The sequence below is a fragment of the Silene latifolia genome, chromosome Y (assembly GCF_048544455.1).
Source record: "Silene latifolia isolate original U9 population chromosome Y, ASM4854445v1, whole genome shotgun sequence".
NCBI lineage: Eukaryota > Viridiplantae > Streptophyta > Magnoliopsida > Caryophyllales > Caryophyllaceae > Silene > Silene latifolia.
In genome coordinates, this window is record NC_133538.1 from 246,597,872 (window position 1) to 246,669,960 (window position 72,089).

At 37.1% G+C, this 72,089-nt stretch overlaps 3 protein-coding genes across 3 annotated transcripts; 1 reads left to right on the forward strand and 2 right to left on the reverse strand.

Moving 5' to 3' along the window:
- Nucleotides 1-37,589: 37,589 nt before the first annotated feature.
- LOC141630397 (uncharacterized) lies at nt 37,590-38,378 on the forward strand. The gene has a single exon (XM_074443225.1). It carries the CDS (start codon nt 37,590-37,592, stop codon nt 38,376-38,378), a length of 789 nt encoding a protein of 262 aa, XP_074299326.1.
- Nucleotides 38,379-39,147: 769 nt separating this feature from the next.
- LOC141630398 (uncharacterized) lies at nt 39,148-39,701 on the reverse strand. The gene is made up of 2 exons (XM_074443226.1): nt 39,411-39,701; nt 39,148-39,318 (listed from the first exon to the last, which is right to left on the reverse strand). The coding sequence occupies exons 1-2, from the start codon at nt 39,699-39,701 to the stop codon at nt 39,148-39,150; spliced, it is 462 nt and encodes a 153-aa protein (XP_074299327.1).
- Nucleotides 39,702-64,474: 24,773 nt separating this feature from the next.
- LOC141630399 (uncharacterized) lies at nt 64,475-65,458 on the reverse strand. The gene has a single exon (XM_074443227.1). The coding sequence runs from the start codon at nt 65,456-65,458 to the stop codon at nt 64,475-64,477; it is 984 nt and encodes a 327-aa protein (XP_074299328.1).
- Between the last annotated feature and the right edge of the window lie 6,631 nt (nt 65,459-72,089).

Here is a 72,089-nt window from a genome sequence, read left to right on the forward strand (position 1 = left end):
TTCTTAGATTATTAAAATATGTAATAGAAACGCTAAACTGGCCTGTCGTTTCATAAAAAGGGTTGGTAAATACATTAAATCTCCAGTCATTTCAGTCTCCATTAATGACTTACAACATCACAAACACACTAGAAGGATTCTTAAAGGCTTGAATGAACTATCAAAGTTGCAACAACATAAAACAAATTCACATAGGATACTAAGAGCTTAAATGAATAAATAAGATATGGAGTATTATATTTCCAATTTTACCGAGGCAATTAAATACGTTGCCCAACGTATCCATCTTTTGGATACAACTTTTTTTAAATTAGGGTGAACAAGTGAACAAACATTAAAAACTAATGACATGGAAACAATTGTATATAGAATGTCAAAAACTCTCATATTTGAGGAAAAGAATATCATTAAAGACTAAAGCTAATATGCAGTACCTCGATTTACGAATATGATCCTTTTTAATTATAATCTTCACTATTTGCACAATTAGCCAAAAAGTATTACACATGAACTAAACTTCTATAAATCGACAAGATTGGGGAAACGAGAATAATGAAGAGAGAAGTAATTTAAGAGAGAGAAAGTCTTTTTTGGTGAAATGAATACGTCAAGCAGGGAAGCATTCTAGTTTGATTTTAAAATAAGGGACTAATCTTGATACTTAAATTAGATTTAATCTAATGGCTCTCAAGGGGTTCTCATGGTTTTCATTATATTACAGGTTCTCACAGGATCCTATATATATATATATATATATATATATATATATATATATATATATATATATATATATATATATATAGAGAGAGAGAGAGTCAAGATCCGGTGAGAACTCCTATATATTTGAGGATTGAGGATTTGTGAATACAATATCACAAGTTCTTTAATAAAATATCACGAAAAATCAGACCTTTGTCAAAAAAAATTTTTTTTTTTTTTTTGAAAAAAATAAAATAAAATTTCACAGGTGTTTTTTGTGTGTGATATTTTATCGAATAACCTGTGATATTGTATTGAAGAACCTCTGATATTGTAACGCAATCCTCAATCCTCAAAAAGATAGTGTATCCTCACATGATCTCATTCCTATATATATATATATATATATATATATATATATATATATAGGAATGAGATCATATGAGTATGAGTCATATATAGTTGAGGATTGAAGATTAATACCATCCGTTAGATCCTTGTATCCAACGTCCAATATTGCGCGAGTGATCATTAACGGCAAAAACTTAATTGGAGCACGCGGTTATATATTCTCACCCAAACAATTCATTCTCACCTAAATCTTCTTTTCTCTCTAACTTCTCTCTTCTATTACTCTTAATACCATAGAAACCCTAATTTTTCTTTACAGTTTCTTCGTGATTTGTTGTTATTCAGCTCGATCTTAGCTCGATCTCAGTTCATTCATCAATTTCTGATTAATTATCATAATTTTTCGATCATCACGTGTTGTCAGGTACGTTTTTTCGTTTTTTGTTTATTTATTTCAAATTATTAGTTATCTTACTGCGTTTCATGTAATTTGATTTATATATTCTTCAATTTCATCTTCCTATATTGTTATTTTGAGCTTTATTCGCTGTTTTCCCTAAATTTGATACGTTTTCTTCATGATTTCTAGGTTTTTAGCTGAATCTCAGTTCCTTATTCTTCTGCTCAATTATCATACTATTTCAATCATAATCCCGATGCCAGGTACGTTATTGTTCTTAATTTGTGCTTTATGTTTCTCTTTAATTTTTAATTCCAGCTTTACATCGCATGTTTTTCCGTTTTCGTACATATATTTCCAATTAGTAGTCATCTTACTGCGTTCCTTATAATTTTCGTACCTACTTTTAACTTATGTGTCGTTTGCCCTAAGATTAAGTTGTGATTTTGATAATTCTTACAAAAGACGATTGTTTGTGATATGAATTCTGAAATTTATCAAAAGTTATTCGTCGTGATATGTATACAGTGTGATATTATTTTTCCGAATCTGTTATATTGGTTTTCAAATTGTATACAGTGTGATATTGTTTTCAAAATGTGTGATAATGTTTTTCAGAATGTGTGATATTGTTTAGCAGACTGTGTAATATTCTATAACAGAATATGTAATATTGTTTTATTGCATGTGATATTTATACCTTTATTGTCAGAAGTCGATTATTCCTTGTTTGTCTACATTATATTTTCTTGTTCTACTTATTGCCAGATCCTGCAAGTAGTTTAACTTCTTCTACCCTTACCTCTAACGATAATAATGTGTCTTCAATCACTTCTACTCTACATATTGAACAACCTTATGAATCTACGTCTATCGATACTATTGACTCTACAATTATCTCTAGTCCATGTGTTGAATAGCCTTCTCTTCCTCATCGTGTACATCAACTTCTTTTGGATTGCACACATGGTGGTAGTGAATTGTGGACAAGAAAGTTTTAATAGAGTTTAAACCTCAAATTGGTCATTTTTCTGGGTCATTGGAAGAAGCTATCGGTTTTTATGGTGTGTATGCAGAAGCATGTGGTTTTGAACCTCGAAAGTCTTCCTAAAAAAGGCATGATACTGGTGATCTGCAGTATAAATTTGTTGTTTGTAACCGTGAAGGCTTAAGAGATAATAAGAGGAAGGATGTTGTTTTAAATAGCGCGGAGGAGCAGGCAACTACGAAGCCATTTGATATCAGAAACACTAAACTAACTAGGATTGGCTGTAATGCTATGATTGAATTTCGCTATAATGGGCCATGGTATGTTGTTTTTCAGTTTTGTGAGTGGCATAATCACAATCTTTGTTCACTTAGAAATCAAGAATTTCAAAAAAAGACAGGCACCTCCATCTTTAGCATAAAAAAACAATTATTCATCATTCACGGGTTAATCAAGGCCCAACAAAGGCATTTTGACATGTTAAGGATGTTGGAATATGTGTCCTCCGACAATAATGCGATCACGACTGTTGATCATGATGATCACATGTTTAAGTCTCATTATAAAGAATACAATTGAGAAGTAATATTGTTACTGTCAACTGGTCAACATATATCGGTAATGATTGGCTGACTAGAGTTTGACATTTCGTCGTGCGACGGTGGTGATCGATTGACCCCTAGGTCATACCTATAGGGCAACACTCTTAATTGATCATTTAATTAATCGTATAATGTTACGGGTTAATTAAATTACTTGAAAAATTGACGGACGATTTTGGAAGTAAAATTTACGTATCACATTAAAATGTGATTAAATGAGATACGGTCTGAGTAATTGAATTGTATCATTACTCGGATGAAATTATTGTTTAAAGAAACAATCGGAATTGAATGAATTATTATAAATACAATCTGTTGTGATTTATAAATGGTAAAATATTTTGGTACAAGTAATTATGAAATTACTAAGTCGATTTTTGTATGTGACGTATTTTTAATAATACGTTGATTTTTAATATGTTAAAAATACATAACAAATTTATGTCACATATGACATGTGACATATTTACAATTGACAAAAATAAAATGGATTACTTGTTATCCATGTGTGCCGAAATTAGGGGAAGAAATGGGCTAATATTGTGTTTGATTAAGATAATGGAAACACAATGATTACCTACTATTTAGCCATGCAAACCTAATGTTTATTGTTAAGAGCAACAATTGCATGCATTGGCTCCCATAAAAGCCCCCCTTCCACCCGGTTTTGAGAAGGCAAAAACCATCATGGTTTTTTCATATTTTTATCTAATAATATACAAAATGGTGTGTAACACATTTCATTCATTCACTCATCCAAAATATAATTCTAGAGAGAATAATAATCCTCCTCTTCTTCTCTCTATAAACCGAAAATATTAAGTGTATTATAATATTTTTGGGTCATTTTTCTTAGATTAATATTATACTAGTTCTCATAATATTAATCTTAATTAAGGGTAAGCTTTGGGTATTAATCCTAAGGAGAGATCCTACACTTGGATCTTGTTTCTTCCATCTTAGGAAAGCTCAAGAACAAAAGAAAAGGAGATTTCTTTTGTGCCCAATAAAACCGAAATCACCAATGTAAGAACATGATTTCTCCTCTATTTTATCATTTGTTTGCATGCATAAAATTCATATTTAATTTTATGACAAATTAATTTATAACATATATGAGTATGTTTATGTATAAATCTACATTTCTTTCAAAGGAATATATAGATGGCTATGAGAATGTTGGAGCTCCATTGGTTGACTTTAAGAATTTTCAAAGGGGTATCAAATGTTTCATAGGAGACCGGGATGCTCAACTATTTGTCAATCATTTTCAGGATAAATATGATACCAATCAAGGTTTCTACTTTGCTTATGAGGTGGATTCTTCCAAATGTTTGGTTCGTGCATTTTGGGCTGATGCACAGTCACGTAGAAACTACTCTTTGTTTTGTGACTATATCAGTTTTGATCCAACTTACAGTACGAATAAGTATTGTATGGTTTTTAATCCTTTTATTGGTGTAGACCACCACAAAAGGTTAGTTACTTTTACTGTTGCATTACTATTTCATGAGGATGAAGAGTTGTTCAAGTGGGTGTTTGAAAAATTCTTAGATACTATGGGCTAGTGAGAGCCACAATGTATAATTACAGATCAATGTGTTGGAATAAAGAAGGGTTTGCGTGCTGTTTCCAAGAAGGCAAGGCGCAGATATTGCATGTGGCCTATCATGCAAACGGTCACTGATAAGGTTGGGCGTACAATATTCAAAGAGACTGATTTTTTGAGCGGCTTGAATACTATAGTTTGGGACTCCGACTTAGAACCTGTGGAATCTGAAGCAAAATGCTCTCAGCTGGTTAATGAACATAGCCTTGAAGGCAATTCCTGGTTCTTAACCATGCATAGAAAAGGAAGTAAATGGATTCCAGCTTATTTTCGAGATATTCCTATGGGGTGACTTTATGCGACCATCTCCCACCCCCCTAAAAGAAACATGGTTACGTCCCCGTAACCACACATACCTGATCAAAAAGAGATAGATACCGCTTCATCATAGCCTCCTCCGCCTCCCAAGTAGCCTCCTCAACCTCATGGTTAGACCAAAGAACCTTAAGCAACATTGTTTCCCCGTGTCTATTTTTCCGAACCTTGCGATCAAGAATCTGTTTTGGCACCTCAAGGTAAGAAAAGGACTCATCCAGCTCTATATTCTCCACCTCTAACACAAGTGAAGGATCGCTCACATACTTCCGTAACTGAGACACATGAAACACATTATGCACCCTATCCAAAGAAGCTGGCAACGCTAACCGGTAAGCAACCTCACCCACACGATCTAAAATCTCATATGGTCCAATAAAATTCTGGCCTAGCTTCCCTTTCTTACCAAATCTCACGACCCCACGCACAGGAGACACTTTCAAAAGAACCTTGTCCCCAACCTGAAACTCTATGTCACGACGATGTAAATCGGCATAGCTCTTTTGACGGTCCTGGGCCGCTTTCATCTTTTATCTGATCAGCTTAACCTATTCTACCATCTCCTGTACCATATGTGGTCCTAAAACCACTGCCTCAGCTCTATCATCCCAGCAAATTGGACTCCTACACCTTTTCCAATACAAATCCTCAAATGTTGTCATACCAATACTCGTGTGATAACTTTTGTTATAAGAAAACTCGATCAGATCTAATATCTCCTCCCAGCTACCACCAAAATCCATAACACAAGCTCGTAACATATCCTCCAAAGTCTTGATTGTCCTCTCCGTCTGTCCATCTATTACAGGATGAAATGCAGTTCTCATCTTTAAAGTACTTCCCATCAACTCTTGCAACTCTTTCTAAAACCGTGATATGAACCTCGCATCTCTATCTGAAACTATATCCTTAGGCACCCCATGCAAACGAACCACATGCTTCCTATAAGCCAAAGCTAACTGTATCTTTGTCCAAGTGTCTTTTATCGGCACAAAGTGAGCCAACTTGGTCAACCAATCAACTATAACCCATATCATGTTATTACCCTGCTGACTCCTTGGCAAACCCACTATAAAATCCATAGAGATAGACTCCCATTTCCACTCATGTACCTCAAGATACTGATCTTACCTTGAGGTCGTCGCTGCTCTTCTTTAACCCTCTGACAAGTCAAACAACGAGCCACAAACTCAGTTGTTTCCTTCTTCATCCCAGGCCACCAGAAAGTCTTCTTCAAATCTTTATATAACTTGTCACCGCCTGGATGTACCGAATATATTGTGCAATGAGTCTATGTCATGATCACCATTTTCAACTCCTCATTACTAGGAACACACCATCTCCCATCAAATCTCACACTACCATATATATGAATAGAGAATCTAGACACTGTCCCCTTCTCTACTCCAGCTCTCCACTCCTCGACCTTAGGATCCAAAGCCTGTTTCCTGCGAATATCATCATAAAGGTTTGGCTCCACTATCAAATCCCTTCTAGCATCCCCTTTCTGTATCATATGTATCCCCATCTTCCCCACCTCATCTCTCAACCTCATCAAAGACATAGCTGTGCAAAGAGAATGCACACTCTTCCTGCTCAATGCATCTGCAGCCACATTAGCCTTCCCTTCATGGTATATAATATCCATGTCATAATCCCCAATCAGCTCCATCCACCTCCTCTGTCTCATGTTCAACTCCTTTTGAGGTAAGATGTACTTGAGACTCTTGTGATCTGAAAACATCTTAAAGGTCGCCCCATAAAGAAAGTGCATCCAAATTGTGAGAGCAAACACCACTGCACCCAACTCCAGATCATGTGTCGGATAGTTCTCCTCATAAGGCTTCAATTGCCTAGAAGCATAGGCAATTACCTTCCCGTTCTGCAGCAACACACATCCCAAACCGTTCTTTGAACCATTCTGTATACACTTCAAAGTTCTCACACCCTTCAGGTAATGCTAAGATTGGAGCTGTGGTCAAACGCTCCTTTAATGTTTGGAACGCCGTCTCACAACTTTCATCCCAACAAAACCTGTTCTCTTTCCTCATCAACGCTGTCATAGGCCTGGCTATCTTGGAAAAATCCTTCACAGACCGACGGTAGTACCCTCCCAAACCCAAGAAAAATCCTTATCTCTGCTACATTCTTTGGTGCTTCCCATCGAGTAACTGCCTCAATCTTTCGAGGATCCACAACAACACCCTTCTTCGAAATCACATGCCCCATAAAAGCAACCTCCTCTAACCAGAACTCACACTTAGACAAATTTGCATATAGATGATTGTCTCGCAAAGTCTGCAACACCAACCTCAAATGCTCCTCATGCTCCTCCTTAGTCTTAGAGTAGACTAAGATATTATCAATTAATACCACTACAAACCGATCCAAAAATTGGCAGAAGACTCGGTTCATCAAATCAATAAACACTGCAGGTGAATTAGACAACCCAAACAGCATCACAACATACTCATAGTGACCATACCTCGATGTAAAAGTTGTCTTCAATATGTCATCATCCCGAATCTTCACCTGATGATAACCCGACCTCAAATCAATCTTAGAAAAGACTGCTGCTCCGTTCAACTGGTCAAACAAATCATTTATCCTTGGCAAAGGATACATGTTCTTCACGGTAACCTTGTTTAGCTCTATGTAATCGATACACAACCTTAAACTCCCATCTTTCTTTTTCACAAACAAGACTGGTGCTCTCCACGACGATACACTAGGTCTAATGTATCCCCTCTCAATCAAATCATCCAGCTGTTTCTTCAGCTCCTCCAACTCCTTAGGTAGGACCCGTGCGGTGCGGGGATTTAGAGATTGGTCTCGTCCTTGGTTTCAGCTCCACACTAAAATATATCTCCCTCTTCGGTGGCAAGTCCGGTATCTCATCTGGAAAAGTCTCCCACCACTGGTATCTGCTCAATTGTCGGACTCACCATACTATGGTCTCTCACATGGCATAAGATCAACGGACACCCCTTCCTTAGGTAAGACTTCAAGGTCACTGCTGCAATCAAGTTAACTTTGGGTTTGACAACAAACCCACGATAAGATACACTAACTCCCTTGGGACCTCTCAAAGAGACTCTCTTTTGATGGCAGTCTATTCTAGCCTTGTACTTACCCAACCAGTCCATACCAACTATCATCTCAAAACCATCCATAGGAAACTTTAACAAGTCCACTGGTAGGTTAACCTACCCAACTATCATAAACACACCCCTATATAACCGCCCACAAGATACAGACTCACCCGACGGTATAAAAACTTCCTCTTTTACAGACTCATACTCTCTCAAACCTAAAAGCTTAGCATGACTCGATCATACAAACAACTGTGACGCCCCCGAATCAAACAACACAAAGGTAAAAACTCCATTAACAAGAAAAGTACCCGTGATAACGTGACCATCATCCTCTGCTGCTTTCTTCTCCATCTTGAAGACCTTACCACTGGTCTTCTGTCCACCTCCCTGGACAGTACTAGCAGAAGTAGACGGCTTAGCAGCCGACCCCGAACCCTGGTTGTTGTTCGCTGCTGGTCTCTGATATGAATTACCGCCATTGCGGTTAGCCCCACCATTGTTGTTACTCTGACCACCCTGATTATTCCACGGCCCAGCCGGCCTGTGACTAGCATAGCTCTGAGATGGACCCTAAGAGAAACTCCCTTGTGACAGCCTCTGGAAACCCCTGCCCACAGCACTAGTACACTCATGTCTCTTGTGGCCTATACCGCCACAGTTAAAACAAGATAAATCCCAGCTGCTACTACCACCACCACGGCCACGCCCATAAGAAGCTCCACCGCTAAATCTCGACCCCGAAGAGTAAGCTCTCACCTGGTTATGGCCACCCCTCTTGTAACTAGACTGACTACCACCCTCACTCTCAGCCTTCCTCTTCTCAGAAGCTCTCTCTCTGTTCTCCGTAGCCATCTCTACCAACCTCTCAGCTCTCCCAGCACGCTCAGACACCTCCATAACATAAGTAAGGACTCCTACGAGTAACTTCTCCATAATCTTGGGTGTCAACCCCTTCTCAAACCTTAATGCCAAGTTCTCTTGGCTCAGCCCCATATCCTCTGCATACCTAAACTTCTCATTGAACTTGTGATAATACTCAGCCACTGTCATATCAGAAGTCATCTTGAAGTCATCAAACTCCTCTCTCAACTTAATACGCACATGTTCCAGCACAAACTCGCGTCTCAAGCCCTGTTAAACTCACCCCAAGGTATAGCAGTCAACTCCTGTTTCACATACAAGTCCAAGGCTTGTAGCAAAGCATACCGATGCTCGAAGGATGTAGCAAACAGTTGCTAAATTGAAATTTCGGCCTTTGCTTTTTGCAGTTGTTTAAGGATCGAGTTTTCGGGAACCTTGGGCTGAGTGTCCACGTCCGGGACACCTTGGTCATTCATTGTTGGAACGACCGTTGCATTGTTTGGGTTTTGATAGGGGCGTACGGATCGGGTAAGATGACCAATCTACTTTGGTTGTTTCCCCTTTTCCGGAACCATGTAGACATCCTCCACGTCGTCTCTCCAGATACCGTTGATTTCGGGATCTCGAGGGTACCTTGGAGGGGTATTCCTCGGTGGATAGTTTTTGTGAGGGAAGTTCCTGTGGGGGTAATTTTTGTGGGGTTGATTATTGTGGGGTTGATTATTGTGAGGTTGATTATTGTGGGGTTGATTATTGTGTGGTGCATGCCAGAATGGTCGCGGGAGAAATCCTTCCTGGTGAGGGTAGTTTTGGGTGCTTGGAGTGGTGTTGGTGTTGGTGGGTTGAAAATAAACCGGCGGTAGGCATCCTCAAGTCGGGTAATCCTTTCTGATAGACTGGCTATGGCTTCCTCAACCTGTTGGAACATGATGAGCATGGTTGCAGCGTTGAATACGAACATCCCGTCCGGGGTATCCTTCTCCAAGGCATTCACCTCGTCATCAATTGGCAAGATGACGTGCGAGCAATCCAAGGTTGGCTCGTCATCAGAGATGGCATGGATTCCCAAGGGGTTTGTTTTGTTATTTGTTTTTTGTGGGTGGAGGTAAAGGTAGTTCTCCTTTCTCGATCATATCTTGGATGGCGTGCTTCAGTTTAAAGCAAGCCTCTGTGTCATGACCCTTTCCTTGGTGATACTGGCAGTAGGCATTGGGATTCTAGAAACGGGTTTTCTTGGCCTCGGACGGGTCAGGAGTAGGCCCAATCGGCTGCAATTTCCCTTGGTCCATGAGTATTTTTAAGGCACTAGCATAGGTTGACCCCAAGTTTGTGAATGCCCTTTGAGGACGTTTAGTTTTATTTGTGGTTGGTTCGAGGAGGTTGACCTCATCGATTTTGTTTTTCTGACCATATGGGCGGGATCCACTTGATGTAAATCCCTGGTAGCCTCTTCCGGTGGTTTTGGCTAGGACACCCTTGCGGAGAACGTCTTCAACGCGGGTTCCGAGGATTTATAGGTCCTTGAATGTTTTGATGTTTTGAAATCTCAGCAGGTTCGCATAAACTGGGCGGAGGTTGTTGACAAATTTCTCCACGAGAGTTGATTCACTCGGCTTACTGACCAATTGAGTGCTTACCCTCCTCCAGCGGGTTAGGAATTCTGTGAACCCTTACTTATCATTCTGAGTTAGGAACTCAAGAGTGCGGGTGTTAGCTTGGATTTCGACGTTGTCAGCGTACTGTTTAGCAAATTCAACGGCGACTTCGTCTCAAGTAGTGAGGTTCTTGGGGTCGAGGGAGTAGTACCATTGGTGGGGAATTGGTTCCAAGGATGATGGGAAGATCCGGGTGAAGAATTCTTGTTTGAACCCTTTAATAGACATGTAATCCTTAAAGGCCCGAATGTGATTGAGCGGGTCCTCCACTCCCTTGAACTTGGGTACATCAGTCAAGGTAAAGTTGTCGGGTAGTTGATCCCCAACGGGTTCGAACCTTCGATTGTTTCAAGGTGGATGTTGTTACCATGGGCTAGGAGCTGTTCTTCCAAGAGCTTGAGCCTTTTCTCAATTTTAGTCAAAGGCGGAGTGTTGTGTTCTCTAGTTTCCTTGTTTTCCAGGGTGTCGATACGGGTTTCGACACGGTCCAGGGTGACCTTAAGAGCGGTGAGTAGGCTGGCTAGCTGAGCAGTTGTGAGATCTCTGTTGTCATCGTTATTGTTGGACGAAGCTGGAGACGGGGTCATGGCTCTGAGGCAGAAAAATGGCTCACGTTACATCCAAATCCGACACGGTTTAACGACTAAATGCAGACAACACAGAAGACGGAAGGACAAATCAGACTCAACGAGACGAGGGCGACCGTGTGTGGTGCCTCGGGGCTGACTCGATTTATAATGTGACGGTGTTGCCGGACTTTGACTCGCGTTCAACGTAGTGGCGTGATGCTGTTGAACGAGTCTCGAGGTGAGACAACTCACAAGTAAAGACCCATAAGTACGTTTGCTTCGACTTGATAGACACTAGGTGGAATTGGAATGGTGGACTGAAGTTTTCGAAAATAGAGATTTTCAAAAAGATTCGTTTGTCGCTTTATGGACGGCTCCCGAAGAATAGGGATCTTCGGAAGTCGATCAGTTGAAAAGTTGTCTTAGGTTTGTTTTCTGGAGACGGTTTGGGTTTGAGTTGCGGCGGCTTTGAAAACAATGTGCGGTTTCCAAAGACAGTTTTTGAAATTCAAAATTGTATGTTTTGAAAATCGAGTTTTGAAAGGTTTGAAAAGGTTTCGGGGATGGTGTATGGTCCTCGGGATTTAAAAAAGCCTCGGGAAGGGGTGTGTGCCTTTTCTCGGGTTTTGAAGGAGCTATAGTGTCGGCGCGAGACAGGTTAAAATCCGTGTCTTGACGCGGCGATTATAACGGCGTACAAAGGTGTTCTTAAAATGGTTGTAGAAAACCGGGTTTGAAAATCGTCATTACGACGGCCTAAAAGGCGTGATTTTTGAAATGGTTGTACAAAACCGGGTTTGAAATCGTCATTACGACGGCCTAGAAAGGCGTGCTTTTGAAATGCGACGGTCCGTGAAAGACCGAGGTTTGAATCGGCCATTATAACGGTGCGAAAAGGGCTTTTGAAAGTTTGAAATGACACGGAAGGACTTATGATCACATAACACATAAGCACTCGCAGCTTCATTATATTATGCATAATGCTGACACGAGTTTTGGCTTAAAAGGGTGGGTTACACACAAAGCGATCAAACCCCAATTTTCGAGAGGGATACCAATCCAAACAAGATGTGTAAGGAGGGTGCCCTAGCCTCGTGCTCAAAGGAAATGAAAACTATTTGACGAAACAGAAATGTGTAACTTCAACGGTATGCTTGACTTAATCGGGATTCGAAACGCGGGGATGAGAAAACTCACGCCGATGAGACAAGCCAATTGGTAAAAAAGGGTTAGGTTGTGGGCCCGGACAAGGAACCCGACTTATGACCGTAATATCAATTAATGCATTTCAACCAAGACCTCATTCGAGTCTCACCATCTAGGGATCACAAAGACATAAGTGTTCTAGTTTTCCCCAGCGGAGTCGTCAATCTGTGGACATGGCCCACCTGCGACGCCCCAGCCGATCTGTGGGACATAGCAGCGGTCTTTTGAAAGCCACGCTCGGCGACGTAAAAATGCTTTCGACCGGATCGTTTTAGATCGGTCGGTTTCGTCTCGGCAAGGGGCTCGAAACGATATAGGAGATGTTCGGAGTCGCCACCAAGCATTTTTGGAATGCTTGGAACCCGTTCCAATCCACTTTATACCTAGGTCAACAAAGGCAAAAAGTGGTGTTTGACATAGTTACTAAAGATAAGGAGTCGTCCCTCTTTAGCATCCTATCTCTAGAGTGACTCTCGTACGCCCTGGATAAGGTCGTCCACAATCCAAAGTTTCTGAGTAAGAGGTGAAGGTATATATTGGGAAGCCCTTTAATCGGACACCCAATCCCGCCTGCGGTAGTGGCCTCTACTGATCGATCTTGATTGGTTAAATGCAAAAGTTGATAAAATGGGTAACTGCATGAATGCGCATCCACAAGTTTGAACCTAACATGTGAGCTTTCTATGTTGGTTGTTTTATCCAAGTATCAAGTATTTGATGTCAAGTTAGATTTAGTGTCGATTTGCATGCAAGACAGAAATTAAACATCCATTTACCGAGTTAGGTTTATGGTGCATAACATGATCCATTTGTCTTAGTAAAGCGTTTTCCAAATACGATGTAAAAGAGCAGATTTGTCATCTAATCCGTGCTGTATTTGTAACACCCCCATATTCAGAGGAGCCTTAACTAGGCTTTCCTTAGCATATAAGGGCGTTACCATCTCGGTTGCCCGAGGAAGTAATAATCAAATGTCGATAAAAGAACTATTACGTTACTTTACAAGTGATTTAAAACCAACTGATGATATAAAGATACAACTCAAAGACTACCACCTATAACTATCAAAAGTCGTGAAGACTCATCCCTGCCCGAACTCCAGCTATCAACCATATCAACACCTGCTAAGACAGACTGCTCACCATAAGGGATCACGGCAGACATATAAACAAACAACACAACCACACAAGGTCACTACTGAGATAAGATACAACAATATCAATAACAACTATCAATACAACTCGACACAAACAGCCACACACACAATCGCACCCACTCCAAACAATCTCCGTCATCGACTGTCCACTGGACCAGCCCTGCCAGTGGGGGACCGCAGCCGTTCCCACCTAAGCCCCGCTCATCATACCGAGCGATAACCCTGTCCCATTAATGTGCACATCCCCTTCCGTGGCGGGTTCCACGAAGGGCGAAACTAGGGCGTAAAGCCACTCCCGCAAGTGACTCCACTCAGCCGAGAACGCATCTCGATAACCAGAGACAAACAATCACAATCACAACCGTCACAATACAATTACGATAAAATACAACAACCACAACACAACCACAACATCCGACACACTAGACCATCTACAGAAAATGAGTAGGCGAACCTACCTTTAAGCAACTGCAACCAATCCATGCCAACACATGCCATAACCAGCAACCAAGCAAAGCCTATAAGCACAACACGATCATCTATTACTACCAAGCAAACCCTAACTGCAAAGATGAGGATAGTGATGATGATTATAACATACCTATAAAGAGAAACCCGGTAAAAGACCGCTACCCGACTCAAGCTACGCTCTCCTAAGGCACAAGGACTTTCAAAGGGCTTCCATGGAGGTTTTGTGGTGAAGGGAAGGGAAAGAGGCGGCTGATGGGTGGGAAGAAAGGGGCAGAAATGAATTGCGGATTTAACAAAACTCGATTAAAAACCCTCGCTGAAAACTCGATACTCGATCGAGTACCCAACATACTTGATCGAGTGACCCCATACTCGATCGAGTAACCTAGCTACTCGATCGAGTAGCCTCTACTCTATCGAGTACCACTCCTAACACGTAACTCAAGATAGTTTTGGCACGCATTTCTAAGACTATTCCCGCACCCAAGGTCAGTCAACGCTGGTCAAAGGGTCTCTAAAAGGGCGGGTATTACAGTCTGCCCCCCTTAAAAGAACTTCGTCCCCGAAGTTCCACTCACTCATCTTAACGCTCAAGACACGGGAAAACACGCCATCACCATTCCTCCTACTCAAGTCATTAGTCCCCGGAAATACCATCCCCCATGTCATCATCATCACTATCTAACGCTCTATTCGTAACGACTCTTACTCTTATCATACACACATTATCATCCTCAACTGTTACTCTATATGTTATATAAACATCAACCTCGTAATGCGAGGCACAAACAACGCTTACTCATCGTATGATAACCATTATCAACTCGAAACACGTCTCGTATCAACTTCATATTGCACAACTAATACCACCATGTTACTTAACCACGCGATTCCATTACTATCCATTGCACCATAACTATCTATTCATGGCCGTCTTTTAAAACATACCATCACATTCACTTTAATCAACTAAAGTAACCACTTACACTTCATTTAAGCAATGTGATCAAAGTACTAGAAAATTTTGTAATGAAGCAAGAAAACATTATAGACAAACAAACATAATTTCAAAATCAGTCTTTTTATTTTGCGACATTACTCTTCCCCTCTAAAAAAGAACTTCGTCCCCGAAGTTCGCCACCAAAAATTACAACACATATTACCTATTACTTGCTTCATAGCATGAATTAGAAACATATTATCTGTCATGGACATTACTCGCTAAGCACATCCTTGTTAAATTCGAAATCATACATAAACCACCGGAATAACTAGCCGCCGTCGATAAAGCATGTTAATAGGGTATGCACGAATGTACGAGAAGATGTAACTCCGATAATCAGGTAGTAATAGGGCGGGTGCAACATTTAAGTGACAAGAAACTATCACCGCTTCACTAATTGTGACCGATATGCATATAAAACTCAAGCATGACTTCCAACATATGAAATTAACGGTTCAAAGATGTCACTAAGTACTAACAACCACGTTAAACATCGAACTTGCAATTATAAAACAATTGCACACTTTTAATTTTTCGAAAACTTCCTTTAACAGTGCTACTCGATCGAGTATGTAAAGGTACTCGATCGAGTGACATACTACTCGATCGAGTGTCTTGGCTACTCGATCGAGTAGCCCGAGATCAGAATGCATCAAAGCTGTCATACCTGTAGCTACTCGATCGAGTAAGGGGGTACTCTGTCGAGTACCTACAGGTCAAATGCCTTATAAAACCTGTCATAACTCAACATATATATACATAGTCATCACATACTTCGGTCGAGATGATTTCCCGACCCCAAAATCAATCCTGCAACAAAGTTAAGTAACAAATCCGGCCTTATGGCCAACAATACATATCCATAACCACAGTTTCAACGAAAACAACTACCAACATCTAACCATACTACCAACACCTACTACCAACGACCATAAACAAGGATGAAAACAAGGAGCATCACTACTCCCGCTCATCGCGTCGCCGATCAACCATCACCTCATCATCACCACCACCGCCTCCAGACGTACCCGCTCCTGATGAACCAATGCCCGCATCAACTCCTGCCCCGGCTCCCGGACTCACGTACCACGGGGTCAAGCCACCGTAGGAAAAGGACTGAGGTGCCCCCCACGTCGACTGATCCACCCCGTAGGAGTGGAAAACCCCTGTGTAGTCCCCAACTCCGCTCCACCAAACCGGATGCGGTTCCTCGGTCCCTATCCCCTGAGTGTACGCCATCTCATGCATGTTCCTGAGTGTCAAGGTAGATGACACTCTCTCTGCTAAGTAGATGGATCACGTCTCCGGGGTGTTAAGGTAAGGGTAGCATGGAAAAGGACGTTGCTGCTGCTGAGGTGCTACCGGCTGTGGCCTAGTCTCCGAGGCCCTCTCCCTCACTCGACGGGGTCCTCTCCCCAACCTGGGTCTCTCCACCACAACCGCCGCGTTCTCGCCCTTCGTCGGCTCTGGCATCACCTCATGAATCGTGTCGTCGATGAGGTAGGTCTGCAGCTGGCGGGGTCTGTCAACATCCTTCTCCTCCTCCTCATCACCAGAGTCCACAGCTACAACTGCCGGCTCCAAAGGCTCCGTCAGTGGGAGGTGCTCAGGAGCTGGAATCTTCATCCAACTCATGCCCCACACCCTCCAAGCTAGGCTACCGTCAGCCAAAGTTCTCAACCATTTCAGGTCGAGGTAGTAGTCACGGTTCATAGTTGGCACTGGGGTAGCTAGAAGCACATACTCTAAAGAAGCCTCAAAGGAGGTTAGCTTTTCAGCTAACCGAGTGGCGATAGCGCCACAGCTCAAGTACCGCGAAGAAGCAGTAGCCATCAAGGCAAGGGCAGCACAGACGATGGAAGGAGCATTAAAGACCACTTTCCTGGCCCGCTTCGGGTTGAGGTAGGACATCAGAAGCATCACCTCATGATTATTCAGTTTACTGATATCTTTTCTGTCATAAAGGAGGTTTGAAAGAGAATGGAGAAAGACCCTCAAGGTAACATGCTGAACATCATTAATCAACATGTTGCTTCAGGTGGGAGCTGGCTTTCCGGTCAAGCAAGGCATTAGGCGGCAGACACCGCACTCAGCAGGAATATCGGTGATAGAATCCTTGGGAGGCTTAGCCAACCCAAGGTGAGACGCAAACAGATCCATAGTCAACAGAAAGCTGGTGTTAATCAACCGAAATTCAACGGTCTGGGCAGCTGGGTCATAACTAAAGGAGCTCATAAACTCCAAGGTAAGAAAAGGATAAGAGTGTTTCCTCAGCCTGTACAAACCCGTAAAGCCCAAGGTCTCGAATATGTGACGGACATCCATCTCTATTCCCAAATCCTCCAACAATGTAGTGTCTATACACCTCGTCGGTCTCATTTTGCATTTTTGCAAATCTACAAAACGCTCCCTCTGTTTGAAATCGACAAAAACAACATAAGGGTACTTCGGAACTGCGGGTAACATGGGTCCACTCCCCTCCCCAGTCTCAGGCTGTGTAACCCTCCCCCGTTTACTCTGACGGGTCCCTACGTTCGGTCTCGGCATCTGTTTCGGCATATGATTTAAACAAACTTGTATAAACATGTAAACATATACTTCACGAAATTTTGGATTTCATATATACTCAGCTAGGTTCACCAACTCATCAACCAATTTGTCATGTGAAGCACACATATCATGCCATTAAACTTTGAATATTCAGCTAAGTACACACATTCACCAGCAGTTTCCTTAATTTGATATATAAACTCAGTTTACAGCTACTCATAAACCACATTTGTGAGATATTTATCTTGGTGATTACACATGCTCAAAAATTCTACTATCCTAGCGCGATTGAAATGTCACTCTACATACACACTTAACAACATGTGAGGCACTTGAACAAGCTCATGTAAAGCAATTTAGAACACATTATCATCAACCTTCAATATTAGGAATTAATAACTCAGTTAAACTTTTTCAGACGGTCTCTACAGCTGTAACAATTTTGACATATTCTTCATGAATCAACACCACTACTATCATATTGAAGTTTAACCTTTATTTAAACGGTCATATACAACACCAAATTCCACATATAAATCACGAATTTCCATTTGAGGCACTTTTAAGACGGAGTTTTGAGGCAACTTTTTAAGGTGAAAACCATTAAAATTCATCCTTCAACATGTTATATACAAGGTATAGTACTCAATTTCATCATCTAATCAATGTAGAACACCCAAAAATCAATTTCAATTTTTGTAACCCTAAAATTTTCGACCCCCAAATTGCAAATTTCTAGTCTATATTACAGCAATTAATCGCCAACAATCAAGAAAAGAAGACATGTGAATCATATTTCAACAATTAAAAGCAACAAATTGATCATATGAATCGAGATTTTCAGATTATATAATCATCCTCAACAAGTTTAAAGCATAAAAACATGTAAATAGGGTAGAAAAGCATACCTTGATTGAGTAGTAAAGTGAAGAAACGAAATCAAACAAGGAAAATAACCCCAAATTAACCACCACTAACACAAGAATATGAGAGATTATGAGGGTTTGAGAGCTTAGGTATCGAATTATAGAAGGAGAATGAGAAGAAATAGAAAGAATAGGGGTTTTAAGAAACCCGTAGGATTCAGTGTACAGTAACCTACTCGATCGAGTGTCTAGGGTACTCGATCGAGTACCACCCTACTCGATCGAGTAGGAGCTATTTCGTCGAGTATCTGCAGAAAATTTCCACATCCCGACATCATAGCTTCCTAACTAGATCGAGTAAGGTCTACTCGGTCTAGTAAGCACTCGCACTCGGTCAAGTATAGTCAAGTACTCGGTCAGAAATACGAAGTAAATTGAAGATTCCTGCAAAAACAACATCGCGTGTCGATTCCAAACTAAGTTCGGAACTCGACACTAATTATCGCACTTGTTCACGCATTACCACAATTGTCCAAGCATAACATATCGTCTCAACTAATAAGGTGTATGTCACATTACGCTACTCAAGTTACCCAACTCGGGTCACCCGTTACCGAATCTTCCATAAACATAATCACGCCATCATATTACACTTAACTTACTTTATACATCACTACCAAATTTGTGTTCATTCAACTTAGAACATGTAAATTAGCATTAGTTCACTCTTTCATATAACATATAATTGCATATTCGTCATATCAAATAATCTATCATGTTCCACATTCAATCATAAGTAAATCATTTTACACAAATCAATTATTACGCAGCGAAAATTTTCAACTAATAAACAAGGCATATGAGCATTATTATAAGCTATGTTTCATATTATAACTCAACAATTCCATAATTAGCATCATCGTAATCACGGTAGAGTTTGTAAACTCGTATATGACTACCGTCATCATCACTTATAGCAAATACCGACATGTTCACTCTTCAAGTCACGACATACACTTCCACATTTTCACGCATCTCAATCACGTAAACCTTTATCACATATCTCATAAACATCATGTACGCTCACTAACTACGCCAAAAACTTTACTAATTCCACTAAAGATTACTACACACGGCCCAAATACTACTATCACATCCCTTAAGACTTAGCCAGAGTTAGCTCCGGCACAATTAACATACACATCACACATAGACACACGGACTCCACATTCCCGTACCATGTGACTGGCTTAAGTATCATGGGGCCAAGACTTTGAAATGAGGGCGCCTACTCACCCAAAATCTAGCATCAGCGGGGCTCCCATTATACATACACCATGTTCATTTTATTAGACTCACTATGTTCATTAGGTTCATTTGTTACAGGTTCCAAAATCGTCGCTCTGATACCACTTTGTAACACCCCCATATTCAGAGGAGCCTTAACTAGGCCTTCCTTAGCATATAAGGGCGTTACCATCTCGGTTGCCCGAGAAAGTAATAATCAAATGTCGATAAAAGAACTATTACGTTACTTTACAAGTGATTTAAAACCAACTGATGATATAAAGATACAACTCAAAGACTACCAGCTATAACTATCAAAACTCGTGAGGACTCATCCCTGCCCGAACTCCAGCTATCAACCATATCAACACCTGCTAAGACTGACTGCTCACCATAAGGGATCACGGCAGACACATAAACAAACAACACAACCACACAAGGTCAGTACTGAGATAAGATACAACAATATCAATAACAACTATCAATACAACTCAACACAAACAGCCACACACACAATCGCACCCACTCCAAACAATCTCCGTCATCGACTGTCCACTAGACCAGCCCTGCCAGTGGGGGACCGCAGCCGTTCCCACCTAAGCCCCGCTCATCATACCGAGCGATTACCCTGTCCCATTAATGTGCACATCCCCTTCCGTGGCGGGTTCCACGAAGGGCGAAACTAGGGCGTAAAGCCACTCCCGCAAGTGACTCCACTCAGCCGAGAACGCATCTCGATAACCAGAGACAAACAATCACAATCACAACCGTCACAATACAATTACGATAAAATACAACAACCACAACACAACCACAACATCTGACACACTAGACCATCTACAGAAACTGAGTAGGCGAACCTACCTTTAAGCAACTGCCACAATCCATGCCAACACATGCCATAACCAGCAACCAAACAAAGCCTATAAGCACAACACGATCATCTATTACTATCAAGCAAACCCTAACTGCAAAGATGAGGATAGTTATGATGATTATGACATACCTATAAGGAGAAACCCGGCAAAAGACCGCTACCCGACTCAAGCTACGCTCTCCTAAGGCACAAGGACCTTCAAAGGGCTTCCATGGAGGTTTTGTGGTGAAGGGAAGGGAAAGAGGCGACTGATGGGTGGGAAGAAAGGGGCGGAAATGAATTGCGGATTTAACAAAACTCGATTAAAAACCCTCGCTGAAAACTCGATACTCGATCGAGTACCCAACATACTTGATCGAGTCACCCCATACTCGATCGAGTAACCTAGCTACTCGATCGAGTAGCCTCTACTCTATCGAGTACCACTCCTAACACGTAACTCAAGATAGTTTTGGCACGCATTTCTAAGACTATTCCCGCACCCAAGGTCAGTCAACGCTGGTCGAACGGTCTCTAAAAGGGCGGGTATTACAGTATTCGGGTTAACCGAAGTCAGGATCGTCCTAGATAAGTGCTGGAAGGAAGCAGGGTTTGCATCAGGCAACCTATATAGGCGCGAGCCGTCAGGCGATGCAAACAGGCTTGTCCTGGTTTGAAAATTGGAAAATGGTTGGCCTGTTTAGGCGCGAGTCATCAGACGGTTCAAGGGACGTCTTATGACTGTTAAAATATTTGTAAAATGGTTTGAAAAGAGGGTGTTTGAACCCGTCTTGATTTGAAAAGGTCGTTTAGACCGCTTTTGTGTTGATATAAGGAATGAGACTTGAATAATCATCATTGTATTGACAATATTCGATGTCGGGTTCGGTTTTGCAAGCTTGACATGAATAGTTTTGAAACGTGATAATGAACTAATTGTTTTAAGTTCATTTGTTTGTAATTAGTCAATGTTTTATCATCGTACTCGGGTTGAAACCGACATGGTATGTGGAACCAAGGATGATTTTGTATTTATGACTAATATGCTTGTTTTGAAATGTAAAGAAATGAAATAAAAGGTTTTAAAATGCCTTTTAAAATGTGATTAGCCAAATATTATCACCGAGACACGGATTTAAACCGTCATGGTATTAAGAACCAGGGGTGAAAATGTTTTATGGTTAAAAGTGTATCATGAAAATGGTTTGAAATATTTGAAATGGTAAAAACCGATTACAAATAAGAAATGAAATGAAAAAGGGAAGATGAGACCAAACACGGCTGGATTAAGGCCTGAGAGGGGGTTGAGGCGCGAGCCCTCCTGCTATACAAGCGTCCCCTGTCTCCGGCTAAAATCCGGTTTTTGCTCATCTAACCTATATTTAAATCACATTATGCATGTTTTAGCATGTTATAGTCATAAAACAGATGAAAAACAAGAAAGAAGAGGATTTTTACACCCTCATACTTACATGCTAGGTTTGAGACGAGAAATCGACGAAACTGTATCAACTTGTTTGGTCGGAAAACTCGGTTTGAAAACCGTTTTAGCAATGTAAAAGAGTGTTTTGTTTAGTTTAGTGAATGTGTAGGGGTCAAGATGGTCGGTTAAGTGATTTAATGCACGATGACGGTACCAAACAATGTGTAAGGCTTGTATTTTCGATTGGTAGGTCGAAAACACATGTCGATTTGTGACTTGAGAAGTCGAGTCTAGAATTTTAAGGGAGAGATAAGGGGGCGGACACTCGCGTAAGGTGTTATGGTGTGTGAAGGTGGGTATTTATAGAGAAATCGGTGGTTGTGTGCGTTTTGAGCGACGTGGCCGTATGGGCTACTCGAAGAGGCGCGAGCCATTTCGCGGGTCTTCGAGGTGTCTTGTCACTATCACGCAATTGAAATCATGATTTGTTCTATCCTATGTTTTGGATGACATGATTTGTACTTGACCATGAAGCATTCCGGAAATACTTAACATGGAAGTTTTGAAAAGTTTTGTTTTTTGTGTTTGACTCGGATTGACTCGTTGTTGGAGTCGGGATTTGAATTTTTGAGTCGGTATTTGGTCCGGTGTCGGTTTTGACTCTAGTTAGTATCATTGCGACCCCGTCGTCATGAATTAAACACTCCAGGTACTTTTGAAAAGTTTTGATAAGTTTTGTTTTCGAAATCATTTGAAGTTTTCCGACGTTACAAAACTGTCGATTAAACGCTTCTGTTCCTAGGCATGTTGTAGTCCGATAATCATCGGGTGTTTCTTGGAGACTCGACAAATACTACATATCTACAACAAGTCTACCCTTTCTGATCGTGATTTTAGGAAACGGAAATATGTGGATTTACCGGAGTATTTAATATGTACTTACTGCGGTAAAACCGACCATATCCTAAATTCATGTGTCAAGCGTAAAATTGATCTAAATGAAGGGATTAAATTTGTCAGGGAATCGGGCTTTAATGAAGAGGGCTTGTTAAAAGAGAAGGAACATGAAGAAACTAGAAATAATGAGTTTAGATGGAATGGTAACGGTGGATTTAAAAATCCAATAAACCGTGATTATCAAAGGAAAACTCATACTACTAATTCTAATGCTAAATCTAACTATTCTACCCGATCTAGGCTTAACCAAGCGAGATCTAGATGTACTAATAGTCGATCTAGTTCACCCGTCAAAAGGAAAATTGTGAGACAGGTTTGGATTAGAAAAGATGAGATTTTTAGGGTGACCGTCAAAGGACCCAAATTAGCTTGGGTAACAAAAAATCGAATCTAATTTTCTTGCAGGTTATGGTGAAAGAAAGAAATCCGGTACCTCGACAATGGTTGCTCTAGACATATAACAAGTGATATTAGTTAGTTTCTTTCACTAGATCCTTTTGATGGAGGTACGGTTACTTGTGATGATAAAAAGGGGAAGAGTGTTGATGTTATAGTATATGAACTATAACCTCGCTGCAAACCAAAGAAATGGAGTCTAAAGTTATGGAAGACTCCACTATAACCCCAAGATCGAATTCAAGGGTAACAAAGGAGGTTTTTCAGCAACTTACAATCATTGGTCCAACGTATGAATCAAATTATGGAAGTTATCTACGATACTTACGATGTCTAGGTATGTGCTCTCACTATAAGAATTTAATTTTTGTTTTTACTTGTAACGACCAAGAACATTAATGATTCTTTTAATTTTCCATATAATACCTTGAACTATACCTTTTTCAAAATTCTAAATGAGACATTAATTTTTACGAGACCATGTTGAAAAAGGGAATATATATAAAACTTGAGTTTTGTGGTACCGCGAAACAATGGACTGATATTCTGACTAAGCCTTTAGCTAGAGAACGTTATGAGACGTTACGATTGGAAATTGGTTTAATCAGTGGCACCTAAAACCGTCAAAAATATTTTTTTCCTTATATGACTGACTAGTTAAAACGAGATTTGACTGTGTCCGTATTTCCGTTGCTAAATATAATCTTTGATGAAGTACATATTATATTATGAGATTGATTGATATGTTAATTACTTTGCAAATTAATTACCTTATATTATATGGTAACCAATTTTCCCCAACATATCCATATTTCACTCAAACTCACAAATAATACACCTACTCAAACCGAAATTGATTAACTTTATGTAAATTTTATCTTATGAGATAAAATTATGAGTTGTCAATTCCTAAATTACCTATACTTTTCCTACTCTTTATTTCTTTCGTACAAGACTACCTCCTACCCTTCTCCTATTCTAATTAAACCACTTCCTTTTTATAAACCCCAATTTCTACTCTATTTAAACCATTCATCTTCCACATAATTCACCATCACCAAACTCTCTTTACATTTATCATAAAATTTCACACAATCTCCTCTCAAAAAAAATTTCACACAATCAACCATGTCTTCTCCCGACAAACGCACCTGCCAATTGAGTTCATCATCTTTTGCCTTCTCTTCCACTGTCCCACGACCCAAATTATCAAACCCGATTCCAATTACCAAGCCGTCTTCTGATTATCATCCCATCATACCAACTACTACCCAACCTACCAAATGACTTACTAAACAACCTATCCAATTTGTCCCTGACGGCGGTCAATCAAGCAAGGGTGGTAACTGGAAACGAAAATGGAATTTGGTAAAAGCGGTTGAGGTTGATGTTGAAGCAACCGAAAGAGATAGGGTTGAGAGTCTGGATGAGGGTGTGTTGGATAATGGTTATCAAAGATTGGTGTTCAAGAAGCGATGGATATCGTTGTTGGATTTGGACTTCCTTTAGTCGGTTTTCTTATTTGTGAAAACGGGTTGAATGTGACCGGTAAAGTCCACTACAATTATATGATCCATTGGGTCTAGGTCTGTCTCAGTCAGTACGGTTAAGTATATAGTGTGATGGTACTAATAAGTGTAGGGTCTGTTTATTATACGATGGACAATTTTGATGGCCAAATACTGATTCTATTATGGTTGATCTTTTCTTCCTATTCTAAAATACCTTTAACCTATATAAATTGGTTATTGGGTTGACATGCCCCATTGATTGTCATCATAAGGAAACCTAGAAGAGGGAGGAGAAGATCCTAATATACTAATCATCTTATTACTTATTATTATTATACGCTCCAGACGATCTCATTATCTTCATTAAAGGTATATGACACTTATCAATGATCCTTAACAATTTATCTTACTTGTGGTATCAGAGCAGGATTGTATTAGGGTTCTGAGATTGTATTTTATTTTTGCTAACGGTCAACGAAAATTATTATTGTTACTTTTCTGATATTGTTCGATGATCTTTAAGCTACGTTGTACTGTTGATATTCTCTTGCGAAGTTATATGAACGAAAACGCATATTTACGTATTAAATAAAGTTAACTATTGTCGGTTCAATCAATCAAGCTTAATCATGTGTCTTCGTTTCTTTGTTTTGTGGGTCACTGAAGTTTGATCAAATTCATGTTTAATGCGTTTGGTTAATGTGCCGTTAATGCATTTTCTATTTTATTTTATTACATGTAATATCAGTGATCATGTCTTGGCACCCATGCATTTTGGTATTGTGTACCATAAGTTGTTGGATATAATATAAGGCTACACGTTACTTCGTAGTTCGTACATATACACAAAATGTGTTCTATTAATGATTGACCATTAATTGTGGGTATGTAAGTTTTGGATATAACATACTCCCTCCCATTCATAATAAACCTCCCCATTTCCTTTTTCGGTTATTCACAATAACCTCCCTATTTCCTTGTATGGTGGGGTAGTGTATTTGTGTGGTCCAAATTTAATTATATGGTGGGGTAGTGTGTTTCCTTAATTTTTGTGCCAAAATGAAATGAGAGGTTTATTATGAATAGGAGGGAGTATATAATAATTATGATATTAGCATCAAGTTTTTTTATGGTCCTCTGCCTTTTATTCTTACTACTTGTTTGCTTGAATTATTTGTTATATATCATAATTCATGTGTATAATTAATGACAAATTATATAATCTTGAAAATAACTAGCATGAATGTAATATATGGATATTGTTTCGGTGAATTATTTAAAGTTGCAGTGGTGGCTTGGCCAAAGCGGGTTATCTACTAATAGCTAAAATAATTCATAAGGAGTCTGGAATATTTGTGTTTCTTAAATTAGTTTGTATAATTTCCTGCCCAAAGGGGGAAGTTGTATAAGTTAATTTAAGTAAGTGGTTGAGTAAATACAAGTGTAATAATTTGATTTCTTGGAAATTTATCTGCCCAAAGGTGATTTATTTTTGAGAAATTTCCTTGTCTATTTACTTGGAGTTAGTTATTATGTCTTATGTATTCTGCCCAAAGGGGAATGCATAAGATATAATATGATTCATGTTGAAGGTAGTTATTGTGTTTTGTGTATTCTACCCAAAGGGGAATGCATAAGATATAATATGAATTTCTGTGAAAATATTGCGACTCCCCTAGCATATTCTTGTATAAAGTTATAAAGAAAGTATACCTATATCATGCTAATATTGGCCCTGATCTATTATTTCAGTCAACAAATTTTCTTTGAGCAATAAAATTTGTGCTATTATGAGTATAAATGAGAATACTTTTGTTAAGTGAAAGTGATGTTAAGTTGGCCATTGGTTTATTTGATTAATATATGTATATATCGACTTAACTGGGCACAAACCTCTTGCACTCGTACATGAGAGTACTCAAGCTTAAAATGACTATCACCTTTATAGGTGGGAATTGGTACATAAGTTGTGTATATTGATATTGAAGAATTCGATGTCTGGGAATTTCAAGTTTTTCTAATGGGATTTAATTTATTTTGACGCTAAAGAATTTTAAAAGGTCTGAAAATTGAGGAATTAATGGACTATCTCATTAATTTTAAATCAAGTATGATGGGATTAGTAGTATTAAAATGCATATTCTTAAGGATATCAGAAATTGTCTTACTAAAGATAAAGTACTGGTTGTTGAGTTTTCCCGGAAAGGAGTCACTTCAAAATAGCTTACTGTCCCAAACTGATACATGGACCGACAAGGACCTATTTTATATGGGTGAGTATTGAAAAAGAAAAGGAGATAAAGTAAGAAGTTGTGAACTTATTCATTAAGCAATTATTTTTGAAGGGGAAGTCGGGTAACATTTACACAAAAGCACTTAAGAGAATAAGTTTCAAAAGAACAAATTTTATCCTTAGCACAAACTTGGTCTCTATCAAAAGTATAGTCCATGTCATACTTCTAAGGGTAATGTGGTTAAGAGTAATAAAAAATCTAGTATTACTATTGGACTTACTTGTTGGTTTTGTGACCAGACCGACCATAAATTGAGAAAATGTTTAAAATACAATATCTGGTAAGCAAGGATAATAAAGATATGTAACTTATTGGTCTCAGCTTGTTTTGAAGCATGTTTAGTAGATGTGTCAGCTCATTCTTGATGGTTAGATAGTGGTTCATTTGTTTATGAAAAGTATTTTCCTTAAAGGGTTCCAAAACAAATAAATATCAGGTGAGGTTATAGTCGGCGTGTTTGAAATGAATGGAGGGAAACTTGATGTGGATTTCATAAGAACCATTATCTTAAAGCTTAGTTCAAGTTTTTATTTGACTCTAGAAAACATTCTTTACATGTCGTATATGAGACGATTTTTTATTATATTTCGCAATTTGACATGTGTGGATTTTGTTTGGTCATTTGTAATTAAAAGGTTAAATTATTTCATAACTCTCATACGATGGAAATGTTTTCTTTTGTGATGATTTTTATTAATCTGGATTGGATTTGATTTCCCATGATATTTTCTTGAATGTTAAGAGTGTTGGAACTAAAAGAAGATTGACCAAATTTTTTTTTTATTTTCTTTTATTTTATGACATAAGATTCTTAGCCATGTTTCTAAAGAGAAAATTCATGGACTCGTCAAATGTGAAATCGTATCTGGACTTAATTTTAAGGAACTCTTAAAAGATATTCACTCTAACATCATTGAACCACTTCTATTTGTGGAAAGACGTTATATATCACATTCATTGATGGTTATTCTAGATGTGGTGATGTTTACTTTATAAGTAGTAAGTCTAAGACTCTTGTTAAGTTCACAGTATTTATTGTCAAGGTTTAAAGTTTGTTAAATACAGTATGACTAATAAGAATGCGAGATAAAACCAAGATGGTGAGTCGTTATGACAAACAAGTTTTTTGTTGAATGCTTATTGTTAGACTATATACACCATGTCAAATCTTCTTGAACTAATTGTAGTGAGAAGGATAGGGTGAGGAGTTTGTTTCGAGATACAAATTTACAGATCTTACCTAGGATAAAGCTTTTACATCTGCCTTATATATCTTGGACCCAGTACCTGACAACTTTGTTTCTTTAAAGTTTGTTTTGAATTATGGATGAAAAAAAATCGAGTTTGAACAATTTAGGGTGTGGGATTGTCAGTGAAGTTGAGAATTTATATTTATAATCTTTCTGAAAAATTTTGATCCCAAAACCACTCCTAAATTCTTTGTCACTTATCCTGTAGATTTTAAAGTTTAAAATTTGTAGAGTATATAGCAGTTAAATTTCTAGAGAATGGCTTAAAGACCTGTTGTTGTAACAGACGACCCGTTTGTCTCATCATGAGTTTGTTAGTCTTTTATTTATGCATTAGAAAAATATTTATTCTTCCTTTTCTAATGGGGGAAGTATGATGACCAATACTGCTATTTCACAACTTTTAAAGTGTTTTCAAAAAGGCTTTAAGCATTTAACTATGGTGATTTTGTTGTCTATATCGGGGAAGTTGATTATGACTTGAGTGAAATAGTTAAGATTATAACCTATAAATAAGGTATTTATTTTGTACAAGCAGATAAATGAAAAGAGGTTATATATAAATGATGAGATGCAATCGATAAGATACATAATAAGTTTAGGAGTTAATTGTTACTCCAGTGATTTTTTTATCCAGGCGGGTGTAAAAGTGAATCTCTAAAATAAAGTTGGATTTTAAAGGTGTTGTTAAGAAACCTAAGGAGAGATTTGTGACAAAGGGTATACTAAAAGAGAATGTGTGAATTTTAATGAAACAGTTTTACCTATTACTTCAAAAGATTCTCAGGTCTTTAACCATCCATGATTTAAAGTTATACCAAAATGGATATTCGCATTGTTCTTTTTTGAATGATTTTGTTGAGAAAGTTAAAGAACATATGGTATGTAAATTGAAGAAATCAATTTATGAATTGAAAGAAGTTTCTCGTCAATGGTATATGAAGATTCATAAGTTTGTGGAGTCTAATGGACTTATTGAAAATATTAATGATATTTGCATATATTACAAGATCAGCGGGAGGATATTGAACTGATATTCCTTGTTCTTTATGTTGATGATCTTTCACTTGGTAGTAATGATCTTGGTTTGTTGCATGACACAAAAGCCGGTATAGGATTTGTTTTTATGTTAGCTGGTTGTGTATTATCTCTTGAAAGAATATGTCTAGTTGTCTACCTCTGTTATGGAGGCAAAGATTACAGCCTGTTATACATCCACTCATCATGCTAAAGGAATGAACTCATCATGCTAAAGGAATGAGATATTGTGAAATGTGTCAAATCTAAGGTTTTTGATTTGAAAATTCACAAAGTTAAAGGATGGGTAGAACTTGAAAATGTCGAGTTTGTGTCTCTTTTAAACTAAGGAGATGATTGCGGACCCATTGACTAAAGCACTCATTGTTATTGAGTTTTGAAAAGCGTGTTAAAGATATGAGTATTATGATTTCTTTTGATGCATTGAATTAGTGGGAGTTGTAATTGAGATATTTTAGTACTTAAGGTTCTGTATATATGTTTTCAGTAATAAGGTTGATGTTTTAATTCTCACTAAATGTATGCATGTTAAATATAAGCTTAATACATGTATGATTATTGTTATATTTCAATTTGTGTCTCGTTAAGAGATGTTCTGCACTAAAGGTTTTGCCCTTTAGTGGGTGGATTTTGTCCTGTAATGGATGTTGGCTTTTGTGCCATTGCCAGTTGTGGTGTATTTGCCCTTTAAGGGTGGAGTTATCCTTTAATGGATGTTGGTTGTTTAGCCAGTGCCTGTTTTGGTGTATTTACCCTTTAATGGGTGGTTTAATCTCTAATGAGTATAAATATATCTTAAATGGTATTTACCTTTTAAGGTAATTAAGGGGAATACTTCTTCGGAAGTTGGTCTCGTTTGAGACTGTGACGGAATGTGGTTAAGCGTGCTCATCTTAAAGTTTGGATTTATTATGCTAAACCACACTACACTTTGTCACACTTGAGACTCATGTCGGTAAGGTTTTGCTTTTGTGATCATGGAGGTCTTGTATGACCTTAAACTGAGATGTTTATATGGCCATGTTGTTCAATCCGAGAGTCGTTTTAGAAAATAAATAACGTTTTCGAAATATTTTCGTAAAATAAAACTTCTTTTAATAAAACCAACAAATGTCGCCCAAGTGGGAGAATGTTGGATTTGGACTTCCTTTAGTCGGTTTTCTTATTTGTGAAAATGAGTTGAATGTGACCGGTAAAGCCCACTACAATTATATGATCCATTGGGCCTACGTCTGTCTCAGTCAGTACGGTTAAGTACATAGTGTGATGGTAATAATAATTGTAGGGCCTGTTTATTATACAGTGGGCAGCCTGATGAGGGGACCCAAATACAGTTTTATTATGGCTAGGTCTCTCCTCCTGTCTAGAATACCTTTAACCTATATAAATAGGTTATTGGGTTGACATGCCCCATTGATTGTCATCATAAGGAAACCTAGAAGAGGGAGGAGAAGATCCTAGTACACTAATCATCTTATTACTTATTATTATTATACGCTCCACACGATCTGACTGTTGCTTCCGCTAAAGGTATGTACCCTATACAATGATCCTTAACAATTTATCTAACAACCGCAACTTGAATCGAATCGATAAGCTACGTTTGACTAAGCAAGAACGAACCTTGGATTCTTCGGGTTCTGAAATATAATATTCACTCGGGTGGGTTTTATCCCATTTGTTGGTATTCGGAAAAACCAGGCTGAACTTCTTAAAGAATTTCTTAAATTTAAGGTTGGAGTTTTATTGCTAAATCACTCAATTCTTTGCCTCTGTTTCGTTAAAAGACAGAGTATTACAAGTTGTTGTGAAGGGTCCAGAGAGTGTCGGGGTATTTCAAATTAAAAGGAGCAATTGGAGTGGAAATATATGGAGTAAAATCGAAGGATCGAATGTATGATAGAATTCTTAGTTTAATAGGTCTTGTTCTTCACGGACCTACTCTGGTTTTAAAAAAAAAACAAAAAAAAATGAAGGGTGTTGCTGAGACTGGTTGTGCAAGTATAGCTGGTGTATAGTGTGTTTTAGATAGCGATACTCATTATTACAACTATAGTTATTTGTAAAAAGGGTTGATTATTTTGTAATCCGTGAAAAGTTACTAAAATAATTAATCGAGAATAGTAAACGTAGACTTCGGGATGTGAAGCTGAACCACTTCAAAAATCCACTGTGCAAGTTTATTTATCGCTTATTTTATTGTTTTTAATATTGTGAGATATTTGTAATACTCAAATTTAATCAATAAATTCAAAGTATAAATATCATACAAATCAAGTTTCGATCAAAGTCGAAAAAGTGGTAGATACTCAATTCATCCTCCCTCTTGAGTATTTCATAGGAATCCATAGACTCTTCCATTGGTATCAGAGCCTCGTGCTCTTGATTGCCTAATATCAAAAGAGACTGATCCGTCTTTTTATTTTTGTTAGTTTGTTATTTTATTTTCTTTTTCTTTAAAATATCTTTTATTATGGATTCCAAATATTTAAGTGTCATGTCTTTGATGGAAAAAATTAAGGTCTTTGGAAAAATATGATGACTATCACATTAAGGGTCATGATTCGGAATGCTCGAAAATTATTTAAAAAGGTCCTAACAAAATTATGGTACGTTCCAGTGAAGCATTGCCCATGCATTCTACTTTTTATCTTATCTACCCATGCAAGGGCGGATTTAGGGGGCCCGGGTGGGCAGGTGCCCACCATGAAATTTAGAATATTTATTTTTAGGTGTACATTATAGTCATAAAGATTCTGTGGCACAGTTGGTATAACGCACAGAGTTGATGTCTGGTGATCTGGGTTCGACTACTTCCAAGGGCTTTTGTGCTGAGCTATGAATTACGTTTTGTAAAAAAAATAAAAATCTGATGTACTAACTCATTACTTTTTTTATTTTATTTTTACTTTATAAAAAAATTTATAATATACAAAAACTGTCTTATAAAATGAAAGACGATTTATTTAAGAAAAATTTGTGCCCCCCTTGTCCCAAATTCCTGCGTCCGCCGTTGTACCCATGTAGGTGATACTTGACCCGTCACAAATTTGTGAGCATTTAGAGGAAGATTATGAAGCTCTACCACCTATCTTGGATGAAGTTGAGGGTCCAAACCCTCCTAGGTAGATCTCAAACCTTTGCCCCCTTCCCTTGAGTATGCCTATCTCGATGAGGCACACTCCTTCCCCGTGATCATCAATGCAGATCTATTGGCTTCACAAAAATAAAAACTCTTGAAAGTCCTTAAGGAAAACAAGAAAGCCATTGGGTATAGCCTTGATGACCTCACGAGAATCGATCCCCGAGTGTGCATGCATCGCATTACACTTGAGGATGGATTCACTCCTTCCGTCCAACCTATGAGAAGGTTAAATGAGAAATTGAAGGAGGTGATAAGGAAGGAAGTTGATAATTTACTTGAGGCCGGAATTATGAGCTAGCAGGTTTCTGTTGTGGCGTGGTCCACATTTCATTGCATCAGTGATCTTGATCATCATCTCAATTGTCCATTCATAAAGTCGACATATTGGGCTATACAACAGAAAAATAAAATATACAGGTCAGTTGACGAAGAGAGGCGCTACAATTACTAACTACATTTCGTACACTTGTCTACCTCACCAACCTGTAAAACAAACTCCAATATGCTTCCTTCTACTATGATAATAAATTCACTAACCATCCACGGGTAAATGGACTATTTGGGTTAGGAGATTAGTCAGATGACCATCTTAATTAAATAGTTAAATTTTGTTGGTTGAGCTCTGACTAATGGTTTATTATCGTAATGTCATGTTATTTGAATTGTTTAAAAAAGAGGATAACGCACCGTCCAATCATATCATGGCTAAAATTCAATTTGTGAGTAGTGACATTTTGAAAATTTGCAGAATTTGAACTTAGAACCTCAGAATCATCTAATATCATGTTAGAAAAACATCTCAACAAAAATTTAAGTGGATGATTGATGACATTCAATGGTTCTATACCGTAATACATATTCACTTCCATGAGGTGATTTTAAATATCCATTAAATCTTATTTCGATTGTGTTTTTTTAATCTTCTCTTAGTAGAAAAATTCAGATATTATTATCTAAGGCTCTGTTTGGCACGACACTTCAGGTAGCTTATTTGACCAAAGTAGCTTATTTGACCAAAATTTCAGCTACCTAATTTTTTTGCAAGTGTTTGGCAAGTAGTTTATTTGGTGAAATAAGTCGCGAAATGAAATCTAGCTCAAAGTAGCATTTGAGAAATCAGTCACTGAAATGACTTATTTTTCATTTTTTACCCCTTTATTCTATAATATTAAATAATTTTCATATCCTTTTACGTCATTTTACCAAAATCATTTACCTTTTCAAATTAGTTTGGCAAACACATTTTTATATAATCGATTACCTTATCACTCATAATTTTCAAACTACCTTATCGATTCTTTTCGGTTTTGATTAGCTTTTCGGTTTTCATTTCTACCTTTTCAGATTCAACTATTTCTTTTCAGGTAGTTTTGCCAAATAGAGCCTAAACTATTATACAATTCAATCAACCCTCTTACATTTTAATTAGGGTTTTGGTAAATGGTACTCATACATGGTTGAATTAAGTAAACTCGAATCACCTTATTTTTATCAAAATGAGATTTGTTAGAATTAGATGTGTAGTATTTGTTTAACATGGAGTAGAACCTAAGCATACTAAATTATCGAAACAGATAGACATATTTTCTGCATTTTAAACTGAACATTTTATTGTTCTCTTTTCTCCAAAATTTATTCCAAATTAATTATTCCTTTTTTTTAAATTTGGTATGCTAAAATGGGTGGACTATTATCCCTCCTCTTTTAACTACCACCCACTCTATCAAAAGACATTGTCTCCATTCTTTCTAATTAAAAGGGTAGAATGGTAATTTAATCTCTAGTTCTCAAATCTTACCAAAATTGGAAGTAAAATAATAAAAGTCGAATAAAGGGAGTACTATTTTAAAAATGAGAAAAACATAAATTAAAACAAACAGAGATTTAAGTATTTAACGAACATGACTTGGCAATCAATCTATCTATCTATTATTAAAGAGAGCTTTTTTCGAGTAATATTAGAGTCTCCAACTCCTACAAACTACCTAATGCATTAAAATAAATTAATATAAATATATGAAAATTCAATAAAAAATAGAAGATAAACTATCACCATAGATAAGAAATTGAGTACTACTACAATCCTATGAATGAACATATAAGAAATTGAGTACTACTACATTCATATGATTAATATACTTATGGTTACATTGTGTGTATATATACTTAAGAGTTTCAGCTAATATTGTCATCGCTATTTAGTCTCTTTCGTCCTTTTTATATAAAAAATAATTTCCATGCATTGAAAGATTTGATGTAGGATTTAAACCTCATTGTATGTATAACTAATTTCTGCTTATTATTGTTTGTTCATCTTTTCTAATGATTTTATTTTCAGGTAAAATATGTAAGATTTAAGTCTTCATTGAGAGCATGACAATTGAAGGTAATTAAGAAGCTTTTTTCCCCTCTAATTTTCGCGTTGCTCTGTAGTCTGTAAATTAGCGAATTATTGCATTTGTTTCATTTGTATCAGTATCAATGAGGTGGGACAATCACAAGCTCACAAGCCTTGCGTATAATATTATTGGTTGATTTTTTTCTTCCCTTATGCATCAGAGTTTAACTTACCTAAGGTTTGGTGCTTGAACGGACGAGACAATTAGGCAAATTATATCCTACTCCCAGGAGTAGGGAGTAAGATACACCCATGGTAGTTATGGGCAAAAAAAATAAAAAAAATAAAAAAAAAATAAACTACCCACTACTTCTCTCACCGTACCTTTTTTATTTTCTTTTCTAAATTACTCAATTTATCAAATTTAAAATCCTATTAAATTTATTAAATTCGTAGTTTTCTTTTATCTATTTGTATTCGAGTTTTATCAAATTTACAGTTCATAGTCATCAAATTAGACCGATATTCGCTAAATTCAAAGTGAATATAACAGTGTCATAAAATGAATATCACATTACATAACACGCGTTCATCAAATTACACTATCATATTCATTTAACTCAACGTGAATATAATTGTATCATAAGGTGAATATCACACTAAATACTACATATTCATCAAATTATATTATCATATTCACTAAAATCAAAATGAATATAATAGTGACTTATGATGAATATCACACTTGATAAGACATTCATCAAATTAAATTATCATATTCACTAAATTCTGAGTGAATATGATAGTGTCATATGATGAATATCACACTCGAAACCACAAATTTAATCATAAATAATGAGAGATAAAACATAAAAACTCAATTTAATTTACGGTATTATACAACTTTTAGGGTTTATGTAATTTCAACGCAAACCCGATAAATTAGAATTTAATTAATCAAAACACGAAGTAATTTTAACACATACCTGTTAAGTTAGAATTTAATTAATCAAAACTCGAATCAAGATTACAAAACCACTATGTTGGATGGAAAATTAAATTTTATGGACGATTTTTTTTGATAGAAACGGAAGACGTAGTTCAAAACAGGAGAAAGAAAGAGTTTATGGAAAGTGATAATTGTAAAGTAGTGGGGGACTTTTGTTATTTAATTTTTTTTTTAATATTGGAAGTAGGAAGTACCATACACCTGGGTGCATGGTATAAGAATTGAGACAATTATACCAAAGGCGGCCAAAGCATTTGGATATATAGATTCAATACTATAAATGAAGAGTACTATTACATGGAATTTTAATGATTGTCAAACTTATTATTCACATATGGTTTGCTCCCTAATAATAATGGCACAATAACCAATGGATATATAGATTCACTACTATCACGAGAATTAACTTTACTATTATATTATTCTAAGCTATTTTTATATTACATGGAATATTTTATTACCATAATTTAATTTAATCAAGATATTACGAACTTCGTTCTCTAGGCCTGTTTGGTCAAAATGCATTTTGGTACGGTTTTTTGTTTGTTCAAGAATACTCATGTCTTAAGATGAATCAGGATACGTAAATTGGGCAAGTACAACTACGATAAGATCAAGTAAGGTCACGTACAAATGTGAAAATAAGAGTAAAAAGGTCTTTAAAGGCTTAAACTCGTGTGTTCACTTTGAAAAGTGGGATAACTATAGCATGATAATCAAAATTTAGAATAAATGATTTGGTTTTGATCAACTATCTTCGTATAAAACATGATTTTAATAAAAAAATCACCAAGCAATCAATTTTTATTAGTTTTTTCATCATGGTATATGTGACTTATTATTAGCCTTAAACAAGATTTAAATAAGAAAACACAAAACACTTTAAATATATGATGCTAAAGATACTATCACTAACAAATAAATTCTTATCATCATTAACAAACTATATACTACAAGTCTACAATGAATCCTGGAGTATAACTTACCTATGTCCAATATGTTGGAGTTGGAGGTTGCTCCAAAACTTAAGTATGATAAAATTTGTCCCACATTGAAAGAATAATGGGGGAATGTTATGTTTATATATGAAGGTGAGTTAACTAGTGTTAACTAGACTATAGAGGATAGACTATAGTGTCCCATGCGCGCGCCGCCCTCCGGCTCGGCTCATATTCGTGTTACGTGCGCGGTGAGGTGGGGCTCCTTTTGCTACTGGTCTGAACTTCTTACATCGGATTCTTTGTGATTTTATTACACAATCAATTCTGCAGTCATTGTCCGATTTTTTTGCCATTAATCTCAGAATCAATACCATTTACTTTTATGACTGTTGAAGGAGCCTTTTCTGTGCTATATAAACCTCACTCGTCCACAGCTTTATACATAGGAGAAATCACAAAACTTTTTCTTCTCTTTTCATCTCTTAAATATTCTGTAATATTGAGAACAGTTCCCACTTCCGTCTTTGGTGTGCATCAATGTGCGGAAGGAGGCATTAGGCCTGGAATCGCTGACCGCGGAACCCAAGAAGCACCTGTGTGGAGGTCTAACTGATTTAGGGCAGTGTCTTACACGGCGTCTTGATTAAGGGTTTTTCTGATCAGCTAAGTTAATATTTCTTTCAATCTAAATTAGTTAGAGAACTTTCTGATATTTGTTATACATTACTGTTTTTGTTTGTTTTAAACAATGACAAATCCATCCGGAAATTCTGATGATACCAATGTCAATCGAGAACTTGTTACTGTAATTCCTAATGCCCCTGTCAACCATTTCACAATGTCAGACAAAATTGTCCCTGGCCTTTGTAAGATGGAACTTTTAGATGGGAAAAATTATAGGAGATGGTCTGAAAAAATTCTGTTTTATTTCTCACAATATGAAATTGACTATGTGTTATTTCAAGAATCACAATCCACACAATCCACTGAAGACTCTAGTTCGTCTGAAATTGTCAAACCCGATCCTAAATTTGCAAAAGACAATAAGACCGTTAGAAGCGTCATGTTACACTATATGGTTGATAATCTATTTGACATCTACTGTAAAGCTAAGACCGCTAAATCAATTTGGGATGCTTTGGAAACTAAGTATGGTACTGATGATTTCGGTACTAAGAAATATGCAGTAGCAAGATGGTTAAAATTTCAGATTACTGATGGTAAACCTATAACGGATCAAATACATGAGTATGAAAATATGGTTTCTGAAAGTATTGGTGAAGGGATGGTGTTGTGCGAGTATATGCAGGCTAATGTTCTTATTGAGAAATTGCCTTCTCCTAGTTGGGATGAGTATAAGAAACATCTGAGGCATAAGAAGAAAGATATGAAGTTACAAGAGCTAATTGGTCATATCAAGATTGAGGATGCCACAAGGAACCAGGACCGAGCCAGGACTAATGCTACTAACATTGTTAAGGCTAATGTTGATGAATATAGGAATACAGGTACAAACAAGAGGAGCTATGATCAATAAAACAAATCACAAAATGCTGATAAATCAATAAAGACAATGACAGAAAATTGCTGGTGGTGTGACAAGCGTGGTCATCCCGCTTTTAAGTGCAAGGCCAAGAAAGCTTATGAGGAAAGACAACAAAATCAAGGGAATCACAATAATGCACATGGCGGGAAGTTCCAAAATAAAGACAACAATCAACATGGTGGCTACAAAAATTACAAATCTAACAAGCAACAAGCCAATGTTGTCGAGAGTTCAAGTGAGGGTGATGATATAATTGCTGCAATGGTGTCCGAAATTAATCTGGTTGGAAGCTAGGTGGAATGGATTGTTAACACAGGAGCTACACGCCATATTTGCACCAACAAGGATCTTTACAAGGAGCTTAAAGATGTTGATGAGAAAGAGGTAGTGTATGTTGGCAACTCAAAGAAGGTTCGGTCCTCGGCATTGGCAAGGTGCACCTGAAACTCACTTCTGGCAAGGTTTTAGCTCTTGAAAATGTGCTCTATGTGCCTGATATGCGTAGAAATTTAATTTCTGGTGCTTTACTTAATATGGCTAGTCTTAAACTTACTTTTGAGTCTGATAAGTTAGTCATGTCTAAGATTGGTCAGTTTTTTTTTTTTTTTTTTTTTTTTTTGGTAAAATGTGAGTATTATATATATATATATATATATATATATGTATATATATATATATATATAAGAGTTTCAAGTACAATCAAAGGCCTAAAACTTTCCAAGGATTAAAGAAAATTCAAGCTCCCTAGCCAAGCTAACTCTTATGTATTCAACTTCCTCTTATCCCGTTCTTTTACCCTCCTCTTCATGGCATCATTGATCAGCAATGCAATACGACTAGGCCTCAGGACCAGCTGCTCTATACGACTCTTATTTCTCTGCTGCCACACATGATACATAGCACTCAACACCATAGCATTCTTGACTTTCCTCTGCGTTTTCAGGCCATTGTTATGGATGCACGGTGCGGCAGACATCGATTCGGGAAAATTTAAGCCGAAATGTGCTTGAGTTCTTGTATCACCCGTCTACTAAAGGCACATTCAAAAAATAAATGTTCCTGTGTCTCGTCTGCCTGCCCACATAAGAAACACATACCATCCACATTCAACCCAAATCCTTTCAATCTACTATTAGTATGCAGGGATTTGTGAGCTATAAGCCATCCCATGAACCTGTGTTTAGGTAGAATCCAACTGTCCCAAATTGCCTTATGCCAGTCTACTTTAGTCCTGGCTCCTCTAAGCCATTCATAGCAACCAACCAGAGTGTAACCAAAGTATTTCGCACCGCCATACCCCCTGGTCGTAGCCATTAGCAATCACCTACTCCACCCGCAAATCCTTCTCCACACCCAACCGGAATTGCTAGTAGCCGTATACTCCTCGCCAAGAACTCCCCTTTAAATAATTTGCATTCACCCATTGGACCCATAACGAGTCCTTCTTAGTTGCAATCCAATCCACAAGTCTACCAACCATAGCAATATTCCACAATTCCTGATTCTTTAGCCCCAAACCCCCTTCCTGCTTTGGCCTACATATAGTATCCCAGGCTACTAAAGGACTTTGTCTATACTCAGCACTGCCATCCCATAAAAAATTCCTGCAAGTAGCTTTTATTCTTTGTATGACACCTTTAGGGAGAACAAACAAAGAAGCCCAATAGGAATGTAAAGAATTCAAGACATCTTTGAACCAAAGTGAGCCTACCGCATAGGAGAACTTCCCGGCACCATAACTATGGATTCTGCCGCAAATTTTATCCACCAAGCACTCACGGTCCTTCTTCTTTAGTCTCGTAGTCCGGATAGGCATCCCTAGATACCTAAATGGCGCTTGCCTTCTTTGAAACCAGACACACTCGGAAATCACTTTTGAGCTCTTCATTCACTCCATTAAAGTAAGCATTAGACTTACTAGCACTCACTTTAAGTCCAGAAGTTTTTGAGAAAGTTGAGAAAGATTTGACGACATCATAGACACAAGCATCCCCATTCTTGAACATTAAAACATCATCTGCAAACATAAGATTTGTGATCTTCAACTCTTTGCATAAGGGGTGATACTTGAACTGGTATTTAGATGCAGCATACTTCAGCATTCAAGTCAAATAATCCATACACAGGGTAAACAACAAAGGGGACAATGGGTCTCCTTGCCTTAAACCCCTCTTAGCTGGGAAGTACCCAAAACTCTCTCCATTCAGTGCCAAGGTGAAGGTAGGAGTAGTGACACATTGCAAAATTCTCTCTTTAAAACCAGTAGGAAAGTCTAGTAGATCCATCAACTGCTCAACAAAACTCCACTCCACTATATCGTATGCCTTCTGTAAGTCAATTTTTATCATACATCTAGGAGACACGGAAGGCCTCTCATAGAGCCTAATGAGATCCTGGCAGATTAAAATGTTTTCCTGAATGCTCCTGTTTTGAATAAACGCACCCTGATTCATGTGTACTATTTCAAAAAGATGAGATGCTAGTCTTGCACAAAGCAACTTTGAAATGACCTTGTAGACTACATTGCAGCATGCAATAGGACGAAACTGAGTGACATCCTTAGGTCTCTCACATTTAGGAATGAGTGTCAAGGTTGTAGCATTAAACTGTTTCAATAATTTCCCATTCAAGAAGAAATCTTTTACTGCAATAACTACCTCTTGGCCAATCTCTCCCCAAGCATCTCTAAAGAAACCGCTAGTGTATCCATCAGGGCCAGGGGCCTTGATGTCAGGAATACTAAACATTGCTTCTTTGATCTCCTCTCCTGTAAAGAGTGGTCAGTTTATTAGCAAATGTTTTTGTAATGGTGGTCTGTTTGTTCTTGATGTTGAAATGAATGCATCTACTTCTTCTGCTTACATCGTTGAGTCCATTGATATTTGGCATTCTAGACTTTGATATGTTAACACTAAATACATTAAACGTATGAAAACAATGAACTTGTTGCCTAATCTGATTTCCTATGACATGGATAAATGTCAAGTAAGCGTGGAAGCAAAGCACTCTAAGAAACCTTTTAAGGAAGTGACCAAAAAGCAAACTGAATTATCAGAACTTATCCATACCGACTTGGCTGATTATAAGAATTGTGAAAGTAAAGGAGGTAAAAGATATTATATAACCTTTGTGGATGATTGTTTGAGATATACTAAGGTTTATTTGTTAAAGAATAAAAATGAGGCTGAGGATATGTTTATTATTTATAAGGCTGAGGTTGAAAACCAACTTGATAGGAAGATTAAGCGTGTAAGGTCTGATCATGGTGGAGAATACAAATCTAATTTTTTGGTGGAAATTTGTCAGAAAAATGGTATCATACATGAGTTTTCAGCCCCTTATACCCCTAAACAAAATGGTGTAACTGAAAGGAAAAATAGAACTTTAAAGGATATGATGAATGCTATGTTACTATCTTCTGGGTTATCTTATTTTATATGGGGGGAAGCTATCCTATTTGTCTGTCATGTTTTAAATCGTGTACCTCATAATAAACTTGATGTGATACCTTATGAGATTTGGAAGGGTTATCCACCTAATTTGTGATTTCTAAAGGTTTGGGGTTGTCTAGCCAAAGTTGTCTTACCTGCTTTTAAAAAGACAAAATAGGACCTAAAACCATTGACTCAATTTTTGTGGGTTACGCGTCTAATAGTGTAGCTTATAGGTTCATGACCAAAGATGCGAGTTCGGGTTTTTATGGTAATATTATTGAATCTAGAGATGTTGTTTTCTTTGAGGACCTTTTTCCTTTGAAACCTTCTTTGGGGCAGGACTTGACATTTGATGCTTCTTCCCATGAGGATAATGATGGTAGCTCCCCGACCCATGTTGACACATCTAGTGAACCACCAATAGAACCAAGAAGGAGTAAGAGACCTAGAGTTGAGAAATCTTTTGGGTCTGATTTTCTTATGGAGGAGGATGGTAGATATCTAGATGATGAGTCCATTGACATGTATATTGTGGAGGAGGATCCTAAGACCTATGATGAGGCTATGAGATCAGTTGATGCTTCTTTGTGGAAAGAAGCTATGATAGTGAGATTGAGTCTATTATGTCTAATCATACTTGGGAGATTGTTGACTTGCCTCATGGTTGTAAGCCTATAGGGTGTAAATGGGTGTTTAGGAAGAAACTCAAAGCTGATGGGACCATTGATAAATTTAAAGCCAGGTTGGTGGCTAAGGGTTTCACCCAAAAGTCTGGTTTAGACTATTTTGTCACCAATTCCCCGGTCACTAAGATTGCTTCCATTAGAGTGATGTTTGCTATTGCTTCCATGTATAACTTGCTTGTTCATCATATGGATGTGAAAACTGCATTTTTAAATGGTGATCTCGATGAAGAGATTTATATGGATCAACCTGATGGTTTTATAGTGCCTGGTCAAGAACATAAAGTTTGTAAACTTGTTAAATCTTTGTATGGACTTAAGCAGGCACCAAAACAATGGTATGAAAAGTTTCATAGTGTGATTTTTTCTCTAGGTTTTAGAGCTAGTGATGCTGATACATGTATCTATGTGAAATCCAATGCTAGCGGTAGTGTTATTATAACACTTTATGTGGATGATTTACTTATCTTTGGCACTTCATTAGATGTTATTGATTCTACTAAAAGCATGCTTAAAACTTCTTTTGAAATGAAAGACATGGGCGAGGTTGATGTCATTCTTGGTTTAAGAGTTTTAAAGACTAGTAAAGGTTATTGTCTGAGTCAACCTCACTATGTTGAGAAAATCTTAAAGAAGTTTGGTTATTTTGATATTGAGCCTGCTAGAACACCTTTTGATGCTAGTGTGCACTTAAAAAAGAATCTATCTGAAAGTGTGGATCAAGCTGGTTTTGCTAAGATTCTTGGTAGTGTTATGTATCTTATGTGGTCATCTCGTCCTGATATTACATATTCTGTTGGGATATTGAGTAGATATACTCATAATCCCACAATATCCCGGTCATGTTCATTGGAGTGCATTAGTTCGTTTGCTTAGATATCTTAAAGGTACAGCTGATTTTGGGTTATCTTATTGTGGTTATCCTCCAATTTTTGAGGGATATTGTGATGTTAACTGGATCTCGGAGAGTAAGGATATACACTCTACCAGTGGTTATGTTTTTACTTTAGCAGGAGCAGCTTTATCTTGGAGATCATCCAAGCAAACATGTATTGCGAGATCTACAATGGAATCGGAATTTAAAGCTCTCGAATTGGCTGGTCGAGAAGCACAATGGTTGAGAAGTTTGGTAGCGGACATTCCTCTTTGGCCAAAGCCCGTGCCATCCGTGCCGCTACATTGTGACTCGCAATCTGCCATTCATGTAGCCAAGAATAAGGCTTATAATGGCAAGAGTAGGCATATACGCCTAAGGCATAATATAGTTTGTAACTTGATCAAGTTTGGTGTTATTTCTTTAGATTATGTGAGGTCGGAAAGTAATATTGCCAATCCATTGACAAAGGCCTTAAACAGGAAACTAGTTTCAGAAACTGCTAAAAAGATGGGATTGTGCCCACCTACGTAGTGCTTTTACGATGGATACCCAATCTGGATTACCAGATTCAATGAGGTCAAACGAAATCGTCAGGCATTGCTTGTATTTTATTTATTTTGATGAATAAAGGAGGTTATTCAGTTTATCCCTTTTAGCATGTTTATTTACTGCAGAGTTAGGTTGGACAGGTGGTAGTCCTTAATGAGTTCCATACCTCAAAGGTTTGAGTAGTGTGTGCAGTACACACTTGATGGACTCACCTACGTGATTTTGGAGTGTTGGCCGCCTCCTATGAGAATAGATGTGGGCTATTCTCTAATACAATCATGAGACAGGGTTTTTTCATGGGGCCATATGTTACTCGAGAGAGCTGTTCTCATTCCTTGCTATTTTTAGGTTCAAGACTACGTTCACCTAAATATAGCTACTTTCTCATATTCCTTTTCTTATTTCTTAGGTTTGGACCAAGTGGGGGATAGTTGGAGTTGGAGGTTGCTCCAAAACTTAAGTATGATAACATTTGTCCCACATTGGAACAATAGTGGGGGAATGTTATGTTTATATATGAAGGTGAGTTAATTAGTGTTAACTAGACTATAGAGGATAGACTATAGTGTCCCATGCGCGCGCCGCCGTCCGGCTCGGCTCATATTCGTGGCACGTGCGCGGTGAGGTGGGGCTCCTTTTTGCTACTGGTCTGAACTTTTTACATCAGATTCTTTGTGATTTTATTACACAATCAATTCCACAGTCATTTTTCGATTTTATGGCCATTAATCTCAGAATCAATACCATTTACTTTTATGACTGTTGGAGGAGCCTTTTCTGTGCTATATAAACCTCACTCATCCACAACTTTATACATAGCAGAAATCACAAAACTTCTTCTTCTCTTTTCATCTCTTAAATATTCTGTAATATTGAGAACAATTCCCACTTCCGTCTTTGGTGTGCATCAATGTGCGGAAGGAGGCATTAACCCTGGAATCGGTGACCGCGGAACCCAAGGAGCACCTGTGTGAGGGTCTAACTGATTTAGGGCAGTGTCTTACACTGCGTCTCGATTAAGGGTATTTCTGATCAGCTAAGTTCATATTTCTTTCACAATATTCTAGGCTATCATGCATGACAGAATAACATCAACATGGTTGAGTTTATATCGAATTCTATTACTCTTTGCCATAATGTTTACTGTAAGATAAGATATTTTATATCCACCTTGGAATCCTAACTATACACACGTATTGTGTATATTAATAAAACGTGAAAGTAGTAATTAAACCCCTTAATTTTAGTCAAAGGTGAAATTAGGCCCCTTAAGTTTGATATGTAGCAATTAAGCCCCTTAACTATCACCAGAAGTGAGATTAAACCCTATTTTATAAATTTTACTAAATTTAGATCATAAAACCAATTTATAATCCCTTTTATTAACTACAAAATATATATTTTTTTTAAAATAAAAATTTTTACATTACATATTAAATTTTAGCATTTATTTCTTATAATTTTACACTATTTAGATAATTTATTATACATGTAAGAATATATATTCAATTTTATACCATTTACTAAATATGTATGTAAAAATGATCATCAAAAATTAATAAATTGTGTAGAAATTAGTAAAGTTGATATTAGTAAAGTTGAAATTAGTAGTTTTAGGTATTTAAAAAATTTTATAATATTAGAATAAAATTATTTTAGTTTTAGTGTGTGTTTGGCCTAGTTTGTAAAAGTGTTTTAGGACTCAAAAACACTTTTTGGCCAAACACATCGTTTTCTAAAAGTTAAACAAAAATTCTCAAAAGCTAAAAATCCATATTTTTGCCCATAGAAATAAAAACAGCTATTTGTTATTTCTGCTTTTGAAAAACACTTTTGAAAAATTAAGCTTGAAAAACAAAAACTCATTTTTGAGAATCAAGTCCAAACATGCTCTTAATACTTTAAAAAAATTATAAAATAGGGTTTAATCTCACTTTTGGTGAAAGTTAAGGAGCTTAATTGCTACATATGAAACTTGAGGGGCCTAATTTCATCATTGACCAAAGTTAAGGGGTTTAATTACTACTTTCGTCATTAATAAAATACGGAGTATATTATTTAGTGTTTTATTCTTAACTACGGAGTATATTCTAAGGTATCATACTTAAGTACATAAGGCTAAAGGTTGTTTATAAATTATAATTAAGTACGTAAGAAAGTTTTCTGAAATATGTGTCGAAAAGTTCATCAACGGTCATACGAAATTTAAATACGGATACTAGATATTGATCTGCATGGGATGTTTTAATCGACATATGAATTTTATTATGAGTATACTCCATAACAATGGGAATGTGAATTATGGGAGAGAAAAAACACCAATAGGAAATTAAAACTTAAGAGTAATTTGAAAAAAGCAATCTTAGTCAGAGAACAACTACTACGACTGTACCCGTTTTGCTAATCCTTTTAGGCCAATTGACTTAAAAAAAGTAGTAGTTTATTAAATAAGGGTAAAATTGGATGTTTGCTATTATTCTATTTAATTAATAATAAAATTAGAAATTAGAAATGATATATTTAATTTGGGATAAACTAAAAGAAAAAAGGGGGGGAAATGGAATGAAAGAATTACATGCTCATTGAGTCATTGATATTTTGTTCAGCTTAAGAATTCGGTTATGAAAAGTATACACGATCAAATATTACTCCTAGATTAGGTAGTAGGTATCACTGATAGCGGGGATTATATTATTCATCAAAGACTATTACTAAATATCGAGTAAATAAATTGAGTATAGTCATGAAAAACCCATTTGGATGTTCACCCTTTTCAATTTAATTCAGTGGAATAGACTATTAAGTGCTTATAAGTTTCTATAAGTCAAGTTCTTATAAGTTCAGTTCAACCCTTTATAACTTCAGTTCAGAAAAGTTAAGCTCTTATAATTAGTTCAACTCATATATGTTCAGTTCAAAGAACGGGGGCTTAGAGTATTAATTCTTACATCATAATCATAGGATATTACAAATTGGCCCGGGCATCGCCCGGGCATTAAATCTAGTCTATCTATATATATATGAAAGAGGCTTTTTTCGGAGCACGCGGTAGTCTCCAAATTCTATAAAATACTCGAAATTAGTTTTAGTTTTAAATCAATATATATATATATATATATATATATATATATATATATATATATATATATATATATATATATATATATATATATATATATATATATATATATATATAGGATCTGTACGAACTAATAGTTCGGTGCGAACTTACGAATCGAATAAGGACCATAAGATAAAACAAACCAACGAATGAGATCAACTATTTATTCCTTACACGCACAAAGCCAAACCCCTAAATCACACCCCCATATTCTCTCTCCTCCCTCTCTTACCAGTTTTGCTATTCACCTCTGTGCCTGCCGCCTTCCGACAATATTGTCGGCGGACCCACGACCATCGGCGGCTATTACCCACGCTTTCATTTCGCCTCCCATTATAGTTCATCCTCCCATCACCATATACTGTTATCTAATTCCGCCTGCAACGACCAGACGCCGACGACTACTCCGACAATCACGAACAGATCTGACCACATTCATCAGTTTATTTAACTCTTCCGGCGGAGTAGTTTCCTCACCATGTACTTTACCCTTTGTGCTCGTCGACGCTCCTTTAGGAATCCCTTATTTTCGCCGTGACGGCCGTCGTGGGCTCGTTAGACCACCATTTTACCCTTTCTGAGCTAAGGGGAGAGGACGACGTGATGATAATGTTGTAGGTTGTCGGGCCTTTTGCGACGATGTTGTATTTATAAGGTGGCTGGGTTGTAGTGGGGTGGCGTCGAAGGTTTACGTGTTAGTCAGCTGGTGGAGTAGTGGAGTAGTGCGAACAATATTGTGTTGTTCTATGTTTGTCGGAGTTTCTGAGTTGTTGTGGTCAATTGAGGGGCGATGGTATAATAGTTTGTGGGCTGTGGGTGGTAAGTGGCATTGGGCGGTGACTGTGGTGGTTGGCGGTGGGCTATGAATAGTCAGGTTGTTGCATTGGATAAACGCAATATGGTTCGAGGTACACAAATTAACATTTCGGATACACACATTAATTTGTGTATCTGGAGCACTAGTTTGTGAATTTGGGAGTAACAACTTGTGTATTGAGTAGTTCTAATGGTGATCATACTGCCTTAAAAATAGTACAGATTTGTGTAATCAATCAGAAATTTTGGATCTCAGTTGTAATTCTCTATAAATAAGTGATTAAACTGCCTCAAAAATAGTTAAAGAAATTTGATTTAAAAAGGTTGATGTTATGTTTTGTCATCTTCATCCGCTTTCTATCTTGCCATCTCGAAGAGCCCTTGAGAATTAAGAAACTAGGATAATTTTACACAATAATGTACCATTCCAAGGGTGGAATTAAGGAAACGTATCCTCGTAATCACAGTGACTTTATTAGCTCAAACTCTAAAACCTTCCCGTTCTATTTTAGGATAGATACACTCGTTTAAATTATTAGATACATTCTTTAACTAGTAATGATAAACTCCTTTAAATTATTATATACATACATTTAATTAGCTAGATACACTCGTTTAAATTTCTATATACATACTTTTAACTTGCTAGATACACCTTTTTAAGTTACTAGATACATATTTGTAAGTTGCTATATACGCTTTTAAATTACTAAATAAATACCTTTAACTAACTATATACACTCCTTTAAATTCCTATATACATATTTGTAACTTGCTAGATATGCTTTTTAAAGTTACTAGATACATACTTGTAAGTTGCTAGATACACTTTGTTAAGTTAATAGAAACATACTTGTAAGTTGTTAGATACTCTTTTAAATTATTATACACATACATTTAATTTGCTAGATACACTCGTTTAAATTTCTATATACATTTTTTTAAGTTACTAGATACATACTTAAAAGTTGTTATATACTCTTTTAAATTACTAAATAGATACCTTTAACTAGCTATATACACTCCTTTAAATTTCTACATGCGTATTTTTAACTTGCTAGATACACCTTTTTAAATTCCTTTACTTGAACTAGGATTATGCATTGAGATAAACAGAAACCTGTTTGAGTGGTAAAATATTGATGCTAATTTATTTCTAGAGTATCAAACTAGACCGCAGAACCTCCGTGACTTGCCTTACGAAAATGAAACTCCGCTCACGATGTAGCCACATGGACACATGGTCAATGGTGGAGCCACAATATCTTGCTCAGGCTGTTTTAGTGAAAATATCAAAGTTATTGCATGCCTTAATCTTTCGGTTTTCCAACTTATTTCTGCAAAAATGGGTTTAGATACTCAATAAATTTTGATTTCGGGTGTCCTGTAATTCGATGTGGTTGAACAAATTCAAGATATAGGCAAGTATTGACTAGTCAGTTTCCGAGGTGAATAGTCAGGACTATTATATTTCAGCAGTTCAGCTACACTACAACAATGCCTAACTCGTCTCCTCCTTTACTCAATCTCGTCGCGAGCTCACCATTCGACAATGAAGTAACATTAGTGATATCATTGTTCAATTCGCCCATCCTTACCAGTTATCTGAGTACCATCGCGGTGTATAAATCAATCCAAATCCGAGCCCAAGCATAGCATAGTTCAAGCTCCAATCAATCAAAGAGAAGGCATTCAAGACGGACCCGCTTAGGTCGATAATTGAACCACTCCTCGTCCCAATCTTAAACACAAATCCATCATCTACATCTCGCACCCCAGCACTCCTCTGGTCGGCACCTCCCTACGAGCCACCCAACCATATCAACCAACTCCGACAAATCCAAATCCCACCATTAGTTAGTAACTCCACTATTTATGGCACCAGATCGTCTCCGTCGACATCAAAGTCGAGATCAAAATGCCAGATCTACATTAATACGCCGATGGTGGGGCTAAGGATCATCGACGATGAATGGAACGACGAAAAATTCCTGAAGTGGCACGCCGTGGAATTTAAGTCATAAACGGAGCGCCGAGATGGTGATGGCGATGTGTAACCGGAGCTCCGGTGGTCGCCATCGAGAGTTTGTTGTGCGGGTGAGAAGGAGATAGAGTGACATAGGTGATTGAAGGTGACGGTATAATGTGTGGAGGAATAAGTTTGACTTCACATATTTAATTAGTAAGACTTTTTTAGGTTAGTTCGTAAGTTCGTATTGAACTTTAGTTCGCACAGGACCCCGACCCTATATATATATATATATATATATATATATATATAGAAATTGAATCATGTGAGGAACCCTCCTTAGGGTGAGGCAGCTGAACCATTTACTCACCATTGGATCTAATTATTACAAATGCACCAGATGTTGACACGTGTCCCCCATATATACTCCCCAACTAACGCACTTCCCTCATTTACAATCTCACTTCCTCTCATTTATTTCTCTCTCTTCCTTCAAAGCTACTTTTCCGCCATTATCACCATTACAAGCTCATCTATTCCGCCATTATCACCATTACTCCGTCATATTTACTCTGTCTTCGCCATTCACTCCGTCTTCGCCAATCGTCATTCACTCCGTCTTCGCCATTCATCATTCGCCATTCGCTGAACTCCGTCTTCCGCCATTGAAGTCGATTTCTCCTTTTCTTCGTATGTTGCTTTCCGCCATTGAAGTCGATTACTCAGTTTTCTGTTATTTTTCTATTTTCCTTCACTCGACTTCGTTTGATTTTTATGCATTTCGTTTTTGCTCGATTATGCTCGCAATTTGATTGAAACTTTCTCTTATTTTTCTATTTTTCATTTCTTTACTAAATTATTGTTGTTATTATGCAGGTTTTGATCGCTTTGTGAGCATAATCGAACACAGTAGGAACGCATAAAATCAATTGCAGTCGATTTCTCCGCTTTTTCGTATGTTCCTTTCTATTTCAAACTTGTGAAACCAGTAGCTTATTTTGTGAATCTAGGAGGTAAATTTGTGAAACCAGTAGCTTATTGTTATATTATCTTCAAACTTGGACTTAATGTTTGTCATCTGTTTGTTAAGATTTCGTTTACCTACTTTTGTGAAACCTAGAACTTATTTTGTGAATCTAGGAGGTAAATTTGTGAAACCAGTAGCTTATTGTTATATTATCTTCAAACCAGTAAATTTGTCTGCGTGTTGCATTTTCTGCTGTTGTTGTTGTTTCTCTGCGTGTTGCATTTTTTGCTGTTGTTGTTCTCATTGAATAAGGTCTGAGATTATTCAAAGGTTTGCATAAATTACAGAGGTTTGTATAAATTACACTAGCTACTTTTTGTCTTCTGCTATTGTTGCTTGAGTGTTAATTGAATAAGGTCTGCGATTACAAATAAGCAGATAAACAAATTAAGAAGAAAAGAGCAAAATAGATGATTTTAACCACTTATAATGACCAAGTTTCACAAAACAAGCTCTTAGATTCACTGAATAAGGTATGTGATTCACAAAACAGGATCTGTAAATTCACCAAATAAAGAAATGAGCAAAACAGATGATTTTAACCACTTATAATGACCAAGTTTCACAAAACAAGCCTTTAGATTCACTGAACAAGGTCTGAGATTCACCAAACAAGGTCTGAGAATCTAAACCTTTTTATTTTCCCGGCTTTTGTGCTTCCTAGATCTAATTTTGTGACCCTCCTTCACCTTTGTTTATTTTCCCAGCTTGTTAGTCCAACTACCTAGGAATTTGTGTTTTGTATATTCACATTTCTTTTGTTTAACTAATATTTGTATTTCACTTGTTTCATAGACAAGTATGACACCTTGGTACAATAGTTGTGTTGTTAATCTTCTTGACGAAGATCAAGTGTCATTTCGCGCACTTTATGTCACTGAAAAACACACAGCTATGGATTTCTCTTTTTCGCCGTTAAAGGAAGTTATAGTGCCTGGCCGTCACTATCAAGCATGTCATTCTGTTTTTAATAATCAAGATCTTATGCAAAAAATATTCTCTAAAATTAATCATTACGAAGATAAAGCACATATGGCACTCGTATGTCGAAATTGGGCTCTACTATATCTGATACACAAAACTGCACCTGGGGTCACCTTGGCATATTGGCTTTCTGTAGACATAAATGATATGAATGGTGTTCGGACTATTCGTAGGGGTCCTAGAATAGTCTTTCAAACATGCAAATGTTTCATGACGGAGGATATGATTGCCAAATTCTTACTGCATTATCACCAAGCAAAAATTCTATCTCAGAGTACTCATCTCAATGCTCTTGATGATGCTGCACACAGTGCAGTTAATGAGTCATTGCATGTTTTAGCTACGCCAAGTGAAGAACGAGATATAGCTATTGGCATTGCTGCTGACTTACTAGTCACTCGTAGAGATATATCTTTTCTTGACTTACCTTTGATGCTATATATATAGCCTAGAGTTGTCCCTTGTTTGTAATGTACTATCTGTGTAACTAGGGCTTTGCACTTTAAGGTTTTAACTTTGCCCTTTTGTTATTTTGTATAATTTCGTAGTAGTGTTAACCTTCTGTATAATTATGTATGTCTTAGTTTAACATTTTGGATAACATAAATTATCATGTAATGTTGTACTTTGTTTTAAATATTTGCATGGATCACTTTTCTATGTATAATGCAATGTTCTTTACTTCTGATTTTCTATTTAATTTTGTATTTGTTTTCTTACATATTCTTCCATGCACTTATAATGACCAACTTATTTTATGACCTTATTTTGTGAATTGTGGAACTTCTTTTGTGAATCTTGCAACTTATTATGTGAATCCTGGAACTTATTTTGTAAACTTATTTTGTGAATCTTAAACCTTGTTTAGTGAATCTGAGACCTTGTTTAGTGAATTTTCCTGCTTCTTCGTACGGTTTTCCCTTTTCTTACCAATTATCACTTAAATTCAGTTAATTGACCATAGCTTATTGTTATAATGTAATGTTCTTTAACAACTTATAATGACCAAGTTTCACAAAACAAGCACTTAGATTCACTGAATAAGGTCTGAGATTCACAAAACAAGGTCTGTGAATACATCAAATAAAGGTATGAGCAAAATAGATGATTTTAACCACTTATAATGACCAAGTTTCACAAAACAAGCCCTTAGATTCACTGAATAAGGTCTGAGATTCAGAAAACAAGGTCTGTGAATTCACCAAATAAAGGTATGAGCAAAATAGATGATTTTAACCACTTATAATGACCAAGTTTCACAAAACAAGCCTTTAGATTCATTAAATAAGGTCTGAGATTCACAAAACAAGGTCTGTGAATTCACCAAATAAAGGTATGAGCAAAATAGATGATTTTAACCACTTATAATGACAAGTTTCACAAAACAAGCCCTTACATTCACTGAATAAGGTCTGAGATTCACAAAACAAGGTCTGTGAATTCACCAAATAAAGGTATGAGCAAAATAGATGATTTTAACCACTTATAATGACCAAGTTTCACAAAACAAGCCCTTAGATTCACTGAATAAGGTCTGAGATTCACAAAACAAGGTCTGTGAATTCACCAAATAAAGGTATGAGCAAAATAGATGATTTTAACCACTTATAATGAACAAGTTTCACAAAACAAGCCTATAGATTCACTGAATTAGGTCTGAGATTCACAAAACAAGGTCTGTGAATTCACCAAATAAAGGTATGAGCAAAACAGATGATTTTTACCACTTATAATGACCAAGTTTCACAAAACATGCCCTTACATTCACTGAATAAGGTCTGAGATTCACAAAAAAAGGTTTGTGAATTCACCAAATAAAGGTATGAGCAAAATAGATGATTTTAACCACTTATAATGACCAAGTTTCACAAAACAAGCCCTTACATTCACTGAATAAGGTCTAAGATTCACAAAACAAGGTCTGTGAATTCACCAAATAAAGGTATAAGCAAAATAGATGATTTAAATTACTTATAATGACCAAGCTTCACAAAACAAGCCCTTAGATTCACTGAACAAGGTCTGAGATTCACAAAACAAGGTCTGAGAATCGAAACCTTACTGACCAAGTTTCTTTATTTTGTGAACTTATTTCCCTTGCTTTGTGAATAATAGGCTTTACTGAGTTGTAGGAAGCAAGCCAAGCCAGGATGAAGCGACGTGTTGAGGACGTACTGAAGCTACTGAACCACTCTACTGAAGCACCTACTGAAGCTACTTAACCACTCTCTAAGCCACCTACAAAAAAGACAAGAATTTACAAAGACAGGCTGCCTGTGTTGAGGACTCGGATATCTCCTGCTGGGCTTTACCACTTTCTCAACAATAAGGAGAATCCCCCATCAGATAAGCAGATTGAAGCTATACAAGAAATGAGATTTGGTTCTCTATTGCATCTTAAAACAGATGTTGTTCCGGGTCACTTGGCATACTGGATAGTTTCAAATTATGACCCCTGTACATGATCGTTGTGTGATGGGAAACTCCTTGTTTTAGAGGAAGATATCCATCTGTGCCTGGGATTGCCAATGGGTCCAAACATTGTCGAAGAAGCAAAATTTGGAGATAAGTGCCCTTCTTATGTGTCTCTTTTGGAGGAGTTCAGAAGTCAATACAAAGGTAGTTCCATTGAGGTCAAACACATTATGGAAAAGCTCTCTACACAAAGAGATGGTGGAGATGATTTCAAATGCACTTTCATCATTTATATCTTCAATGCTCTTTTAGGCGGTGTTGTAGGCAATCGGGCAAGTTTGAGACTTCTTAAAAGTTTGTTAAACACTGAGTTGATCTCCAAATTCAACTGGTGCAATTTCATCAAACGCAAATTGGCTGCCCAAGTTGAGTCTTGGCAAAAGGAGGAGTGGCATACCAAAAAGCTGAAAGAAAATTGGTTTGGTGGACCTATTATGGTCTTGGTTTTCATTTATCTTGACCGATGTGTCTTCAGAGCACGCCTTGTTACTCAGCAGTTTCCAACGCTCTCAACTTGGACTAAGGCCCTGTTCTTTCTGGCTTATTTTTAGCCCATTTCAGTTCAGCTCAGCTCTATTCAGTTCAGTTCAGCTCAGTTAAGTTCAGTTCAGCTCCATTCAGTTCAGTTCAGTTCAGTTCAGCTTCATTCAGTTCAGTTCAGCTCAGCTCAGCTCCATTAAGTTCAGCTCATTTCAGCTTTACTCATCTTAAATTTAATAGTTATTATTAATTTTGTTATCAATAATACTATTTTTTTTAATATTATTATTCTTTATTATTATTATTATTATTATTATTATTATTATTATTATTATATTTAATAATATTGTTAATAATAATGTTATTAATAACTTATTTATTATAATTACTATTATTATTATGAATATTATTATTAAAATGAATAATAATGTTATTAGTGTTAATGTTGTTGTTGTTGTTGTTGTTGTTGTTATTGTTGTTGTTGTTGTTGTTGTGAATAATAATGTTATTAATGTTAATATTATTATTATTATTATTATTATTATTGTTGTTGTTGTTGTTGTTGTTATTATAATTATTATTGGTATTATTATTAAAATTAATAACATTTATTATTAATATTATTGATGGGGCACACTCAACCGACTTGACCCACTAGCCAATACGGGGTCATACAAGTCAACACGCTTGCAAACATGGTTACGGATTCGCTTGATACCCTAAAAATCACGAATCGTTAAAAGCGCTATCAAATTGATTACTAAAAATACATATAACACATTTTCTATAAGCGAGTCGCGAATCGGTAAGGCGTATTCATAGCGAATATGGTAACCATGCTTTCCAAGCCATCATTTGAGGTACACATAGAAACCTATAAATACCTCATTATTGACCAATCAATGGTAAAATACTTCTCACCAACAACTTCCTCTCTCTATAAGTTAGACTACTCGAGCTACTATGAGAGGGCACAGAAACCTTAGCTTCAAGCAAGGTCTCAACTATCCACCAGTACCGTAAGACATCAGAGAAGGACCTATTGCGAACCCTTCGAGACCCTATTTGTTACGCGTAAAAGATCCATCCGGAGAGAGCAAGCATAGGTTCGAGGTGCCATCGTCTCAGAGGAGCGCGTTGACCCGACCCGGATTCGAGCAACTCTTACTTGAGTGTTTTTATTCGAAACAACTATTTTTACTAATATCATTATTAATATTGACATTATTATTTATTATTGTTATTAGGAATATTATTAGTAAAAAATTACTATTTTTTCATTATTATAATTTATGATTATTCATATAGAATATTATAATTTTTTTCTTAAAATTTTTAGTATTAGTATAAATAGTATTATACTATGAATATTAGTATTATTATAGTTGATAATAACAATAATATTAAATATTATTATTATTAATATTATTAATATTAATATGATTATTTCGATTGATTATTTCAATTGACTTTATTGATTCGATTCAACTCGGCTCTATTCGATTTAGTTGATCCAGCTCAGCTCCATTGATTCGATTCGATTCGATTCGATTCGATTCAGCTCCATTCAGTTCATTTCAGCTCAGTTCAGTTTAGCTCAGCTCCATTCAGTTCAGTTCAGTTCAGCTCTAAAAAGCCAGAAAGAACAGGGTCTAAACAAGCTATATCCAAGAGAGTTAAGGAGGAAGTGAATAACAAAAATTCGGACAAGAAAACTTTCGGCAGGGGTTCTATTGAGCCTCCAATGGTCATCAACCACCATATTCCACAGTTGTGTCCTCCTTCTCCAAAGATTGAGCTCGACCAGTCTTCCAAGTCAACAATTCAAGATAAAGCATCGAAGTCAAGCCGAAAAATTACCTCTACACGGGAATGAAGGCCTTTGGTGAGTTTGTCCATAAACTTGCGCTTTCCGCAAAGGCAATGGCTCAAGCTTTTGCGGACTACAAATCACTTGCTAGTCAAGCTCCTCCAAACCGCCTTCAACAACAACGGTGAAGAAACTAGTTGCATTTGAGACGGCATAGCGAGAAGGTTTTAAGTTATCTCAACAAGAGGATGATGCTGAAAATGTGAAGGATGTGAAGAATGAGGAAAAGGTGTCGGACATTGTGGATGAGAATATCATTGAGAAAGTGGTTGACGATATTCATGAGAATGTGGAGAAAGGTGGGGAGAATGTGGAAAAAGCTGGGGAGAATGTTGATAATTTGTATGGGTGGACTGAGGCTGATTTGTTGGCGGGATTGGATGTGATGGGTGAAGCTTTGCAACCAATAGCGCCACATCATTCACCACCACCAAATGCAGAATACCCATCCTTTAGGCTCCTAGCAGCTGATGACCATTTGTTGTCTCAACCTGAGCCTGAGCCTGACACATATGCTGTTGTGTCATCCCTACTTGTGGATGTCATCCCTCCTTTCACTGAGCCCACTCCTTTGGTAGGAAACACATCCTCTCACGCTGCTCTGGATGATGTTCTTCCTGACAAGGACGTCACTGAGCCTACAATGATTGAGGTAACAGCTACTCCTCCTACTCCTCCTACTACTGTGGTACGGAAGACAACTCTTGATGTTTTTTGCCTACCAGAAACTCCACTTGTTTCAACAATAGATAACCCATCTGTCAGTAAACGATCTGTCAGTAATGTCTATATTCGTCGATCGCCACGTCATTTGGCAAAGTCGATTGCCAGTGTTCCATGCAAAACCCCAACTACTGCTGCAATCCCATTTCCCTTATCTCCATTACCAATTGAAGAGGATGTTCTGGGTCGTGGTAAGAGGAGGGTTGTAGTTCCAGCTGAAGTTTTCCGATCGCCCTATTTGCAAAGAATCTTAATATTTTTAGGGATTTGAATCAAGCTGAGAAAAAAGTATTAGATTTTATACTTGGCGAATCATATGATGAAACGGAGATTCTTTTCCAAAGTCAATGTCAGACTTTGACAAGGAGCCAGTTGAAGAGTGTGGCTGAAGGCGATCGGATATCATCTCATGTCATAGATGTGTATTGTGAGATCTTAAATAGTATTGAGATATTCAAATCCCGGACTTTCCCTTCTCGTTTATTTGTACCGTATAGAAATGAAAGTGTTAGTCTTATTACCCTCTACTTTATCCAATTCTCCAAGTCTATTTTACATGTTGTTGACTTCTAATCGTTACTCATACTGATCTTATTTTTTGTTCCCAGTGTCTCTCCAATGTTGATGTTTTTGCAGTTCAACAAGTACGTCTTTGATTTTGGTCTGCTTATATTTCAACTTAACTTCATTTTTGTCTTTTTTTTATGTTTACTTTTTGTCCTTTTTCAGGTTTGCGCTCCAATAGTCTCCGCCTCATGTCCACCTTTCTTGATTTGTATTGACCTCAGAACTAAAAGTAGCAAAGTGCAAATCATCCATCCTATGAAAGGCAGATCTATTAATTATTCTTGTTTTATACAACCTGTGGTACGTCTATTATTTCCATTTTGCTTAGGAAAATGTGTGTTATTGTGATTCTACTAGGAAATGACTTTGTGAATGTATGACTTTATTTTGTGAAGCCTACACTTAAGGTTTGTGAATCTTATCACTTTAACTACTTATGTTGACCAAGTTTCACAAAAACAAGCCCTATGATGCACTGAACAAGGTCTGAGATTCACAAGATAAGGTCTGAGATTCACAAAATTAAGAGCAAGATAGATGATTTTAAACCACTTATGTTGACCAAGTTTCACAAAACAAGCCCTAAGATTCATTGAACAAGGTCTGAGATTCACAAAACAAGGTATGAGGTTCACCAAAAAAGGAAAAGGGCAAAATAGGGGACTTTGTGAAAGTAGGCCTTTATTTTGTGAATCCTAGATCTTATTTTGTGAACCTATGGTCCTTTACCATTTCACTCCAAGTTTTACAAACTAAGATGTATGGTTCAACTGGTGCAATTTCGTAGCTAACGCCTGTTTTAACAGTATAGTACCTTACATGATTCCTAGATAGTGTGTTGTACCTCACAAAATAAGTTTTGTTTATACCTGTGCTAAGAAAGACTGATTTCTCTTTTGTTCATATAGAAAGAAAAGCTCATCCGGCTTCTTAAACCAAAGTTGCCAAAGATCGACAAGTATTTTGTGGACGCCCGAAGTGTTTATCCCAAAATCAAACCTAACTTCTGATGAAATAGATAATGGCATCTATTTATTGAACATATTGGAGAATTACAAAGGAAACAAAAGTGATTGTCCAATAACCATATATAGTGTAAGATTACTTTTTCAACTCTATTTATACATTGATAAATATAAATTTTTATAAGTTTGCAACACATTATTATTCCCCTTTTTCCATTTATAGGAAGCTCAGGTGAAGCGTTTTGCATTGAGGGTGTGCTATCACAGTATTACATGTGATAATAACGTATTAAGAGATAGAGTGAAAAAAGATGCACTAGAATGGAGTCGTGTACCGCTGTAAGAACCTTCTTCTTTTAATATTATCAAATTTTTCTTGCAAAACCTTTAGTACTTTAGTTAATTAAATAATGTTATATGTTCGTATTGTGGCAGTGGCTCTCAACCACTGCCTTACAGTGACTAGCAATTGTTGGATTATGTTTGCAGATTAAAATCGGCACAAACTAAATTGTAATGATTTTGCTTTGATTTCAATATAAAAGTTATATGATTTTGCTTTGATTTTACAATATAAAAGTTATATTATGAGAGATATTGACTAATTGCATTTCCTCAATATTTAAGTGACGCTATGGTGTCCACTCCGTGGATGGAAGTCACAAGACATGCTTTACAGACCCTTGGACCACGTGGCTTTGTTATGGATCAGGTAAGTATAATTTTCCTTTCCTTTTTCTTTTCATGTTTCATTTTACTTTTTTTGTGAATCCTAGAACTTGTTTTGTGAATCCTAGAACTTATTTTGTGAATCCCGGAACTTGTTTTGTGAATCTTGGAACTTATTTTATGAACTTATTTTGTGAATCCTGGAACTTGTTTTGTGAATCTTGGACCTTATTTTGTGAATCCTGGACCTTATTTTGTGAATCCTTTACCTATGTTTTGTTAAATTGATTTTGTAGGTGATTGATATGTTTGGAGTTAAGTCCACACTCGGTAGATCACATCTCCTCTACTTGCCAACCACAGTATATGTGAGCTTCAAATCCTTTAGATATTGATATTCAAGTATTTGCTTTCTTAATGTTGCTCCTCTCTGGTTTATTAAAATGATCCTACTTTTGTCACATGCAGACCGTTCATGAAGAACGCAACCCAGCTATTTGGGGTCAATACCTGAAGTCTGATTACATTCCATTTGATGGGAGCAATATCCAAAAGGTGAAAGATCCCTCTTCTACTATTTATGTTCTTTTTTATTTATTTTCGTTCATGTGTATTGTTAATTGGTTTGTCTATTGCAGGTTTTTATCCCTATGCTTAACGATAAGTGTCATCATTGGTGGGCTTGCGTTTGCGATTTAAAGCAAAAAGTAAATTTCATCCTCGACTCGAGCACCGATTTACATGTGGATCCTGATAACCACACAGGCCACGAGATTGTATGATTTTTTCCCAAAATATTTTGGAGTATTTATCTTTAGTTTCTTAAAAATATAATCCTGTCATATTTTTATGTTCTATTGGCTTTTTCATGTTCCAGTTGTACCAAGTTTCATCTGTTCTTTATGGTGGTTCATCTGCATTTGAACCTTTGCGGTTGATGTACATGAACCCAATTGTCAACCTTAAAGTCCCTCAACAAAAAACATGGTATGTAACCATGTATCTTCGGTTTTTAGGCTATATTTGTGTTTTTATCGTACAAGTTTGAATGGTCCCTCTCTGACCAAAACCAAGTACCCAATCTCATATTGCTGAAATGAATGGTTGAATAGTTGATCTTCACTTGAGATGTTTCTTTTACTCATAAATGTTTATTTATTTGTAGTTTTGATTGTGGAGTGTTTGTGCTGAAATGGTTGGATGCGTTGGACAATGAAAGTTTATGGACCAACAGTGAATATTTTGAGGTATAGATTTACGGGTTTTGCCTCCTACCTAGCCATTGCTACATATTAAATATATATTATACTGTATGAAAATCTCTTTTGCAGAAATTGCCTGACTATCGAAAGAAGATAATATTGGAACTTCTTAAATGGGATAAAAATACAAAAATGGTACACTTGCTTGACTTAAAATTAATGCAAAGTCCATTTGTTCATAACTTTGGTGAACATTTTGTAAATAAGTTGGGTGAAAATCTCTTAATTGTTACTTGTTTTTGATGGTATAGGTGTTTCATTGATGACATGACAATCTTTTTGCAAGCAAATTATCTTTCTCCGATGGATATGTGTTCACTGGCGGACATCCTTTGCTTCAGCAGGCCTGCTATATCTATCTTGTGTTGATGTACTCATTATTCAAAATGGTGAAATTCGGCCATATGACCTTGTTTGTTTGTAATGGTACCATGAATTGATTAGTCTGTAGTATTGTATTTGAGTAGTCGAGAATGTATTTAGTACTCGAGAATGTAATGCTACAAGAAATTGTGAAACTTGGATTTGACCATAAGATGAGACGGGTGTACTTCGTATGACAGTCTTTTATTGAGAGACAAAGATGTTTAATGCAAGCCGCGTTCTCATTTGATTCGCATCTTTTTCTGTATTATGTACATTACATGATTAATGCATTCTGGTCTGGATATACCTTTGGCACAATTACATGTTTAATGTCATCAACTAAAGGCTTTACTTCATTGGGAAACGATGCTGGATTCAGGCTAAATTGGGAAACGATGACATCGACTAAAAACTAAATTTTGATCAAAATCACAAAAATACTTAATGCTGGATTCAGGTCTAGGTTTCATAATTTTTTGTTCCAGTTTCACAAGATAAGTTCCAGGATTCACAACATTGAGTGAAAGAAACATCTTAAGTGAAGATCAACTATTCAAGACTTAGTTTCACAATTTCATGCTCCAGTTTCACGTAATTAGTTCCAAGATTCTTAAAATTAGGAGTCATGTATTCTTAAGTAAAGATCCACGTGGTCCAGTTTCACAAAATTTCGCAATTTCAAATTTCACTTCAACTTCCATATTCAGTGCTCTCTCTTCAACTTCTTTTTTTTTGGTGGAAATGTGAGTTTCATTAATATCAGTATCTCCTGAAAAGAGACAACCCTCATACAAACAACCATTTGCGTTAATACTCAGACAAGAGCATTAACAGACTGAACTATGACGCACCCTAGGCTTACTGAACACATACAAAAACATCACTACAGAAGCCCTAGCTTAATACACCATACTTTATCAGATATTTTAAGACAACCTAGCAATAACCCTTGCAACCTTAGTTTACAATCGGCTGAATATCCTTCAAGACACGCCTTGGGTGGATTATATAGCCATCAACCCTACAAACATTCCTACTGTGCCACACCCTATATTGAACTGCATTACTCAGGGCACAAATCAACAATCTCTGGAACCCTGATAACTTCCTCATCCTCAGAACAGCACTGCCAACCAGAACAGTGCCCTGCATATTCAGCCAGCAAGCTATAGCATCTGTTAGTATAAGTACAATCAGAGAACAGATGGGAATGAGTCTCATCCGCAGCACCACAAATATAACAAGTCTGATTAGTAGCAATGCCCATTTTACACAGCCTATCAAGAGTTAATAATCTTCCTTGCTTAATTAGCCAAAGAATAAAGATATGTTTGGGAATGTTGAACTTGTTCCAAATTTCAGTGTACCAAGAGATCTTGCCAGAAACAGAAGGAGTCAGCCAATTATAACCACTCTCAATAGTATAATCAGCATCTCCCCCCAACCATTTGTCATTGAAATAACCACATAGCATCTTGTCTTTTACTGCACAAATTTTCCTCCACGACCAAGAGCTGTAGCTAGTAGGAGAATAATGCAAAATAGAATTCCCCTTCAGGTAAATATTATCTACCCATTTAATCCACAAAAGATCTTTTTTAGAGACTAGCCACCACACCAATTTCCCAATAGCAGCAATATTCCAGATATGACTATCAACCAGACCAAGGCCACCATCCTTCCTCTTTTTACATAAGAAATTCCAAGACACCAAAGGAGCCTTAGAGTAAGCATCAGTCCCTTCCCATAAAAAGTTCCTACACAATGCTCTGATTCTATCCATCACTCCAGCAGGCAAAATGAACAACTGAGACCAATAGTTATGGATAGTAGACAGTCTGAGACCTCACCAGAAACCAACCGCTGCTGTATAAGAAATTTTCCTGGCATTCCAACCCCTGATCCTTGCTATCATCTTCTCAACTATAACATTGCAATCCAATTTAGACAGTCTTTTATGGGAAATCTTAACACCCAAATACTTAAAGGGAATAGAACCCTTAGTAAACCCAGTATAGGCCAGGATCCTAGTAGCAAGGGAAGGCTCAATACCATTAAAAATAATGTCAGACTTCTCAGCACTAATCTGAAGTCCAGAGGCAGCAGAGAAGCACTTAAAAACTTCCATAATTGAGACAATAGATCTCAAATCCCCTTTGCAAAAAATTAAGAGGTCATCAGCAAAGATTAAATGCACCAACTTAAGATTCTTGCAGAGAGGATGAAAATGAAATCCAGGATAACTGCACACCTCATCAAGTAACCTACTTAAATATTCCATGCACAAAGTAAAAAGCAAGGGGGAGATAGGATCCCCTTGCCTCAGACCTCGTTTACCTTTGAAATATCCATGAGGTTGACCATTAAGCACAATGGAATAAGTAGGGGTAGTTATGCATTCCATGATTAAGGCAATGATCTTAGGAGGGAAATTAAGGCTCTTCAACATTTGTTCAATAAAAACCCACTCAATAGAATCATAGGCCTTCTTGAGATCAATCTTCATCATACAACGAGGAGAAACACTCTTCCTGGTATAGAGCCTCACCAAATCTTGACTGGTAAGAATATTACCTAGAATACTCCTACCTTGAATAAAAGCAGATTGTGCAGGATTTATGATCTGTGTGAGGCAACCAGAAATACGCGCACAAAGCAGCTTGGAAATAATCTTATAGACCAAATTGCAACAAGCAATTGGTCTAAATTAAGTTACATTCACAGGCTGATCCACCTTAGGAATTAACACCAAATTAGTAGCATTGATTTGTCTCAACAGATGGCCATTCTGGAAGAAATCTTGGATAGCATGAACCAGCTTACTTTTAACAATATCCCAGCTCTGTTTAAAGAAACAGCTAGTAAAACCATCAGGGCCAGGGCTTTTGTCATCAGGAATAGCAAATAGAGCATGTTTAATATCAGTTGCTGAAGGTATACTGCACATAGCATCCCACTCAATTTCAGAGATCTGTTTCCCTTTAGTCACTATCCTCTTATAGAACCCATTAGTATCAGCATTAGTCCCCATTAAAGAGATGTAATAATTAACAAAAGCATTAAGGATAGCCTCTGGTTCATTACACACCTCTCCCTGAATATTTTCAATTTTAAAAACCTTGTTCGATCATCGTCTCGCTTAATGGCCACGATGAAACATAGCAGTGTTGGCATCACCATCCTTCACCCAAGCACACTTAGCTTTCTGCTTCAAAAAATCTTCCTTACCTTTTTTCAACATCAGGTAACTCTACCTAGTCTGGGCCTCAATATCCATAAGAATACAATTAGTAGGATCCTTATGAAGTTTCTTTTGACAATCCAGGAGCAAATGATAGGCAAAATCAGCATTAGTCTCAACATCAGAGAAGAGACATTTATTCAACTTCTTCAATGCAGGCTTAAGATCTTTTAAATGCTTCACAAGTTGGAACATAGGAGTCCCATCAATGACATCACCCCACCTCTGCTGCACAATCTCCTTAAACTCCTTAACATGACACCACATATTAAAAAACTTGAATGGCTTCTTCTTAAGGATTCTGACTTGTCCACACCCAATAATGCAAGGACAATGATCAAAATCCCCCTCAGGCAGGTAATGAGCATAATAATCAGGGTTCAAAGCAAGCCAAGCACCATTGATGAGCACTCTATCAATTCTACTAAAGACTCTAGTACTACTAGGCTGTTTATTAGTCCAAGTATAAAAAGCCCCAATAGCTTTAATATCTTGCAAATCACAATTCTGGGCAGTATGATAAAAAGGAGCCATTTCAGAATCTCTAAAAATACCCCTAATCCTCTCATTAGAATACATCACACAGTTGAAATCCCCCAAAACTATCCAAGGAGCAGTCATGTTCAGTCTGTTTAAAGCATTCCAGAGAGGAACTCTTTGTTCAATTTTGTTAAATCCATACACATAAGTAACATAAAAGACCTTATCAGTAAGCATCTCAGTCACTTTAAGATGAATAAACTGAGCATCCATCTCAAGCACATCAAGATGCAGTTTATTAGCCTTCCAAAGAACCCAAATTCTTCCACCAGAATGAGAACTCAAATTAGTAATAAAAGACCAGCCAAAACAGAGATTATTAGCTACTTTATTTAGAGACCCAGGTTTAACCCTGGTCTCAAGGAGCCCAAACAGATCCACTTCTTGTTGGTGGAGAAACCATTTAATATCCTTTTGCTTGGTTATACTATTTAGGCCCCTAATGTTCCACATTCCCAATTTACTCATGAGGAGGTAAAAGGGTACCTCCTCCTCCTTTATCAACCAATTGGGAACATCCAGCCATTGCAGCATTATAATCAACCAACAGATCCCCAGGCTTAGTAACCCGTGATTCATGCCTTGTCATTTTTGAAATAAATCTAGCAGGAGTAAAACTTACACTATGACTAACAGGAATGGGTGTATTAGCAGGAGTAACCAAGGAACTAGGTGATGTTCCTTGAGCTAGCCCACTACCATTAGGCCTGGCAATCTCAGTGACAGATAAAACAGGGAACTCCTTAGGATCTAGGTCCACCACAACAGTAGGTTTTGGTCTCCATACTTGCTTCACAGGGTTCAGAGGTTTTTTAGGTTGAGCAGGTGGAGGTCTCCTCACCCCCCTCCTACAGACCTTTTCAGTATGACCCATTCCCTTGCATTTGCCACAAGTAATTGGAAGCCAATCATATTCAATAAGCACAGTAACTTCATTACCTAGTTCATCCAGAAACCTAATCTTATCAAGGAACTTCTGATCAATCTCCACTTCAACCATTACTCTAGCAAACCCTAAATGTGTACGATTAATGGTAAGGTCATCAATACGCACATATTTGCCTACCAGAGCAGCAAGTTTCTCGAGACATTTAGCACCCCAAAACTTAAGGTCAAGGCCAACCAATTTTATCCAAATAGGTACAACTTTAACAGCAACTTTAGAAATTCTCACTGTAGGATCCCAAGGGCGCAGAATAACAGGTTTCCCATCAAACAATACCATGCCTCTAGCAAGAACTAATTTCTGATGTTCTAAAGTATCAAAACGTACCACAAACAGGCCATTGGGTAAGAATGATACCTTAGAGATCTTATAATCCGTCCAAACTCGCCTGAGGAAACCCTCCAAGACCTCCCAAGGAGGATTAGCACCCATCACATAACCATAAACAGCAGACTTCCAATAATCAAGTTCCTCCTGCACATCCTCTTGAGTCAATTGCAGCATAGAAGGTTTACCTTGATCAGTTTCAGTAACAGGTGCCAATTCCTCCTTCTCAGAAGCAGACTCCTCCACAGAATCAGAGCCACAGCCCTTTTCGTACTCCTCAGCATCATAACCAGCTTGGCGAAGAGTATTAGCAACATCGCGTTGAATCTGCGCTAAGTCCTGTAACGAAGAATCCTCAACTAAATCAGAACTTGTAACGATATTCATAGTATTATTAGCATCTGTAATATTATTAGTACTAGTTGTATTTTTTTGTGTTTTTTTATTTTTATTATGTATATTATTACTACGTTTACGCGGAGTTTGTTGAACTGTCGCCATTGCAGACAAATCGCAGAAACCCTAAGAAATTAGAGAGGATTTTCTCTCTCTACTTTCTCTCTCCATTCAATTCTTATATATTATTCAAGTCCTCTCTTCAACTTCCATATTCACTAACTACTCCAATTTCACATCCGTCTTCGCCATTATCCGCCATTATCATTGAGCTTTTCGTCTGCCATTAGCATTACCGTTTCTACTATCGCTATCATCCGCAAATTAGGTATTTTCTCAAGTTTCGATTCATCCTCCTTTTGTTTCGTATTTTTCACCATAATTTTCAATCAACTTCTTTAATTCGTCAAATTATTGTTTTTATTATGCAGGTTTTTGTTATTGAGGGTTTAGGGTTTAGGGTTTTTGCCAGTTTTTGTTAGTGAGGATTTATGGTTTTTGTTATTGAGGGTTTAGGGTTTTTTTAGTATATTTCAATTCTCTTGCGTATGGTTTTGTGATTAATTTATCGTTCTTTTGGATGCATGTTCTTTGGATGCATGTTCTTTGCCAGTTTTTAAATGTATTGTTGATTAAGTTTTCGGTAGCTACATCTCATTTGCATTTCGTGAATCTAGGACCTACTTGTGTGAATCTAGGACCTAATTGTGTGAATCTCAGACCCTGTTTTGTGAAACTGGAAGATAATATTGTTATACTTGTTAATAATTGCATGAAATCACCTTATCTGTTTTCATTATCTTATCCTTCTAGATGCCAGTTTTTAAATGTATTCTTTGCCAGTTTTTAAATGTATTGTTGGTTAAGTTTTCAGTAGCTACATCTTATTTGCATTTCGTGAATCTAGGACCTACTTGTGTGAATCTAGGACCTAATCGTGAGAATCTCAGACCTTATTTTGTGAAACTGGAAGATAATATTGTTATACTTGTTAACAATTGCATGAAATCACCTTATCTGTTTTCATTATCTTATCCTTCTATATTGCCAGTTTTTAAATGTATTGTTGGTTAAGTTTCAGTAGCTACATCTCATTTGCATTTCGTGAATCTAGGACCTACTTGTGTGAATCTAGGACCTAATTGTGTGAATCTCAGACCCTCTTTTTGTGAAACTGGAAGATAATATTGTTATACTTGTTAATAAGTGCATGAAATCACCTTCTATGTTGTCAAACTTACTTAAAATGTTTACATTTTGGATTTTAGTTCTGATGTTAGTTTGCCTTACTTGGTGCATAATAGGAAGCAAGCTAAAATGAAGCGACCTGTTGAACCAGCTGCTGATTCTACTGAAGCACCTACTGACGCTACTAAACCACTCTCTGGGCCACCTACAAAAAAGACAAGAATTTACAAAGACAGACTGCCTGTGTTGAGGACTCGGATGTCTCCTGCTGGGCTTTACCACTTTCTCAACAATAAGGAGAATCCACCATCAGATAAGCAGATTGAAGCTATTTAAGAAATGGGATTTGGTTCTCTATTGCATCTTAAAACAGATGTTGTTCCGGGTCACTTGGCGTACTGGCTAGTTTCAAATTTTGACCCCTGTACATGATCGTTGTGTGATGGGAAACTCCTTGTTTTAGAGGAAGATATCCATCTGTGTCTGGGATTGCCAATGGGTCCAAACATTGTTGAAGAAGCAAAAATTGGAGATAAGTGGCCTTCTTATGTGTCTCTTTTGGAGGAGTTCAGAAGTCAATAAAAAGGTAGTTCCATTGAGCTCAAACACATTATGGAAAAGCTCTCTACACAAAGAGATGGTGGGGATGATTTCAAACGCACTTTCATCATTTATATCTTCAATGCTCTTTTAGGCGGTGTTGTAGGCAATCGGGCAAGTTTAAGACTTCTTAAAAGTTTGGTAAACACTTAGTTGATCTCCGAATTCAACTGGTGTAATTTTATCAAACGTAAATTGGCTGCCCAAGTTGAGTCTTGGCAAAAGGAGGAGTGGAATACCAAAAAGCTGAAAGAAAATTGGTTTGGTGGACCTATTATGGTCTTGGTTTTTATTTATCTAGACCAATGTGTCTTCAAAGCACGCCTTGTTACTCGGCAGTTTCCAACGCTCTCAACTTGAACTAAAGAAGCTATATCCCAGCGAATTAAGGAGGAAGTGAATGACAAAAATTCGGACAATAAAACTTTCGGCAAGGGTTCTATTGAGCCTCCACTGGTCATCACTCAGCATAAGGCACATGCACTTTTGCCTACTATTGAGTTTAGGCAGTCTTCAAAGCCACCGAGTGCACCTTTGCCTACTATTGAGTTTAGGCAGTCTTCAAAGCAAACAAGTGAACAACAACATTCTGAAGATGAAGAACCTTCTGATCCTCCTACTGAGTTTATTAATAAACTTGCGCTTTCGGCAAATGTTGATCCTCTTCTACCTAATAATTCAGGTAGTACTACTGAGTTTGTTAATAAACTTGCGGTTTCCACAAAGGTCATGGCTCAAACTTTCATGGAGTAAAAATCTCTTGCTAGCCAAGCTCTGAGCAAACTACCTTCCTCAGCAACAGTTTTTAAACTAGTTGCAGCTATAGATGGTATGGCAGATGGTTTTAGGTTATCTCAAGAAGACAATAATAAGGAGGGTAATGTACAGGAAAGTGTGGAGGGTAATGTCCAGGTGAGTGTGGAGGGTAATAGTGGGGATAATCTAGCTGAATTGTTGGAGGCATTAGACGTGATGGGTGAAGCTTTGCAACCAATACAGTCACGTCGTTCACCACCAAAACCAGAATGCCAAATCATAACACTTGGTGAACCTTCAACGTCTTGTATTCAAGTTTATGAACAACCTGATCATCTTTTATCTCCCTCTCATAATACTGTTATTGATGATTTCCCTCTCGTCAATGATGATGCCCCTCCCGTCAATGATGAACAACCTGACCATTCTGAGCCCACAGTGGTAGCGGATGATCATCATAATCAAGAACGGTGGGTTGAGTACAATAGGAGGAGAACAAGTGAAAGAGATATGCAAACAAGTTCCAGTGCTATTGATGATGTCCCTTCCGTCAATGAGCCCACTCACCCCACTGTGACTCTTCTAGCTACTCCTTCTACTCCTACTCCTCCTCCTCCTCCTGTGGTAGGGAACAGTGATCCTCCTTCTACACCATCTGCCAGTAAGGAGTTGAGGGCGTACGATCAAATTATTACATGTTCTGAGAATAGTGAGCCCACTCACCCCACCGTTACTGTTCTAGCTACTCCTGCGACTTCTACTCCTCCTCCTGTGGTAGGGAACAGTGATCCTCCTTCTACACCAACTGTTTCCAGCCTCGATAAACCATCTGCCAGTAAGGAGTTGAGGGCGTGCGATCAAGAGAACCTATCCAGAGAAATAGTACAAAATGATGCACTAGAATGGCCTCGTTACACTGACAATGAATTGCTGAATTTTGTTCGAAAGAAATCAAAGAAAACTCAACAGTAATGTCATATTTTTGCTTTGATTTTTTGATTTTTTTTTTATTGTAATAAATATATCTACTAATTGAATTTTATCAATAATGAAGTGATGTTATGGTGTCCACACCGTGGATGGAAGTCACAAGAGATGCTTTGCATAGCATTGGACTGAAAGGCCTTATTATGGATCAGGTAAGTAACCCCTGAGTATTATTTTCCTTTTCCTCCCCATGTTTTCATTTTGTTCACGTCACTCGATGTGTATGTTTCCTAACAAATTTAATTTTGTAGGTCATTGATATATTTGGAATTAAATGCACACTCAGTAGAACAAATTTGCTCTACTTGCCAACAACAATATTTGTCAGTCTCAAATCCTTTATATGTTGATATTCAAGTATTTTTGCGTTCTTAAAGTTGCTTTGTTTCTAAAATTGCCTTCTTGTGACTTGTAGGGTCTTCATCGAGAAAACAACCCCGTTATTTGGGGTCCATACATACAGGACAGTTACACTCCAGTTGATGGTAGCCATATCGACAAGGTCAGATATTTGTGATGTTTATTTTACTTATTTGTAAGTCATTGATATGTTTGGAACTTGTTTTGTGAATCTTGGAGCTTATTTTATAAATCTTGGATCTTATTTGTGAATCTTGGAGTTTATTTTTGTGAATCCTGGACCTTATTTTGTGAAACCTGGACCTTATTTTGTGAATCTTGGAGCTTATTTTTTGAACTTATTTTTTGAACTTATTTTGTGAACTTATTTTGTGAATCTTTGACGTTATTTTGTGAATCCTGGACCTTATTTTGTGAACTTATTTTCTGTATCCTTGACCTTATTTTGTGAATCCTTGACATTATTTTGTGAATCTAGGAGCTTATTTTGTGAATCTTGGAGCTTATTTTGTGAATCTTGGAACTTATTTTGTGAACTTATTTGTGAAACCTGGAACTTAATTCGTGAATCCTGGAGCTTGTTTTGTGAATCCTGCACCTTATTTTATGTATCCTTGACCTTATTTGTGAACTTATTTTGTGAATCCTTGACGTTATCTGTGAATCTAGGAGCTTATTTTGTGAATCTTGGAGCTTATTTTGTGAATCTTGGAACTTATTTTGTGAACTTATTTTGTGAACTTATTTGTGAATCCTGGAACTTAATTCGTGAATCCTGGAGCTTGTTTTGTGAATCCTGCACCTTATTTTGTGAACTCCTTGACCTTAGTTTGTGAACTTGTTTTGTGAATCCTTGACCTTATTTTGTGAATCCTGGACCTTATTTTCCTTATTATAGCATTAATCTCTTGGTTTGTCTTGTACATTTACTATCTCAGGTTTTTATCCCTTTCCATGGTAACACGCTGCCGCAGCATTGGTGGGCTTGTGTCTGTGATATAAAGCAGGGAAAAAATTTCATCCTTGACTCATGCGTGGCTGTTAATGTGGATCCTGACAACAAGCATGCCAAAGACCTTGTATGATTTTTTTCTCCAAAATATTGTTATTGCCTTTTCTTTTAAAAGTATACTCCAAAATATATTTTGATCTTATTATTTCCTTTTCTTTTTCAGATACATCATGTTTCATCTATTTTGGGAGAGTCATATAAATCTTTGCAGTTCATGCACACGAACGAATTTGTCAATCTCGAAGTCCCTCAATAAAAAACAAGGTATGTAAGCATGTATCTTTTTCCTTTTGTTAACAGATCAATATTTATTATTTTGAGCTTGTTGATTTTAAAACATTTACTGTTTTTTTTTTGTCTAGTTATGATTGTGGAGTTTTTCTGTTGAAGTGGTTGAGTGCCTTGGACGATGATAGTTTATGGACCAAAAGTGAATATTTTGAGGTAAGTTCATTAGTATACGAAAATAAAGCCTTATCTTGTGAATCTCAGACATTGTTCAGTGAATCTTA

What these genes read in the sequence shown, in the direction of transcription:
- LOC141630397 (XM_074443225.1), top strand. Translation starts at nt 37,590, where the DNA reads ATGACAAATCCATCCGGAAATTCTGATGATACCAATGTCAATCGAGAA.
- LOC141630398 (XM_074443226.1), bottom strand. Translation starts at nt 39,701, where the DNA reads ATGGCTACGACCAGGGGGTATGGCGGTGCGAAATACTTTGGTTACACT. An exon ending in AATGTGCCTTTAGTAGACGG is followed by an intron (nt 39,319 to 39,410) that starts GTGATACAAGAA and finishes CTGAAAACGCAG; the next exon opens with AGGAAAGTCAAGAATGCTAT.
- LOC141630399 (XM_074443227.1), bottom strand. Translation starts at nt 65,458, where the DNA reads ATGTGGAACATTAGGGGCCTAAATAGTATAACCAAGCAAAAGGATATT.